The 66,244-nt window shown below is 44.2% G+C and overlaps 1 protein-coding gene across 1 annotated transcript; it reads right to left on the reverse strand.

The window, feature by feature from the left end:
• Positions 1-10,148: 10,148 nt before the first annotated feature.
• Positions 10,149-59,415, reverse strand: LOC311246182 (uncharacterized protein). Its single transcript, XM_084336299.1, has 12 exons — positions 58,789-59,415; positions 41,938-42,077; positions 41,576-41,754; positions 38,276-38,436; positions 37,998-38,138; positions 37,455-37,576; positions 37,153-37,321; positions 34,865-35,010; positions 17,305-17,429; positions 17,101-17,227; positions 12,505-12,638; positions 10,149-10,389 (listed from the first exon to the last, which is right to left on the reverse strand). The coding sequence occupies exons 1-12, from the start codon at positions 59,247-59,249 to the stop codon at positions 10,264-10,266; spliced, it is 2,031 nt and encodes a 676-aa protein (XP_084192425.1). The 5' UTR covers positions 59,250-59,415; the 3' UTR covers positions 10,149-10,263.
• Positions 59,416-66,244: the final 6,829 nt, after the last annotated feature.

Consider the following 66,244-nt stretch of genomic DNA (forward strand, 5'->3'; position numbering starts at 1 on the left):
GACGGTAATGGACTGGAGGCTGGTCTCGACGCTGCAGTGGCCGAGGCGCCCTCTCTCCTCCTGGCCTTCTTCGCTGAAGGACCAGCAGTGGCGGTGGTAGCAGCGGCGGCTTCGGCGGCGGAACCTCGACGACGAGCCTTCCGTCTGACTCCACCGGCGACATCAGGCGGGGGGAAATGAGGCTGGAGCACGGAACGCTCCTCCTGCATTTCCCTGCAGGTTGAGGTCATCAGCTGCAACGCCGACCCGAAGAGCCCAACATCGGAGAGGGGTGCCGTCAGAAGTGGAGTCCTCTTCCTCTCCGGCACACGCGCCTGCTCCAGCCAAAGGTGGCGCTGGGCTAGAGTGGCCAGGGCGCGTACTTTCCCAGCGGCGATGGCCTGCAGCTGGATCAGATGCAGGATGGCTCCTGCCGCCTGGGCGAGCTGATCACGTTGCACTTCGGTCAGCTCCGTACCGCCCGTCATTATCCCGGACATGAATCTCGCCAGCTGCGCGATGTTAGACGTGGCAGCCAGAGATTGAGTCGCGGAGATGAATGACTGGTCACTCCAGTAAGCCAACCGCCTCGCCGATTTCCCGTGGGGAACCGGCTTCCGTAAAGGCTCCCACACCACCTCAGGACAAAGGAGAGCTGCCATCGGCCTATCAAGCCGAGGCACCCCCTCCTTCATACCTTCTACCAAACCCACCACCCTCGTGACTCGCACGTAGGCGGGGGTGAGGCCCGTGATGTGGGAGACCACCTGTCCCTGACGGACGTAGGCCTCCATCGAGGGGAAAAATGGGCAGACAACGCCCGTCTCTCTCATAGGACGACGTTGCCATAGATGACCTATGAGATCATCAGGGACAGAAACAGGCAGTGGCTGCGGCAGCGGCACGCCGTTTGCGACTGCCGCCGCCGCCATGAGCTCGGGGAACAAAGCACGCAGTTCCCCCTGCACACTTTCCCCCACCGAGCTTGCGTCCCTCACATGCGGCAGACTACTGGACATCGCAGAGCCACATTCCGATGTGGCTGATAGCAGGGCATCCCGCCGCTGAGTCGGAGGTTCTAACCCAAAATCAGCGTACGAGGGACCCCAAGGAGACCTATCACCCCCCGCCAGTGTAACCTGGACGGTAGGCGGACATGTCTCCACCGGGGCGTCAAACAAGAACCCGTCTGCCTCTACCATGTAGTCCTCTGTTTCCATCGGCCACGGAGAAGCAGACGCATCCTCATCCGGCTCCAGCAACTCCCCAAAACCAGGCCGTTCGCGTCTACAAGCCGCCATCTTACGACGGGAGCGAGCAGATGCAAAAAGTTTGCGTCTCAAATCCTCCGCCACCAGAGGAGCCGGCCGCCCAACAGCGGACGACTCTCCGGCGGCAAAGGAACCAGAGCAGGAACCAGGCCATCTCACAGGAGACGGCGCTGGTGCACCAGCTCCTTGGAGAGGCAAACTACCCACCGGACGCCTACCGGGCACGGATGCCGCCCACGACAGTGGCGTCAACCCCGCTCCAAGACGCACGGCAGAGGAGGAAATGGAGAACCGCTGAGAGAAAGAAAAAAGCAAGACATTTTTTTAACACGTAACTCAACTTTCTTCAGCTTAATACCCTTGTCAAGTGATTGGTATACAGGCACTTTCTTGTGGTAAAAGTGAAGAAGGAGGCGAGTGTGGGGCCACACACCTGCTTATGAAGGTAGCGGATAGGGGTGTGGCCAGACGAATGTTGGTATGTAAAGGTACATTGTGAGTTTTTATTCAGTGCATATGCATGAAGTGAGATTAGTGCAGATGACGCTGAGCGGAAGCTAGTATGATATAGAACTACTTTTCAAACACCATGATAAATCTAAGTTTCAAACACTATGATAATCTACTTTTCAAACACCATGACAATGAGGTGAAATACACATCCCTGTGTGGTTTTATCATAGAGGTGTGGTTATACTATTAATCTGGATTGTCTATGTTATTCTTTTTTTTTTATCAAATTTTTTTATTATTACTTACATGAAAACAAGACAACACAATAACCACAATAACAATACACAGAACTTCACAGGGAGATAACAGAAACAATAATACAGAAATAACAAATTATAAAAAATTCAAAAACAGAGTACAACATTTTAAATTTAAAGGGGTACTATCTCATAAATGGCCTTTCCCAGTATTCAGCACCGTTTCCCGGCCGTGTGGCCCTATATTAATAAAACGTATGTCTCTAATTCTCATAAAGGCGTATTCTTCCAATTCCCCTCACAACATTCACCCTCACCGAACTGAGTCATCTCAAAATGTGCATATCAGTGATGTCAGAGATTTCCCAGCTGCACAACAATGTGGCAGTTGCCACCGGGCCACACAGTGGTTGGAGCCCAGCCTCAAACCGGCTTAAGGTCTTGAGGTAGAAAAACGCTGCTTTTGAGTACCCGAATAGAAATACAAAACAATGAACCTTCTTGAAAAACAAAAACCTACAGAGGTGTTCCATAGACTCACAGGAACCGTGTAAAAGTGCCCAAATAGTGAAGAAATAGCAAAATAGCCCCCCCCCAATAAAATCCCCCCAGTTAAAGTCAAGAGGACAACACAAAAGACAAGACAGACAAGACATTTCCTCCTCCCCCTCCCACGAGACCGCCGGACTCCCCCGGACAAGCACCCCAACCCCGCTCAGCCGCACACGGCGGTTCTGACCTTTTTAGCTGCTGCGACCCACAGTTCAATCCCAGCCTGCCCCACCCCAATCACCCGCGCTGTGGATATCTCAAGATAAATCACATCCATCAGTGTTAGGGCACTGTGAGCTTCTCAGGCTCCTTCCATCTCAATGCTATCAGCTTCTTCGCTGCTGTGACGCCTGCTAGGATAACCCTTTTTTGTTGTACGGACGCGGTAGTGTTGTTATATCGTTCAGGAGTAGCGTAACAGCTGTGAATGGGATTGTTAAGCCACATAGATCTGAAAGTTTGTCTGTTATTGACCTCCAGAAGCGGGCTACTGGTGGGCAATCCCAATACATATCCATATAAGTGCCAGTGGCCCTTTGAGAGCACAAAGTGCACCGAGAGTCGGTTACCAGTCCCATAGCAAATAGCTTCCTAGGTGTAAGATAGGTCCTATGAATATAATTAAAATTAATTTGCTGGTGATTGGGGTTGCGGGAGGACAATGCCACATTTGTCCAAACCTCATCCCAGTCAAACTCGGGGTCCAACTCCGGGATATCCCCACGCCAAATTGTATCCAATGATACATTTTTATACGTGGATTGAATTAAGAGCGTATAAAAGTTTGAGACAAACCCTCTGGAGGTCGTCCTGTCCACTATGAGCCTGAGGAAGAGGTGTGGGTGCAAAGCTTGAGCCCACGGCACGCCATGCGCCCTCAGCTTAGTTGAAGGTAAAGAAAGAAGGACTTGCCGGGAAGATCATAAAATTCTTTTAAGTCCTGAAACGCTCGAAGGCCGTTCTTATCATAAATATCCCCCAGAGTATGAACTCCCCTCCTTTGCCATTGAGGAATACTAACCGGTTTGTGCCCAACAAGTAGTTGCTGGTTATTAAAAATTGGAGAGTCCAGGTGCCATGGGCATTTAACCGCACACGACTTCTGTACATTACGCCATGTTTGGATCACGTGAGTTATGATCGGTCCATATCTTAGTCGGCATTTCGAAATAGGGATAGTGGAGTATACTACATCCTGTAAACTTAGCGGTGAGACCGCCGCCGCTTCTAAGGAGCGCCAAGATACAGCATCTACAGCAGGGGTCTGCAATTAGGTTTGGCCGCGGGCCAGATTTTCCCCAAGCCGTTGCAATGGCTAATTTAATATACTGATATTGAAAAAAGACAAACGTTTTTCTCTGGTCTGCATCCCCCCAACAACCGTGTGCACTGCGCCGCACTGCACTGCACCCACTCTGCAATCCGCCAAACAAAGTTCTCACTCATCCATTCATTCATGAACAGCTCTCAGCTGTTGCAGATCACCGCGGCACCGGCGGGTGATGAACGGATCAGAATGCATGAAAACACGACTCACCATACCTCCTTGTTTGTTGTTAAGTCCTCCAAAATCCCTGCTAATGTTTGAAACATGTCATATCCACTCGCCGCCCTCCAATTCCATATTGGCGTTGAATGCAGCTACTTCATCTGCCAACTTGCCTCGTTGTTGTTGTTGTTGTCGCCACATATTATGCAGAGAGGACGTCGGCTCGGCACGCAAGAATCACCGACCTGTTGCGATAAACCCGTATTTTAAGTATGGCTCCTGTTTATTAAAAGAAGCGTTATATTTCCCCGTTGCTATCCAAAGATGTTTGTTTTGTTTTCTTCAACTCGCTCGCGAGTCGCATCTCGAACGCGGAAGTGAAAGTGCGTTAGGGAAATAGACACTGGGCCCGGTGGGACTATTCCATTGGTTCTCCCAGTCCACCTGACCATTTCTAGCATTTCAATTGGCTATAGTGACAGACATGCTTTTGATGACTGCCGGTAGATAGATACAGCTTCACAATAAAAGACACCCTGGCGTCCCGAGTGAATATTTCCCGCGCGTCAAATAAATATCATATTCTCAAAATAATCTGACGGGCCAGAATTTATTGCTGGCGGGCCAATGTTGGCCCGCGGGCCGCCTATTGCCGATCCCTGATCTACAGGGTCTAGCCAGCACATCAGAGGTCTCAGTGAAAAGGACCAGAAATAAAGCTTAAAATCAGGGATTGCGAGGCCCCCATCTTGTTTCCTACGTTGAGTGGTAGCTCTTTTGATTCTTGGGCGTTTGTTATTCCAGATAAACTTAGATATCATCGATTGCACCTTGCGCCAGTGGTCTATTGGAGGGAGCAGGGGGAGCATTGAGCTAACAAAATGTATCCTAGGCAGGACGTTCATTTTGATTATGGAAGCCCGGGCTTGTAAGGAGTTAGGAAGGGACGACCATCTATCTAGATCCTGGTGTATTTTATCATAAGTACCTGTGAAGTTGTATTTAGTAGTTTGACTTAGTGTGGGGAATATCTCTATGCCTAAGTATTTAAAATGTTCCACTATGGGGATATCAGCTGGTAGTCGCACCGCCTTGGCCAGCTCATTAAGAGGTAGGCAGGCTGATTTGTTCCAGTTAATCTTAAAGCCTGACAATTTACCAAAGTCGTCGATTATTTCCAGTAATTTTGTGGCCGACTGGGAGGGGTCATTCATAAAAATCAGTAGGTCATCTGCATAGAGAGCAATTTTGTGTGGTGTATTATTGATCATTATGGGGACGATGTCCTCCGATTGCCTAATGAATTGGGCCAATGGTTCGAGGGAAAGCGCGAATAGTCCTGGGCTCAGAGGACAACCCTGTCTAGAAGATCTGGAGACTGGAAAAAGTGTGGAACAGTTTTTGCCTGTCAGTATCATCGCCGACGGCGAGGCATACAGGACTTTAATCATATGAATAAAACTCTTTCCAAGTCCCATAACCTCAAGTACCTTCCACAGGTATGACCATTCTAGTCTGTCAAATGCCTTCATGGCATCCAAGGACAGAACTGTGGCCGGAGCTGTATTGTCTTTACTGTTATCGACTACATGCAACAGCCTCCTAAGATTATCTGCAGCCAGGCGCCCTGGGATAAAACCAGTTTGATCGCAGTGTACCAGTACCGTCATAAACTTCTGCAGGCGGCGGGCCAGTACCATGGCAAACACTTTTAGATCGGCCCAGAGAAGACTCAAGGGCCTATAGCTACCACAGTCATTGGGATCTCTATCCTTCTTGAGAAGTAAAGAAATCAATGCCATGTTGACATCTCTTGAGAACTCCCCTTGTTCGATAGCGCAATTGATCATATCGAGCATCAATGGACCCAATTGGTCCCAGAAAGCTAAATATACCTCGGGTGGAATCCCATCCCAGCCTGGTGCCTTACCTCTTTGCATTTCAGCAATCGTCTCCCTAAGTTCCATAAGAGTGATCGGTTTCCCCAGTTCCTTAGCCTCTTCCTCAGAAATGTGGGGTATCTCAAGCCCGCCAATGAACGATTCAAATTTAGAATAATCGAAATTAACCTCTGAGCTATATAACTGTGAGTAAAACTCTTTAAAAGTGTCGTTGATCTTTTTCGAATCAGTAGTGACTGTTCCCTGTCGCGTCTTGATCAAAGGAATATCCGAGAAATGATCATTCGAGCGTATTTTAATTGCCAGTAGATGGCTAGGCCTGGAACCGTGAAAGTAGTAATTTTGCCTTGTCCTATGTATCAAGAACTCAGACTGTTGTTTAAGTATGGAGTTTATTTCTTTCTTGACTATCTTGCGTTGGGTTTATGATGGACGAGTAAAGTTGAGTCATCTTGTGGCACAAGCTCAGACCTCATGGAGATCAGCTGAAACAGAGACTGTTCTATCCAGTCCTCGACAGAATGCTGCAAGAGCTTGAGAGCAGGTTCTCATGAGTTGGAGAACAACGTATGAGAGGCATACAGGCATGTTATCCAGCCTCAGACCAGTTTCTCTCAGTGGAATTGCTGCAACCCCTCGCCACACATTACAATATCCAACTACTGCCAGAGGAGATCACAGTTGCAAAGTGTTTCCTGGCCAGGACAGGCAGAGATGCAGTCCCTACTATCCAAAGTGTCTTTTCCCTCCTGGATGATAATAATAATAATAATAATAACAATAATAATGCATTTGATTTATAATGCGCCTTTCAAGACACTAAAAAAAAAGTCCACAAATCGGTGAATGAAAAAATTATATAGGATCAAATGAAAACTACTACTTGCTAAAAATCTATGTTTAAAAGTACTAAAAACCAAAGAAAAATACCAAACACTAACAAACATTCAGCACAGACAATGGGGATGCTGCCATTAAAAAAAAAAAAAAAAAAAATGTAAACAATTTAATTTAATTTTTTTAGATCCGGGGCTAGGAGAAAAACATCCGGGGCTAAAGCCCCGGAAGCCCAGGGCTAACAACGCCACTGGTGTAGTGGTCACGTCATTGCCGTTTCTCCGTGGTCCACCTTCTTGAAAACGCAATGTATTTCCCCATTGCCCATTTCTAAATCGTCTTGTTTAAAACAAATAAAGCATGAACATTTGCATGGTGTACCTTTCTGTGCGTATTCATCCACAATCTATAGCTCAACATGAAAATATTCACAATTAATCGGAAAGGTAGAAAAATAACGTTTATGTTTTCGTTCACTGAGAAACTACACTGCCATTTGGCGGTGCTGACTAATGTCACCACAGCGTAGACGGCCCTCATTTATCAACAATTCTTAGAAAGTGTTCTATATTCGTACTTAAGCACAGAATTTAGAATGTGTGTACGCACAGAAATATCGGGATTTAACAACCGTGCATACACGGGTCCTACGCACACTCCGTATTGATAAATACCATTCGTCCTTACCGTCAATGCTCGTGCATGATTATCCATATATGGTCATGCAACACCCCCATGGGATGTGAAATAATGGTCTAACCCGAGCGAACTCTGAGAAACTTCACTGAGAGCAAGATTGATCACAGAGGTCTAACCAACTAATTCAACGTATACAGCATTTCCCGTTGTGAACAATCTTATTTGGAAACATGACACACAGAACAATAGTATTTAGCGTTTTATTTTAAACAATATTTAATCGTATGATTATAGATGTTTTTAGAGAATAAATAATTCCAATGAAGTTGCCAAGTTCACAGACAACTCCGCTGAGGAGGAGGGAGCGTGTAGACTATATCTTCGATGCGCCGGGAGCCAAGGATGTTGACTGACCCAGTCCTGCTACAGAACCAGCACATTGACAGAAATAAATGACAAGCTGACCCGACATTAAGCACTGTAATGACTGAAATGAAATCAATTTCAGCAGGCCAACTCTGCGCTCTACAATGCCTATTGTGCGCTCGTCGTGAGCCCGTGGTTCTGGTCAGAGTCATTATGGCTTCAGTGGATAACCCTGATCTGCATTTAAGTGATGTTTTAGATCCCCCAGTAATAACATTACAATTGAATTAAATACAATTAGGCCTGAATGAGACTCCGACCACCGGCACATTATCAGCCAAAAGCGCATCGCAAATGTTGAAGTCAGAGGTTCGGTGTAGGATTGTTAGTAACTGTCTAACTGCATATATAACTGTTTCCACTAGTAACTGTCTTAACTGCATATATAACTGTTTCCACTAATCGGGGCTGAACACTGGGAAAGACCATTTATTAGATAGTACCCCTTGGAATTAAAATTTAGAAGGTTGAACTCTGTTTTCTTTTCTCTTTGTCTGTATAAATTGTTAGTCTGTATTATTATTGTTTTTGTTATTTTCTTGTGAAGTTCTATGTATTGTGATTGTGGTTAATGTGTTGTCTTGTTTCATGTGAATAATAATAAAAAATTTGATCAAAAAAAAATAACTGTTTCCACTAGAGGGCGCTCTAGGCGGAGCCACTCAGGAACACCACCAGGTGGCGAGTATAAATAGAGATGTCTCCTCCCATTCTTTCTCTTTCCCCCCAGCCTCTCAGTGAGAGGAGTATAGAACTGCTGCTCTGCCATGTGAATAAATAAACCACACCAAAGATAGAAACCATGCCTCTTGACCACATTATTGTCGCCCTATAGCCGGATTCTGTCAACAGCAGATTATCTGTAGTATTCTGTACATTGACAGAGTGGAATCCCGTTCACATTACTGGATTTTGTTTATTGATGGAGCTTTGAAAGCTACATGGGTACAGTCTATATATTGCTCCGATGATGTTGGGTAACCTGGTAATCCTTTCTTAGCCTCCTGTTATTGATATATGGATATTGTATGTAGTTGGTGGGGTTGGGGAAATTAGACATCCAACACTGCGTTTTGCTCCACGCTCCAATGTGGGTCTCAAATTGCGGTACAAATCAAGGAGAATGTGTCTCGGGTAGCTGACTCTACTTAATATTATTATGTTCTCTCTCTGCAAATAGACATGCCCTATATCTCTGAAAACATCTGAGCGCACACCGGAGTAAGTATTCCTATAATAACGCTATGAACCAGGCTGAATTCATTCGGAAATACCTATTCCACATGCTATTTAGGGTTTGACAATAATTACACTAATGTCGCTATTTTACAATGAACTATAGTGAATTACATTGTTGAAACTAATGCACGGAATCTTATTTCCGCGGTGCAATATTCAATATTCTACCACCGGGCGCCATGGTACGCATGCTCCGAGCTGTGCGTAGATATACGCACAAAGTCAAGCACAAGTTCAATTTGATAAGTCCCACACTTTGCTTAGAAATGATCGTACGCATGGGTTACGCACATATCTGTGCGTACGCAACGTTGATAAATGAGGGCGGCTTTAGTCGCAGACCTAGGATCAGATTTCCCTTACATTCCATAAGCTTAACAATTCGTACAATGGGAAAATAACTGAGCCTGAATCTATGGCTAGTATCTGTTTCACCCAACACTAGTGCTCTGGTGATCATAACCATTTATCTCTAAAGGTCTGAGAAGAGGACCTGCACATTTGACTAATTCCCGAAACTCCTCTCTATGCCCCGATTTTAAATGGTTCTCTCCTCTTTGTATACTTTTGTCCTCACCAACAAAGTATTCTGCCAGGGAACTTATGGACACGATAGTAGACATTGCTAACGTAACGTTAACGTTAGCTAGCTTGGTATCAGCTGGCCGTGACGTGTATTAGGCGACAGCACTGAATGACAGGCGTTCTACTGCCTGTACTGGTAAGTTCTTTTTTAATGACAAATTAAAAACCTTATAACTACCTTTATTTCAACCAAAAATGCTTAAACAATAATGTTAGTGGTAGAAGGGAACTCATTTTGTGCAAAAATGGAAAGCTTGCCAATGTTCATGAGGCAGAATTGTTACAATAGCCGATAATCCATTTTCCCAATGATAAATCCCTCAACGGGTGGACCAACCGCGGGGTCCAAAGTGACGTCAGACTACACCTCCCGTTCGAGCCAATCAGCAATACCAACTGAGTCACGTGCTGCACCAAAATTAAGTACAACGGGGCCCTATGGAGAAACCATGGCACTCCCCTGACTAAAAGTTGTTTCAAACGAAAACGGCTGTATAAAAAAATTTACAGGAAGAAAATCAAGTAGGAAAATAAATAATTTAATCAATTTGATTCAAGTATCAAGTCACATTAATTACTTTACATCCAATTCTGTGAATTCATACTGAAAATAGTAGATGATTTTCAGGATGTGATTATTTGTAGAAGATGAGAAAAGAGGACATGATGATGTAACCAGGGTCTTGAGCTGGCTTGGGGTCCTGTCCGCTGAACAAGCCAAAGTAGACCAGCGTGTTGGACTCAGACCCACTCATGTCCAGCTAAGAAGGAGAACAAAGGGAATCAGGAGTTTAATCACTTGGCCTCACGTGAAACACAGAAACTACAAATAATTGTATACCACTTTAAACCCAGTATTAAAAAAGGACAGAAGAACCAGCATTGCAAATTCTTGCCAGAAACCTTTGATTTTGTCATGAAAAGAGCAGGTGTTGCTAAACTTCAACCACAAACAACTTTAAAGTATGTAGCGCATGCTAATGAGCAAGTTAGGAGCAGGGCCCTTTGTGGTCAATAGCTTACTGTAAACTAGACTAGAGGAGAGTAGAGTAGAGTATTCTTCACTCAAGGGTTTAACGGTGAACTTGTAAATGCAAATGGTGTTCTACATGATCAATTGAAGATTAACCTTGCCCACAGAAACACTGTGCAACACAAATCTTTCATCTTTTTACTCCAATTTTCTCACATGTAATTGTTACTAGTAAATATCATATATTAAATCACAATTAAAAAGAAAACGTTTGATAAACAACATGATTTATTTTATTTTAAATGGCCCAGAGGAACTATTATTCCACACTTTTATGCACATGAAGCAAGTGTCACTCAAGGCTTGTGGCTGTTTGCCTCTGAATGATGGCAGCACTGATGACTCTGAATCATCAAAAACCATTCATGTCATGTTTACCAACGACATCAATACCAGAAGAAGAATCTGAGAGAAGGACAATTTTTTCTCTTTAGTATGCATACAAATGTCAAGTCATGTCAAATTAAACAAATGTATCAAGTAATGTTAACTTAAAAAGGTGCTATAGATAACATTCAGCCACTAGACATCGCACTAGAGCACCAACATGTCATTTATCCAATCAGGTGCATTCCATGTGGGAAAATGGGAAGTATGGAGGGGTTACGCAACATGTAAACAACATTAATTTTGGACCCATCAAAATCTTTTAAAATGATAAATTAATTAATCAATACTTTTTCGGGGGGGAAAGCAATACTTTTATTCCGCACCTTTTTAAAAGCTCTGTGGATGTATTATTATTAAAAAGATATTACTGTAGATAAAAATTGTATCTATTGCACCTTTAACACTTTAATCGCCATGGGTTAAATTCTTAATATACCATCCTCCGCCAGCTCTATTTGTCTATGGAGAAGTTCCCCTTCTTTGCAGGGCTATAACTTTTTAAATTCTATTGCTACATTGCCATTATTATGGCCCATTCAATGTCCTATATGTATTGTTCAGGGTGTAGCAACGTTAAACTTTTTCATTCACATATTCATACTAAAATATGGTCTAAAGTATAAGTATGTTTTTATCGTTTTCTGCAGCTTTCTTCAGAACGTGATTTATAGCCCTAAATGCATTATATTGATGATCAAATACAGTTTGGTAGGAATCTGTGCGAGATAAAAAGTTTCAACTGGACGTACTTCTAGAAGTTTCTACGCATCATCTGATGTTGACCGGATGTGCGGGGGATCGTTTATAATTCCGTGGGCAGCGTTAGATGATTCATCCAGAGTGGGTCATATGTTCATCAGATCAGTTAGTATAGAATACGTTAGAAAATAACGCTGAATCTTACCGTGGCTTCCTCGCGCCGCTGGCAGATGAGCGTGGAACAGATTTTTTTCTATTATGGGATGTAGAAATGCCCAATCCATTTCCAGGTTGTATAATAGTATATACGTCCAAATAACGTTGTTTATTGAGTTAGGGCGAGCAATCTATTATCCAGTGTTTCAAGATGGAGTCGCGGGAGCTATAGCGAGTGGCCGGACCACATTTGGATGAGTATTACCGGTTCAAAGGTTAATATCCGGTTGGCGATCTGCCGATCGGCCACCAGATGGCGCTCTTGAACCGCTAGAGAGTTGAGAGGAGATCAGCACTGTATCTCAGGGCTCCGGAAAGGAAATATGATTTCGATGACAGATTTTTGAAATATTGACATCAAAGACGAGTTACGGCGTCTTCGGCAGAATGAGCATGGCTCGGAATGACGTGAAAACTCGTTTTCGGCGACCATAGTGTTAAACAAATTATCTAAAATAATGTCGAATTAAACAAACGTCTCAAGTCGGTTATCATAGTATAGCACGTCAAAATAAAAGTCTGGGATAGAAGGGCGTACCTGTCCAGTGACATCAGTCCTCCAGGGGTTGACCTGCAGTCCGTCACACCAGCCTCCGCGCCCATACAGCCAGGTGCCGTGTTCATTAGGCACCACCCCCTCTTTGACACGCAGGGCGCAGCCCAGAGCTGTACCTACCGTTAATAATCATATCATACAGATTATGCTACCAAGAACACAATGTATAATACAGTATGTTACGGTAAACAGTAATTTTTCACATTTCCTGGGATATACAGTATGAACATTATCCTTCAGGTCTGTACATTTGAGATTTTCTAGGCCAATAATCTGTTAATATGGCTCTAATACAGTGAACACTTGATGGTTTATATCATCTAATTTCAATAACCCTTACCTTAACCCCAGAGGCATCACAGAGGAACATTTGGTGATAGACATCCTTATGCGCTTAAAATAATTATTCATCATTAACTAAATGTGCACTCATCATGTCATGGTCATACACGGGTAAGGGTGTAAACGGTACAGAAACCAAACCGTTTCAGTACGGGACCTTCAGTTCAGTACAGGTCCTCAGAGATGTGAACTCCCAGGAATTTGAAACTACAGACACGCTCAACCTCCTCTCCATTGATGTGGATGGTGCTGTGCGTGCCTGTTTTATTTTTCCTGAAGTCCACCACTATCTCCTTAGTTTTTTTTGGTGTTGAGGGACAGGTTGTTATTAGCACACCACAGAGCTAGGTACTGGACCTCTTCTCTGTACGCCGACTCGTCATTGTTGCCGACTAGTCCCACCATGGTGGTGTCATCTGCAAACTTGACAATGGTGTTTGAGCCATGCACCGGTTTGCAGTCGTGGGTGAAGAGGGAGTAGAGGGCTCAGCACGCAGCCCTGCGGTACACAAGTGCTCAGGATGAGAGTGGAGGACTTGAGGCTGTCCAGTCTGACATGCTGAGGTCTTTTGGTCAGGAAGTCCAGTATCCAGTTGTAGAGGGAGGGGTCGATGCCAAGGTCATGGAGCTTGGTGATCAGCTTGGAGGGGATGATGGTGTTAAACGCAGAGCTGAAATCAATGAACAGAAGTTGCACGTACGTGTCCTTCTGGTCCAGATGGAGGAGGGCAGGGTGTAGTGCTGCGGAGATGGCATCGTCCTTACTCCTGTTCTGGCGGTAGGCAAACTAGGCGGCACGGTGGTGTAGTGGTTAACATTATTATTATTAACTGGTAGGGGTCAAGTGAGGGTGGTAGGCAGGATTTAAGGTGAGCCAGGACTAGCCTCTCGAAGCACTTCATGATGGTGGAGGTGAGTGCTACGGGACGGTAGTCATTGAGGCTCTCTGGGGAGGCGTGTTTATGGACAGGAATGATGGAGGTGACTTTGAAGCATGTGGGAACTTTTGCCTGGGCCAGGGACAGATTGAAAATCTCAGCCAGGACCCCCGTCAGCTGCCCAGCACAGAGTACCCGCCCGGGGATCCCATCGAGTCCGGCAGCTTTTCGTGTGTTGGTTTTGCACAGTTCCGCAAACACGTCAGTGGGGGAGAGTGTGAGGGTCAGGTGGTTGGCAGGGGTGGGGGTCTTGATGGCCCTCTCGTGGTTGTCCCTGTCAAAACGGGCATAAAAGTAGTTTAGGTCGTCTGGGAGGGAGGGGTCAGAGGTCAGGGGGGTGGCGTGTTTGGGTTTGTAGTCTGTAATGGCCTGCAAGCCCTGCCACATGCACCGGGGGTCAGAGCCATTTAGATGCTCCTCGACCTTGAGCTTGTGGTCGTGCTTGGCCCGTTTGACGCCCCTCTTCAGATCGGCCCGGGCTAGACTGTAGGCTTGTAGGTCACCTGATCTGAAGGCGATGTCACGTGCCTTCAGCAGCTGGCGGACCTGCCCGTCCATCCATGGCTTCTGGTTAGGGAAGATTGTGATCAGCTTGGTGGTGGTGACCTCGTTGATGTTGGTGCTGATGCAGTCCAGGGTGGAGGAGGTGAAGGTATCAATGTTTGTGTGAAAGTCCACTGTGGCCTCCGCAGCAAAATTACTCCAGTTGGTTTTTTTTTTTTTTTATCTACTTTTTCTCCTCCCATTTTTTCTGTATTTTTCTCCCATCCCAATTTTAGTCGTTATGCCAATTCCCTTCCTGGTCATTGCACGCATTTCCCCCCCACTTGCCGGTCTAGGGAGGGTTGATAGATACTATCACATGTCTCCTCCGATACATGTGGAGTCAGCCAGCCGCTTCTTTTCACCCGACAGCGAGGACTCTCAGTGGGGGAGCGTAACGTGTGGGAGGATCACACTACTTCCCCCAGTTCCCTTCCTCGCTGAGCAGGCGCCCCGACCGACCTGTAGGAGTCGCAGTTTACAACGACCAGGATACACACCCCACCGGCTTCCCACCCGCTAACACTGCCAATTGTGTTAGTATGGACGACTGACCAAGCCGGAGGTACCGCTGACAGCTGGATTCGATACCAGTGTCTCTGCGGTGGTAGGCAGGCGCTTAGTCCGCTGCGCTACCCAGCCGCCCTCCAGTTGGTGTTTTGAAGCCGATGCTGAAGTGCCAGGTCTGCTCCCTTGGGCCAGATTTTCACAGATTTAACTATGGGCTTGATTCGCTTGATGAGTGGTTGGTATTTGGGTAGGAGGAACAGTGAGATCTGGGTCCGACTGGCCCAGGTGGGCGAGAGGGAGGGCCTTGTAAGCGTCTTTGGTAGGGATGCTCGATATTGGCTTTTTTACCGATACCGATATTCCGATATTGTCCAACTCTTAATTTCGATACCGATACCGATACCGATATCAACCGATACCGATATATGCAGGGTTTCCCCCCAAAAAAACTGAATAATTTCAGGTAATTAATAATTTCACTGGATGCATTCAAAAGGCTTTCTAAATGTAAGCATTATCTGTGCAAAATATGATAATTAAAAAAGTCAAAATTAACATTACATATCTCTTGTTGTTGAATTAAACCAACATGCATACTTTTGACAATAAATAAAATAAGAATTGGTTCTTACTTGCTTGCCTGGGTAAATAAAGGTTAAATAAATGTAAAAAAAAAAAGTCGATTATTAATTTGAATATAGAATATTTGTTGACAGCCCTACTTAACAATAACTGCACACTACGTCACCCCCGAGTGGAACATGGAAAGCCACGTTCTGCAAACCTTCCCCCACTGTACTGAAATGAACCGTGACTTCAAAACCGAGGTATGTACCGAACCGTGGTTTTTGTGTACCGTTACACCCTAGTTTCAAGTTCAAGTTTCTTTAATAGTTGTCATACAGAAGTACAGAATACTTTCATACAAAATGCTTCTTACTGTTACGCCCCAGAGACTGTGCTAGACAAGATAGTATCAAATAACATAGTATAGCATGTAATTTAGAAGTAGAGAATGAGGTCAGTGTTCAGTATAGACATATGTACAATGTTCGATGCAGAATAGACGTAACTGAGTTACCATATAATATACAATACTATGCAGTGTACTAATGTACAGTACTATATAGTGCAAAGCAGAAATGGGATGAGGTACAATTTAGGTACAATTTACAGTAAGGTGTACGAGTTGTAGTGCAATCCTTCATCAATAAATATAAAGTGTGGGGAGTGGGTGCTACAGTGTGTTTGTTTAAAGTGGGTGTGTGCTATAAAGTGTGTGGAGTGGGTGCTACAGTGTGTTTGTTTAAAGTGAGTGTGTGCGTGTGGATGTGTGTGCTATGTGCGTTTGGTGGTTGTTGTTGTGTAGTGTTCATTGTTCGTTTAGCAGCCTGATGGCCTGGGGATAGAAGCTTCTTCTGAGTCTTTCTGTGCTCGCCTTGAGACTCCGGTATCGCTTGCCTGACCGCAGCAGTTCAAAGAGGCAGTTGTTCGGGTGACTGGAGTCTTTAATGATTCTCTTAGCCTTGCCCTTGCAACGCTTGTTGTAAATGTTCTGGAGGGTGGGGAGCCCCCCTCCAATTGTGCGTTCGGCTGAACGTCTTTGTAGTCTGCTTCGGTCTTGTGCAGTGCTATTCCCAAACCAGGAGGTGATGTTGCCAGTCAAGATGCTCTCTATTGTACATGAGTAGAAGTTCTTAAGGATCTTCTGACTGACTTGGAACTTCTTTAGGCGCCTGAGGAAGTAGAGGCGTTGTCGTGCCTTCTTCACAACACTGTCAATGTGTGTGGTCCATGTCAAGTCCGCGGATATGTAGGCTCCGAGGTACTTAAAGCTGTTGACTCTCTCAACCGGTGCCCCGTCGATGCTGAGGGGGCTGTAGTCCTTGACCCCCGACCTCCTGAAGTCCACAATCATCTCCTTTGTTTTGCTGACGTTCGGGAGGTCATTAAAAGGATCCTTGCACAGCTGTGACACGTTTTCCTTTCACATTTACCGACCTGACAGGGAATGTATATACTGTATATCGCCGGAAATGTGCAAAATCAACATTTCCCCACATTTACTGTAACATATACATCAATGAATGTAATACTGTGTGATTCAGTATAATCTATTTAAAAATATATTTTAATTCAAACTTTATTTAGACAGTGAAACACACCATCTAGCAAGCGAATATAAACAATACAAAATAAGCTATGTATTGCCGTTTTCTGTTGTATTTAAAAGCCATTTTGTCACCTGCAGAGTCAAAGATGCGAGAGTTGTTGAATACACTGTTGATCAAGAAGTGGTGGGACGTCACACAGAACTCGCCACAGCCGTTCTCATCACTTCCGTGGCCCGTGATGACGGCATACAACTCCACCTGAAAACAGCAGCACAACTGCTGAGCTGTTCGTAAACACCTCCAGTACAGTATCTCGCCAATGCATGGTCCAATACCTTTTTGGTTGAGGCTGGGACAGGGAATTTGATTGGCTGGTATCTCTTGTTGTAGTCCTTGTCAAAGGTCCCACCGCTGTACAGTGACATCACTTTGAAAGGGGAGAGCTTTTCCACACGATTGGCTGTGGACAAGAAGGTCCTTTATTATGTAATCTAACCAAGTAACCAACTGTTTATTATCTAATGATTTTCATAGTATGGACTATTAGTTGTAGAGTTACAGTTGTGGGGGTTGAAAGTAAATGCACTTTATTTGTCAAGAATAACATTAACCCAGTGATGACAATAGTACTGGCAACACTAAGAGTTAAATGGCCTAGGAAAAATTAAAGGAAAGAATGGGAGACTGTTAACAGGGATTTGATAATGGTGTTTGATGGGCTTAAAGGAACAGTGGTAAATAAATTAAGAGAAGATGGGAGACATTATCTATGAATATGGTGCTGAAAGATTTGGAATCATTGATAGAAAGAGGATGGAGAGAATGCATCCAGTTAGGTCCAGACGGCAGAAAGAAATAGATAAATTAGTGAAAGAGAGGAGACCGCTAAGAAAGCAGTGGGGGACGGAGGCAGTGGATTAGAGAGGTAGAGGAACATTTAAAAAAAGACGTACTCACATACAGGAATGAATAGAGAAATAGGCCTTCCTCCCAAGCCAAATTTCCCTGGGGATGAATAAAGTATTTCTATTCTATTCTATATACCACCGTTTAGGAAAGATAAGAGTATACAATAGATATTAGGCCACCAAGGAGGAAGGAAGTGGAAGCTGTAGGCGTGCAAAGGCTTCTTCAGCCCCAGGGCCAAATGGAGTCCCCTACCAGATGTATTAAGATTCTTGAGGTTATTGAGAGTAGTATGAGATAAACAGGTTATACCAAGCTTGGTGTAGACCAGGGGGAATCCCAATTCCTAAGCAGGAAGAGTCCTCAGTTTTATGCCTATTTCGGATTATATCTCTCCTGAATGTAGAAAGTAAGCTTTCCTTTAGTATAGTGGCACAGAGGCTAGTTAAGGGTGCATAGAACACACTAGCATGATATGGCACCAGATTCAGGCAGCCAAGATAGAGAAAAGAGATTTATATTTAAGGTATTTTTAGACCTGGCAAATGCATTTGGTTTTGAGTGCTTGTAAACTTGGTGAATGCATACTTCCAAGATATTAGAATGTGTTTTAGTATTATACATTTTAGGAGAGAATAGAGATAGGCATTATGGCAGGGTGTACTATTTTCCAACTAGCATTCATAATGGCGATGGAAGTAATTTGAGTAATTAGAGCATCAAAGTGGGTGGTAGGTGGGGAGAGACGGCAGGGAGGGCTGCACCTCCCACCAATTAGGGCTTACATGGATGAAATGACTCTGGTGACCATGAATCTCAAGTGGGCTAGGATGAGGATTATGATGGGCTGACAGCAATGCGGAGCATGTTTAGCCACAGACGTATCCTCCCCTGATATACCACAAAGCGCTTCGGGCAGTCCTTTGTGCCAGTAGCAATCAAGCTCCACAACCATGCAGGGCCAAGACGCCTGAATACTTTTACCAACGGATTTCCAGTTCCGCGTTCGCGTTCTGCGCTCTGATTGGCCACTGGCGTTTCTGGTCGCGGCAATCGTGTGACGGCAAGTTCTGCCACCGGTTAAGCTTAGGCACTCTTTCGAAGTTGGTTAAGGTTAGAGTTTGTCTTAGAGCAGGGCGATAGAACACCAGCCCTGATTCCAAACTCTAACCTTAACCAACTTCGAAAGAGTCGCCTAAGCTTAACCAGTGATAAACTAGGCGTTAGGTAGTTTGCTGCTGTTCGAGGCGGAAATGGGCGCGTCACGCGATTGGGCGCACATGTCACATGACCAGAAACGTCAGTGGCCAATCAGATCGCACCAGAAACGTCAGAACGCGGAACTGGAAATGCGTTGGTAAAAGAATAGACGCGGCCAGGACGGGCTAACTGCCGTGGACTAGGTGATCTGATAATTATGTGGACTATCAAGAACATAACAACCTGAAATACTCTTTTTTTTCTTTTTCTCTTCTTCACCTTTTTTTTGCTCTATTTTAGCTCTATTTATTATGTCCGTCTTTGTTTTTAACATGTATTAATTTCTGTTGATGCTGTGATGGGCACCTGAATCTCCCTACGGGGATAAATAAAGGTTTTCAATAAATCAATCAATCAATTAAGCCTACTAAGTCGAGAAGCATTTCATTGACCAGAGGGAAGGTAATAGAGAGAACGTTGTACGTAGAAGAGGAAGAAATTGTATCTAAGGGACAAGATAGTGAAAATCATGGGTAGGTGGTATATTGGGGAGTTGAATGATGAGTTGAGTGAACAGATAAGAGCAACTTAGGAAAGATGTTGTAGAGGTGATAGGAATGATCGAGAGGGTAGGGCTTCCAGATTCAAGAGTTTTTATTTTATACATACATACCAGGGCATACAGTGAAATGCGGTTGGCCATGCCCGCTTCGATTGTGCAATAAAACAATAGTAATAATAATAAAAAGAAACAATAGTAATAATAATAAAAAGATAACTAGAATAGACATGGTAAATAGACATGTTAATAAATCGCTTAAAGTATGTACAATGTGCAGTTTTTCTTCTATGTCCCTTAGCCCCTTTCGTGACTTTCGGTTTGCAAGCCTGGGGCTTTTGTGACCGGAGTCACTTGCCCACACGCCCCGATTACCCAGTAGAGAAACGACCAAGCGTCATCAAGGGGCTCGCGGTGTGTCAAGAATACATCAGATCTGAATTTCAAAGATACCCAGCGTACAATATGGGTCTAACACAGCTTCACGATGGGGTCTGGAAGCTCGGAGTTGCTGATAAACATTTTAAATAATTTTCATAAAACGAGTGTACTCACAGAGCGAACCTTGGCAAAATGGCTGGTGCGTCCAGCGATCACTGCACTCCCTATCGGTCCCTGTTGGTCATTACAACAATACACAGGAGACGCGCTCAGCAGATTCTACCCTGTAATGGCCTATAGGTAATGACCAACAGGTACCGATAGGGAGCACAGTGATTGCTAAACGCACCAGGCATGCGACAAGGAAAGTTGCAGAAGGAGAAGACGCCATCTTGCTGCCAGAGTTCGCTGTGAGTAGCACTTGTGTTTCCCAACAATGTTTTAAACTGTTTATCGGCAACTCCGAGCTTCCAGACCCCATCGTGAAGCTGTGTTAGACCCATATTGTACGCTGGGTATCTTTGAAATTCAGATCTGATGTATTCTTGACACACCGCGAGCCCCTTGATGACGCTTGGTCGTTTCTCTACTGGGTAATCGGGGCGTGTGGGCAAGTGACTCCGGTCACAAAAGCCCCAGGCTTGCAAACCGAAAGTCACGAAAGGGGCTATATGTCCCTATGCTATACTAACTATACTAGAGAGAGTAAGTATACTACACCAATCATATGCCCCTTTTTTGACAGGTGGACACGCCCCCTATTTGTTGTTCCCATTTTCCCATGTTTGTACTATGTATTTACTTCCTAGTGTGTGTGTGTGTGTGTGTGTGTTATGGGTGTGTGTGTGTGTGGGGGGACATGTCCTATGCATGAACTTAGCTGCTGCAGAAGTCACTGACCAGCATGACGCTGTAAGTAGGCGTGGTGTGTGTTCCCATGTCTTCTATGCAATTATAGGGCATAAATTCATGGGAGAATGTTTCCTAATGTGTAATTTGTGTGTGTATCAGTGGAGGTTATTGCATGACAACTAGTGAGGCAGTACTTCACTAGAAATATATATATATATATATTATTATTAATATACATATAATAAAAAATAATAATAAAAAGATATATATATATATTTTTTTTTATTATTATTATTATAATTTTTTATTAGAAATGTTTTCCTCTGTTTTTTTTCTTCAAAAATGGCCAAGTGACAGCTCTGAGCTCTCTGGTCAGGCCTGATCCCATAACTGCAGTAATGGCAAGCTGTCAATCACTCAGTGCATTGTTATTGTTCATGAACTTATTGTGCATCGTTTGATATATATATTTTTTATTATATCAACAGAACAATGTTTAGTGGATTTCGACAGCATCCTCACGCAAATGAAGGATAGATTAGATCACAAAAGACTGCTGTTTGTTGCATTGCCTGTTTGCAAGCAGACAAGGTCATTGAACGTTTCATCAGAAAATATCGAAGGATGGATTTAATTTACAAGTGATCAGATGGGAGGGACACTATTTCCTCGTAAGGGTGAGTGGATTTAAAATATATATATATATTGGGCCGCTGCATCCAGTGTGTCAGTGACGTGTGTGTGGCTGAAATGCGTGCGTTTACTTTCGAATTACCCACGTAATTGTCCTTGTGTTACATAAAACCCATCTGTGGCCTTGTGCAGAGGAAGGTGGTAAATACATGTTAGATATTATAATGTACAGTTTTGCTTGTACAGTTGTACAACCATGTACCATTGACTCAGAATGGTCTGTTTTATTGAAATCGTCACAGCAGTATAGTTTGTTTATACTTCAGAAGTATGATATTTAAACATGGTCCCCAAAAAACAGCGTAATTAACTTCCATTCTCGTCAAAGTCTTTCGAAGATGTCGCCTCATGTTCTTGGATGACAATGTTGCTGACTCTAATCGATGACAACAGGCTAGCTTTAGCCATTCACTCGCCACTAACGTTAAGACAATCTCTCGAAAATATCCTACGTTTGTTAACATTCCTCTTCATGATCGTTGTTAACTCCATCGACATGAAAATAGTGACTTTTTGAACTAACCGGTGGCATCGCCTTGTTTCTGTCAGTCTTTTTTTTGGCTGATATTCTTTCGTTCTCTAAACTCGCGTCCAACAGGTTGGGTACGCTGACTTTTTTGTTTGCCGGAAAGTGTGGCGCCTCCGTCTACTTTCTACTGCCGTAAAGCGGTAGCATAGTGTTGTAAAGTGTTGCAAGGTATAGTCTCGTTATCTTTACACTAAGAAGAATAATTTATTTCAGTTTTTCTTTTAGGTTGTCATCTTGTACTATGTAATGCTCTTTTCTTTTCAGGTTGGACTGAGGGTATTATTATTATAAAAATAATATATATATATATGTATATATTGAATTATTAGTTGTATTTATATATATATATTTTTCCCTTTAATGAATCTTGTCACTGAAATGTACATTGTACCCTTTCCAACCTCACATGTGGTACTAACTTAACTTACCATTTGTAAAGTTACTACTGAGCTACATATACATAACATAAACAGACAAAGCTCAAGTCAAGTCAAGTCAAGTCAAGAGTTTTAATTGTCACGGCATACAGGTATACAATGAAATGCAGCTGGTCTTGCCCGCGACGATGTGCAATACAGTGGTACAACATATAATAGAATCCAATAAAATACAGTGGTACAACATATTAATAGAATCCAATAAAACAGTGCAATAACAGGTACATGGTGTGCCATCTCGGTATCTGTACATTAGTATTTACAGAGCATATAGGACATGCTAGGTAGCTTTAGTAGTGCAATACACTGTTCCTGATGCTATACTACTTTAAGTGGCCTTTCCTCTGGCCATAAGTGTGTGTGTGTGCGGCATGAGTGTTAAAGTGGCTGCTAGTGTGTGAGCGTGCTCAGCGTGCGTGTCGTGTATGTGCTTGTGTGTGGATAGTTCAGTTTCTGTGTCTCTCAATGTTCATTGTTCAAGGCTCTGATGGCCTGGGGGAAGAAGCTTAGCCTAAGCCTCTCCGTCCTAGTAGCTGGAGTTCGCAGGCGTCTGCCTGACCTCAGCAGCTGGAACAGGCTGTTATTGGGGTGGTGGGGGTCTTTCATTATCCTGCAGGCTCTGGATTTGCACCTCTTGTTGTATAGAGCCTGCAGGGGAGGTAGCGCAATACCCGTGGTACGCTCGGCTGAGCGCACCACTCTCTGTAGGGCCTTCTTGTCCTGTGCCGTGCTGTTCCCATACCAGGCAGTGATGTTTCCGGTCAAGATGCTCTCTACAGCTCCTGAGTAGAAGGACTGGAGTATCTTCCCCGATACTCTGAACTTCCTTAACTGTCTCAGGTGGTAGAGGCGCTGCTTCGCTTTCTTTACTACTGTGTCTATGTGTGTTGACCATGTCAGGTCCTCTGAGATGTGGACCCCCAGGTACTTGAAGCTGCTCACCCTGTCCACGGTAGCCCCGTTAATCGTCAGTGGTGTGTGTGTCTCCTGCTGTCCTCTCCTATAATCCACGATCAGCTCCTTGGTTTTACCAATGTTCAGGAGCAGGCTGTTGTCCTGGCACCAACGTTCCAGTACCTCAACCTCCTCTCGGTAGGCCTTCTCGTCGTTGTCCGAGATCAGCCCCACCACCACTGTGTCGTCGGCGAACTTCACAATGGAGTTGGAGCTGAACTTGGCCGCACAGTCGTGTGTGTAGAGTGAGTACAGCAGGGGGCTTAGAACACAGCCCTGGGGGGACCCGATGCTCAGGGTGATGGTGTTGGAGGTCTGACCCCCCACCCTGACCGCCTGGGGTCTTTCACTCAGAAAGTCCAGTACCCAGGCGCTCAGGGCGGAGCTCAGGCCTAGCTCGATCAGCTTGTCCACCAGTCTGGTGGGGACTATGGTGTTGAACGCTGAGCTGTAGTCAATGAACAACAGTCTCACATAGCCCCCCTTCTGACGGTCAAGGTGGGAGAGAGTGCTGTGCAGTACCTGGGAGACCGCGTCATCAGTGGACCTGTTTGTCCTGTATGCAAATTGCATAGGGTCCATATCACTGGGGAGAGAGGCACAAATGTGGTCCTTGACCAGCCTCTCGAAACATTTCATGACCACAGAGGTGAGTGCCACCGGTCTGTAATCATTTGGACATGTTGGGGAGGGTTTCTTCGGTACAGGGATGATGGTAGACATCTTGAAGCAGGCAGGGACTACTCAGTGAGGTTCTGGCCTACTCACCTAAATCCTTGGGCCTAAGGGGTCAAGGATCAATGTGCCAGTCTTGTTTTCTGTTTTTTGTTTTTCTGTTTTCTGTGTGTGCCAGTTATGTGTTCTGTCTGTTTGTCCTGTCTCTGTGTGCTCTTGTGTTTTATAATCTTTTATGGATCTGCTTTTCTCTATGTTTGGTCAATGATAGTATCCTTATTAAACGTATGAACAACTGGATAGTGTTAAAGGTTTGAAAATTATTCATTTGAATATCAGAAGCCTTCGTACCAAAATCACTCTACTTCGTGCATGGGTTGAACTATATAAACCAAATATTATAACCCTGTCTGAAACATTGCTCTCCACTAGAATATCTAATAATGAAATTAAACTCACAAATTATGTCTTATATAGAGCTGACAGGGGAACAAAGGGAGGTGGTTTAGCCACATATGTGTCATCCACTCTGGCTTCCGAACTAATTACACCTGTTGTTGAGCCGTCTCACTTTGAGAGTATTTTTGTAAAGGTAACTCTGCATGAAAACAAGTATATTACTATAGGAAATATTTACAGACCTTCTTCACCTGCTGAATCCTTTAATTCTATAGCCTCTACCATAAACTCTATACGTAATAGAAATTAACTTATTATTCTGGGAGACTTTAATAAAAATTGGATTGATAAATCATCTAACAAACAAAAAAGCATATTTGGTCATTTGAATTTAAGCCAGCTAATTAATGAGCCCACTCGTGTCACACCCACATCTCAATCTCTAATTGACTGGATACTGGTCTCTCATCCAGATAGAATTTTAAAATCAGGAGTAATGTCTGATTGTTTCAGTGACCACTCACTTGTGTACTGTATTTGGAAAATTAAACTTCCTAAATCACCACCCAAACTGATTAAAATCAGGCAATATAAAAAAATTAACATTGGCCAATTTATCAATGACGTGATTTCCATCAACTGGGATAGGTACCAACTAATACCAAATGTTCACTGTGCTTGGGACTTCTTTCTCTCTGAGTTTACTAAAACTATTGACAAGCATGCTCCTTATAAAAATATAAAAGTCAAAGGAAGGCATCTCCCCTGGATTACTTCTGAACTTATAGGTATTTTCAGGCAGAGAGACAAAGCTTGGGCAGCATCTCGTAAATCTAAGGATCCTGCTGACTGGGAAAAGTACAGGCAGTTGAGAAATGTGTCCAAAACCATGACCAGAAATGCAGAAGCCAATTATTATAGAGAGTCTCTTACTCGTGATTTTAAAAATCCACAAAACTTTTGGAAGAAAATAAAAGATTTAACTGGTTCGGATAAAAATATATCCTCCAACCAAATAAGAGTCAACAATATTATTTTACACAATCCTAATTTAGTCGTGGATGCATTCAATCAACACTTTTCTTCTGTCTCTTCTCCCACAATGCATGATCCTTATATTGCTCTTAACAATATTCAGCCCTGTAACAGCTCCTTCTCTTTTAAGAAAATAAAACCCGTTAAGGTCCATGCTGCAATTAATGATCTGAAGGTAGGTAGTGGTCCCGGGTTAGATGACATTGAGAACAAATTTCTAATTATAGCATCACACATTATCATGTATCCACTCTGTGATCTCTTCAACATGTCATTATCCACTTATGAAATACCAGCTATCTGGAAGTGGTCTTGTATCACTCCTTTGCATAAAGGGGGTGATTTTCTAGAACCTAATAATTACCGTCCAATCTCAATTATCTGCTCCACTATAAAAATATTTGAAAAGTTAACCAATTATCATATTATATAGATGAACACAATATATTATCACCCAATCAATCTGGCTTTAGATCAAATCATTCCACAACTACAGCACTATTGAAACTTACTAGTGATATTTTCTCTGCCTCTAATAATGGTAACTTGACTGGTGCTATTTTTATTGATTTAAGCAAGGCCTTTGATCTCGTTGACCACTACCTCCTTTTAGATAAATTATATTCTGTTGGTTTGTCAAGGAATTCTTTATTATGGTTTAATTCCTATCTGCATAATAGAAAGCAATGTGTAGCAATTCAAGGTAGAAAATCTGATTTATTAGTTCAACAAAGAGGTGTGCCGCAGGGCTCAACTCTTGGTCCACTTCTTTTTTCTATTTTTATAAACGACCTCCCTTCAATTATTTCTGAATGTTGTATTCAGCTCTATGCTGATGACACAGTAATTTACACCTCCAAATCCACTCTATCACACATTGAATTAGCTCTGCAATCTGATTTTAATTCCTTGCAACATTGGTTAGCTGCTAACAAATTACTACTCAACAAAAGCAAATCATATACAATGATCTTTGGTACTCCCCAGTGCATCAAATCTAAAGCCAAATCTCGTGTATGTGCTATTCATAGTTTAGATGGTACACCTTTACAAAGAGTCGAACACACAAAATACTTGGGTGTTTGGCTTGACTCTGAATTATCATTTAAGTGTCACATTGATCATATTGTAAGAAAAATTTATCTTAGTGTGGGTATTCTCTACCGCTCCAGAAACTGTTTAACTCTTTCTGTTAGAAAAAAGCTTGTAATTCAACTTATTTTGCCACTTATGGATTATGCAGATATTGTCTACCAGGTTGCATCCAAAACAAATCTCATTCCTCTCAATACATCTTACAATAAATTATGCAGATTTGCTTTTGGATGCCCTTTTACAACTCATCACTGTCTAATGTATGAAACACTGAATTTGCCCTCTCCCACTGTAAGAAGACAGCGCCACTGGTTACAATTTATTTTCAAATGTATTCATCTTAATTATCCACAATATCTAAAACAATACTTGACTCCATATTATTCCAATTATTATTTAAGGCATTCTAGCCAACTCTATTTTTGCATACCTACACTTTCAACACTCTCAAAAGCAACAGCCAAGAAAGCCTTTTTGTTCAAAGCCCCTTCTGATTGGAATAACTTACCTGCAAATACTCGTTCCATCTCATCTTTTTATTTATTTAAAAATGCGTTGTCTTCTTACTTCCATAGTACATGTACATGTTTTTAGTTTATCATTTTTATCATTTTTAGTTTTATCATTTAGATATTGCATACTATCATGACTTTCATTACTTATCTCGTACGAAGTAACGATCCATTCCTATCCTTGATGGATTTTTGTTTTGTTTTGTTTGTCCTGTTTATTTTGTGATCTTGTATGTTGGTTTACTTATTTTGTAATTTCATTTCTCAGTTGATTTTGTTGTTGTAGACTGTTTTGATGTCCAATGTTTTTTGTGTGTGTTTTTTTCTTTTTCTGAAAATGTATACGCTGTATTGCGTTAGGATCCCCTCGAAAACGAGATGCTACATCTCAAGGGGTTATTCCGAATAAAGAATTTCAATATAAAATGAATGGAAGCGAATGAGGAGCCTGACACCAGGGAGGAATGGGGGTGTTGCAGCCTTGGGGATGTTTTAAAAATATAATTTAATATATAATATAATAATTTGTGCTTCACCAAGAAATTTGGTCAGCAGCCGCCACTGGTGTGTATCATGTATGTGTATGTGTGTGTGGGGGGGGGTGTATGTGTGTGTGTCTGTGTATGGGTGTGTACAGTATGTGTGTATGACAATTAATTCTTAATGTATCAAAAGATAGACTCAGAGGAATAGTGTAACATTGCCCAAATAGTGAAAGGAATAGCAAAACACGTTGCCGTTTCTTGCCTGGACATGCTACTATTCCCAAACCAAATGTATATAATAGGTAAAGGGGGGGGGGGGGATCGGTATAATAACATTGCACGATCAAGCTGTGATCGGGAGTATTCCAAAAATAATATTCCAATTGTTTGATCGCCATCTGGTCCATCAATGTCCATTTGGTCCACGACATAACCCACCACAACATAGGGATCGGGGGCATTTGATGCGCTTCAATGCAACCGGGAGAACCGCTCGACTCGCCCGACCCAGAAAACTGCACCCGGAGACATTTGAGTGTAACACAGGGCAAGATATAAGGTTTCAAAGGGTGCTCGATACCGCCGTCTAGCTGGATGCGCCGGTATTGCACTTTGGCGATCTCAGACTCATTCCCTATGGTAACACCAAGGTCCCTGGATGAATAATGAATAAAAATATCGAAAGATATCTCGGGTCTGGCGTCCAAAGCATGGCGAGTTAACCCGACTTATCTTGGGTCTGGCGTCCAATGAGTTAAGGATAAAAAAATTAAAACGTACAACCCTATATTGAAGGGATTTCTTAGACAATTTTCAGCTCCCTACATGTGAGTAACTGCATCCCTCATAAGTTTGGACCAGCATAAGCAAAACCTATGGTATGTTCTGGTTTAAATGCTGCATTTATATAGCGCGTTTCTAATACTCAGCCGTGTGTATTTTTCATGGGGTGGGGATGTATTGTTTATTTTATTTTGATATATTAAGAATTACACTGTGGCCCAATTTTGTCTGTGATGTCATACACATACACACACACACACACACATGGGAACGGTTGTGTACCTGCTGTCAGGTACATCTAATACCTAAGAATTACATATTAGGAAACATTCTCCCATGAACTTATGCCCTATAATTGCATAGAACACATGGGAACACACACCACGCCTACTTACAGCGTCATGCTGGTCAGTGACTTCTGCAGCAGCTAAGTTCATGCATAGGACAATACATGTCCCCCCCCACACACACACACACACACACACAGTTGTGTACCTGCTGTCAGGTAAATCTAATACCTAAAAATCACACATTAGAAAACATTCTCCCATGAACTTATGCCCTATAATTGCATAGAAGACATGGGAACATACACACACACACATCACGCCTACTTACAGTGTCATGCTGGTCAGTGACTTCTGCAGCAGCTAAGTTCATGCATAGGACATGTCCCCCCACACACACACATCTAGGAAGTAAATACATATTACAAACATGGGAAAATGGGAACAACAAAGAGGGGGCATGTCCACCTGTCAAAAAAGGAGTGTATGATTGGAGTAGTATCCTAGAAAGGGGGTGTGTCTACCTGTCAAAAAAGGGGCGTATGATTGGTGTAGTATACTTACTCTCTCTTATACTATATAACAATCACAACAAGTTTTTTTTTTTTTTTTTTAACTACATTTTTTAGCGTTTATCGCTTTTTCTGGTCAAGCATGACCGACAGAAACAGGTTGAATGGGATATAGATCAGGGGAAGACACTCTGAGAAAATACGGCGAGTCCGGGAGTCTAACTCGTGTACCCCAGATCCGTGACGAGCACGGTTGTCCCCGACGCCGAAATAGCGCCGAGATACACGGTGAGCTACGGGAGCTCCCCCAAACAAGTTATTTTCTTAAAGTGTCATTTTCTTGTGTGTTTAAAGTGACCGGTTTTGATTGATTGATTGATTGAATTGATTGATTGATTGAAAACTTTATTAACAGATTGCAGAATGGGTACAGTACAGTACAGCTCAATACATACAATTGTTAAGGGGATGCAGACCAGAGAAAGACTTTCGTCTTGTTTACATCAGGGTCCCCCATTTTCAATTAATCGTAACATATATGACATACATGACATACAGATAGACAGTATGGTGTGTTTGTGTGTGTGTGAGTGCAGAATGTTGTGTTGTGTGTGTGCTTGTGTGTGGAGAGTCAAGTCAAGTCAAGAGTTTTATTTGTCACGGCATACAAGCATACAGTGAAATGCGGGTGGTCATGCCCGCAGGGATTGTGCAAGTAATAATAAAGTAATACAACAAGTAATAAAAATAAGAATAAGACATAGAATGAGACATAATGGGTATAATGTACATAAAGTTTACAAAAAGCATGGTAAAGACATGCTAAGGTCCTGCGATAGTGCAATACAGTGATAGCTACGGATGAGGCACTGGGTCTTATGTACACTACTATACAATACTATACAATATACAGTTATACTATATATCCTTACAGTATGCTATCTTGCTATATCCATCTATTTATTATACAAGAACCACTCCCGTTCTTTTTTTAAAGTGACCTTTTCATTGTGTAAAGTGACCGTTGAGTGTGTGCGTGTGCAGCGTGTGTGTTCGTGCTAAAGTGTCTGTTAGTATGTGAGCGTTTACACTTACAGTATGTGTGTTGTGTGTGTGCTCATGTGTGCTTGTGTGTGGAGAGTTCAGTGTTCAAGACTCTGATAGGCCATATGATTGGGGGAAGAAGCTGAGCCGAAGTCTCTCCGTCCTAGTTTCTGGTGTGCGCAGGCGTTTGCCTGACCGCAGCAGCTTGAACAGGCTGTTGTTGGGGTGGTGAGGGTCTTTCATTATTCTGCAGGCTCTGGATTTGCACCTCTTGTTATATAAGACCTGCAGGGGTGGTAATGCAATACCCGTAGTACGCTCAGCTGAGCGTACCACTCTCTGTAGGGCCTTCTTGTCCTGTGCCTTGCTGTTTCCATACCAGGCAGTGATGTTTCCAGTCAAGATGCTCTCTACAGCTCCGGAGTAGAAGGACTGGAGTATCTTCCCCGATACTCTGAACATCCTTAATTGTCTCAGGTGGTAGAGGCTCTGTTTCGCCTTTTTTACCACAGTGCAGGTCCTCTGTGATGTGGACTCCCAGGTACTTAAAACTGCTCACCCAGTCTACGATAGCCCCATTTATCCACAGTGGCTTGTGTGTCCCCTGCTGTATTCTCCTAAAATCCACGATCAGCTCCTTGGTTTTACCAATGTTCAGGAGTAGGCTGTTATCTCGGCACCAATGTGCCAGTACATCAACCTCCTCCCGGTAGGCCTTCTCGTCATTGTTAGAGATCAGCCCCACCACCACTGTGTCGTCTGAAAACTTCACTATGGAGTTGGAACTGAACCTGGCCACACAGTCATGTGTGTACAGTGAGTACAGCAGCGGACTGAGAACACAGCCCTGGGGGGACCCGATGCTCAGGGTGATTGAGTTGGAGGTGTGTCCACCCACCCTGACCGCCTGGGGCCTGTCGGTCAGAAAGTCCAGGATCCAGGCGCTCAGGGCGGTGTTCAGACCCAGATCAATCAGCTTGTCAACCAGTCTGGTGGGGACTATGGTGTTGAAAGCTGAACTATAGTCAATGAACAGCAATCTCACATATCCCCCCTTCTGACTGTCAAGGTGAGAAAGGGTGTTGTGTGCAGTACCTGGGAGTCTGCGTCGTCAGTGGAACTGTTTGTCCTATATGCAAACTGCAATGGGTCCATGTTACTGGGGAGGGAGGCACAGATGTAATCCTTGACCAGCCTCTCAAAACATTTCATGACCACAGAGGTGAGTGCCACCGGTCTGTAGTCATTTAGGCCTGTTGAAGTTGTGGTTTTTGCAGTATGGCGTATTCCCTAAGTTGATGTGGCCATTGTCAGTATATCAGGTGCCAATATCAAAAGGTGGAAAAGCTTGAGAGGTTGGTTAATTTGAATATTAAGAAATGGCTAGGAGTTCCTCTGTGTATTAGTAGTGTGACATTGTATGGGAAAGGCATTCTCTAGCTACCAGTAACAAGTCTTAACAGAGAAGGCGAGTTGTTGCTATCAGGAAGTAAAGATACAGTAGTTAGTAACTTGGTCCCAAATCCAACTAGAGGGAGGAAATTTAACCCAAGACAGGCAGTACAGGAAGCAGAGGCAGCTCTTAGGCATACAGACATTGTAGGTAAAGTGCAACAAGGCCGGGGTGGGGGGGAGGGGCTGGGGCTCAGCTCAGGGAAGCCAGTATGGAGTAAAGCAGGTCCCACAGAAAGGTGGAAGCTGGTAGTAGAGAAAGTACAGCGACAAGAGGAAGTAGTCAGGTGTACAAAGGCTGTTGCACAGGCTAAGCAGGACAGTAGATGAAATGGGAAAGTGTAGAGAACAGGAAGCTTAGCTGGAGGAACATGTGGAGAGCAGCCCCTTATGATGTGATGCCATTACTACAGAACATAAAACAATGGGTAGATGGGGACCTTTAGCCTTTATCTTATTTTCATACCAGCGCTTGTTTCCCTATGCTTTTTATTTTGTTGTTGTTGTTCTTAGCTCTATTCTATTAAAATGTTTCAAAGATTTAGCGGCTGGGTGGCACAGCGGACATTTCGCTCGTCACCAACGCAAGAGACACCGATATCGAATCCGGCTGTCAGCGTTGCCTCCGGCTTGGGCCGGCCTTCATACTGACTCAATTGGCAGAGTTAGCGGGAGGGGAGTCGATGGGTGGTAATCTGGACGTTGTAAACAGCGACTCCTACAGGTCGGTCAGGGCGCCTGCACAGCAAAGACAGGAAAATGGCGGGGGCAGTGTGAGCCTCCTACACGTTACTCCTCGCCAATGAGAGTCCGTGCTGGCAGGTGAAAAGATGTGACTCATGTATCGGAGGGGACATGTGATGGGCTTCTATCCTCCCTACGACCGGCCAGTGGGGAGCACGCGAGCAACGATCAAGACAGGGATTTTTGGGAGAAAATAGAAAAATGGAGAAAAAGTGAAAAAAATAAAAAGGTTTCAAAGATTTTTTTATGTACCTCAGTTGCTATTGCATGTACATATATGTGTTTTATTACACGTATATGTATATACATACCAACTATTCGCCTGTTTTATTCTCCACCCATCGATCATCCATAGCAACACTATATCATCACCGACATCCAAGTTGGGTGATCCCCCTTCGAACGGCCCATCTAATGTTTCTCTCCTCCACATCGCCTGTGGTACTTTTTTTCTATTACTAGTTTTTTTTTTATCCACTTTTTCTCCTGTTTTTTCTATTTTTCTCCCATCCCAATTTCGTGATTCCAATTCTTCCCTCCCCTGTCTTGAACGTTGCTAGACTATGCCTCCCACTGGTCTGTAGTGAGGATAGAAGCCTTGCATCACGTGTCCCCTCCGGTACACGAGGAGGCAGCCTGTCGCATCTTTTCACCAGACAGCTCGAACTGGCGAGGAGTAACGCATGGGAGGCTCACGCTGCCCCCGATACTTCCCGTTTCTGCTGTACAGGCGTCACCCAACTGACCTGCAGGAGTCGTTGTCCACAACGTCCAATCCCCACCCACCGGCTTTCCCACCCTCTAACACTGCCAATTGTGTTAGTATGACGGCCGGCCAAGCCGGTAGCAACGCAGAGAGCTGGGCTCGATACCAGTATCTCCTGCGTTAGTGGCGAGCGCCTTGCCCATTGCGCCACTCAGCCGCCCTATTACTAGGTTTTTTGTGAGTTTTTCCTTATCTTCATTGGGGAACGTCTGGGAGTGTCGCATATTTGGATTTGATGGTGGATTTTTGTTCTTGATTTATTGTGATGTTTCTTCTTGACTTGTTTAAAGAAGACTTGTATAGCCCATGGGGGCATTAACTTGTGATTTTGGGCTTTACAAATAAATTTGATTTGATTTGATTTGATTTGACACCCGTGTTCAGAGGCGGCAATTTCTTTGGTATTTTCTGTCATGCTGTAAGACATAGTGACATAACCAGGTTTTGAAAAGTTTAGCAGGAGGAATTGAAAGCAGAAGATAACAGGTGAATTCGGGTAGAGAGTGCAGCCATTCAATATGTCCCAGAGGGAGAGAAATGTAGAGGAGGTTTTTAGGCATGCATCAGTCAGGCCACCTAAAGGGAGCTAATGATTGGGAGATGCAGATATATTTTGGGAGGATTTGTTTTTCCATGAAAGATAGTTAGCACCGACTGTGCCCTGTAAGGATTCAGAGGAGGATTACTTATGAAAGGAAAAAGCTTAGATATGCAGATTTGGCAGCAACAACTGAAGAGCGAGGAAGGAAAGCTTGTCCGGTAGATGTAGGATGCAGAGGGTTTATAGCACGACCGACATTATCATTATTGGGAGAGTTATGGAGTAGTGGGCGGAGTTTGTAAAAGGTGGTAAATGAGTTATTGGAAGCATTGAAAGGAAGTCAGTGGATTTGGTTGAGGAGAAATAATGTCAGCTGGGGGCCAAAGTAAACAAAGGGTAAGAGTATTCCTTTTCTTCTCTGGCCTCTGTTTCATGACGTGATATTTTTGTAAGGAAAAGTTCTGAATGTGGGGTATCATGGACAATGAGAGTGAGCATAGAGGGGAGCGGTTCTGCTGAGAGTGAGCATGGATGGGGGCAGTTCTGATGAGAGTGAGCATGGAGGGAGGTTCTGGGACGCTGGAACTAACCGTCACGCCTTCCCAAGGTGTTGTGGGCCTAACTTGACGAAACACAGGTGAAGGATAGTGCCCACTTGATAACCCTGGTGATATGCTGGCTCACACTGCCCATCTATCTACATGTTGGGCTGTGGTGGCCATTAGAGGCCACGTGGTAGGGTATGTAGCATCAGAATTGTCAATACCTGGAGCTCACATCCGAGAAAATTATCTGAAATTGTTCTGGGGGGGGGGAAACACCATTTCAGGGCTTTCTCTCTGTTCTCACAGCAGGGAATGTACATTTGAAGGTCCAATTCCTTCTACATTTTGAATTGACTGTTCTACCAAAAGCCATAGCAGGCAGTGGCACTAGTTCTGTCATTCCATACCTACCCTAATTAGTCACATAAACAACACACTCAATGATTTATTCCCTCCCAAACGTCAGTCTTATGACAATCTTGATCTTAAAGTTAATGTATAAAAGTTACCTGTTTGATTGCTGTAGCTGAACCTGAGGTTGAGTGAGACCACCCATGGCATGGCCCAGGGCACCGTCTTCATGGTGAAGGTACACTTGCCATTGTTCAGCAGGGGGACGAGAGGGGAGACATCAGTCAGCCAGCGCCCTGTACCCCTGACACAAATACACAGGAACACTATCTCAGTCAGACAGCACCCTGTACCCCTGACACAAATACACAGGAACACTATCTCAGTCAGACAGCACCCTGTACCCCTGACACAAATACACAGGAACACTATCTCAGTCAGACAGCACCCTGTACCCCTGACACAAATACACAGGAACACTATCTCAGTCAGACAGCACCCTGTACCCCTGACACAAATACACAGGAACACTATCTCAGTCAGACAGCACCCTGTACCCCTGACACAAATACACAGGAACACTATCTCAGTCAGACAGCACCCTGTACCCCTGACACAAATACACAGGAACACTATCTCAGTCAGACAGCACCCTGTACCCCTGACACAAATACACAGGAACACTATCTCAGTCAGACAGCACCCTGTACCCCTGACACAAATACACAGGAACACTATCTCAGTCAGACAGCACCCTGTACCCCTGACACAAATACACAGGAACACTATCTCAGTCAGACAGCACCATGTACCCCTGACACAAATACACAGGAACACTATCTCAGTCAGACAGCACCCTGTACCCCTGACACAAATACACAGGAACACTATCTCAGTCAGACAGCACCCTGTACCCCTGACACAAATACACAGGAACACTATCTCAGTCAGACAGCACCCTGTACCATTGACACAAATACACAGGAACACTATCTCAGCAGTATTGAGGGATACCTTGACTGTTGACTTATGGTGGCCCTAGCTCATCTCAAGTTTGGCCCATCACCCTTACTGGAAAAACACAAATTCGCCTACTGTGAGAACAGGAGCACGGCAGATGTCATCTCCTTAGTAAAACATTCCACCCTTTCCCAGCTGGATGACAGCAACACCCATGTGAGAATGCCGTTCATTAACTTCAGCTCAGCATTCAACACCATCCTCCCCTTCAAACTCATCTCCAAACATGGTGACCTTGTGGAAACCAAGGACCTCAACATTAACTTCTCTGTCTGCAACTGGATACTTGACTTTCGAACCAACAGACCCCAGTATGTTTGGTTAGACAATCTCCCCTCCTCCACGCCAGGCTGTTTAAACATGCGGATGACGAAGGAGAAAGAGCTGGCCAGGCTGCTTAAACGACAGGATGACATGGAGAAAGAGCTGACCAGGCTACGGGACCAAGGCTGCCGCTGTGACTGCCGTTGTCCAACACCGAGGCTGGCCGAACACTCCTCTCCACAGCCTGCCAGACCTGTCACCGCTCAGACTTCAAATAGCCAGATTTTCACACAGTCAAAAAATGAGGATGCAGTCTCACTGGACACATTTCTAAGTCGTCTCTTTTAAAACAAATAAAGCATGAACATTGGCAAGGTGTACCTTTCTGTGTGTATTCATCCACAATCTATAGCTCAACATGAAACAATTTAATAGCAATTAATCGTAAAATAATTACATATAATCTGTATGTCATCTATGTCATAAATGTCTTGATGAATTGAAAATGGGTATTTTTCTGGTCTGCATCCCCTTAACCCTTTGGTTGCCGTTCACGATAATTCTCGTTTCTGTGGCCTAACGGTGGAGTGCCGAAAAACGAAGATTCTCGTTTCTGGGTCGTTATTTCTTTTATTCGCTATTGCCATTCATAATCCATCGAGGCACCTTGTGCAGGCTGTCCTGAATGGGTCTGAGATCGCAAATGTCCAATACCGCCACCTAACGCCTTGCGGCCGCTATTGCACTCCATTTGAAACGATTGTTGTCTGGGCCAAGCTGCGGCGTGGGGGCGGGGTCTAAACACTGGGGACAAGCGGTTACCAGTTGCATCGACGAGGCCCCACCCCACGTCTTGCAGTTTTGCACAATAAATGTTCTTAAAATACCTCTGTACTATGTGAAATATGTCCTAGTAATACAAGAGTACAGTAATAGCTGCCATACCAGTGTTTTACCCCTTCAGAAGCATTTATATAGACATTTTAAGATAAATGAATATACAGAGATATATACCGTTACCGTCTATGCTTCAAATTATACCGTGATATCAATTTTAGACCATACCGTCCAGCCCTAGGCTACATTCTAATCTATTTTTTTTTCTTTTTTTTTTGTTGTACAGACAACCCTCCTGGTCTTATTACAAAAACATGTTCCATACCTGCGGAAGGCAGTGATCCAGCGGCCCAGCTCCATGTTGCAGTATGGACTGAAGTTGTCACAGCACACAAACAGCTGCACCATGTGGTCCCAGGGGGCGCAGGTGGCGTCTCTCCGACCGGGACAGGACAGGGACGCGTCCAGCTCCAGTTTGCCAATGTCCAACATACCTGAAACCACAGTCATATTATAAAAGTATTAATATCAATAAAACACATATCCTAGATATGTGGGCACATCCAATATCCCTAGTAATGTGGGTTTGTTGACATGTCTACGTAGAGTGTCTTCCAATGAAGTTACCATAGGGCAGGTCCACTGTAGCCACAGCTCCTCTGTCTCCCTGCATCTGGACCTGGTCAAAGACAGACACTACCTGAGCAGGAGATCCAAGCCTTGTCTGGAGACCCTCCCAAAAGTCCAACCTAGAGAGGAAACAAGAGACGCGATCATGACAAATACATGTCATATGGTTTCATCTAATATAATTCCACATTCGAAGTGTCTGCTATAATCTTCTGTATCTAGTTGTAATTATATTAAACGCTGTTAGTCGCCATCTCCAATAGCAGGGAATTACTTTTGCATTGGGATCATGACCAATGAATGGGCCTTCTTACCTCTGGATTCTAATAAGGAGGAATACTGCACACTTACTCTAGTTTCAACAGTGAACTGTCTCATCGGGGTATCTGAGAGTTCACTGTGGAAACGGTGATTATAGAACCTACAGTATATGGAGCTACACAGAGTGTGTGGTATTCCTCCTCATTTGAATATTGCTGCCAGTACCAGCACTTCCTAAATATTGCTGTGTGCACCGACCTACTCCTTCATCCCGCTTACCACTGGGCCTGCCAGTTGATGAACTTGAACGTGGGGTAGAGGAACCAGCCCATCTCCGCCAATGCCCCCTGTTGGTTTATACCGATGAAGAAGTTTGGGGACGGGGTGTTCTGGAAAGTCACGTTCACCACCTGTCCAAAACTGAAAAGCAAATGCAAAAAACACAAAGCAACTCTGACCTTTAGAGAAAACACATAACCCAATAGCAAGAACGTCCTCATCGAGGTGACCAGGTAAGGACTTAACTGCCTGACTAAATCCTTGAGGGCCAGTCTCACCGCAGTGCCTGGGCGACAGAGGGCTCATGGTGCACCATGGCAGCAGGGATGCTCAGTGGTGTGGAGCATTCATCCCCCACACAGTTCATATCCTGGATGGCATTGCCATCAAGGGTGTAGACGAGGACACCAGAGGCATTGGATTTGACCATGCTCTGCACCTAGATGAGGGTTAAAAACAGATATACTGATTAAACGGTAGGAGTGGGACAAAAAAATGTATTCACTTAAAAGGAACACGCCAACATTTGGGGCTAGGCTAACATGTAGCCAGATAGCTTTCTACTGAACGCACAGAGAGGAAACTGGTATCTATCTTCTTGTCTCTCTCTAGAGAAGACGATAAGCTAATTTCCCCAAATGTTGGTGTGTTCCTTTAAGTATCACGATTCTTTGTCGTGATGATGTGTATATCACCATGCTGCTTCCCGAATCAATATTTAACCTGGATTGCCATGGCAAAGTAGCCAGGTGGAACAAAATATTTGTTCTGGTGTTTCAGGTGGAAAACATTAAACAGTGCACATAGCCCATGTTTACAAACACAAGGACATATTTATTTCAGTTGTCTGCATTACATTTTATATACATAAGGCATGGTTAAATCAAGCAAGGGGGGATTTGGTGTGTGCCGCTAGGGAGAAAAAGAAAAACCCACGATTGTGTAGCCAATCAGCTAACGTGGTGATTAGTTTGCCGATGACACAACATTGATAGGCCTAATCACCAAGAATGACGACAGTGGTGCTGGGTGAACACCCTCTCTCCCAACGTTGACAAGACCAAGGAGCTGGTCATGGACTACAGGCTGTCAATGGGTCTGCTGTGGAGCGGGTGAGCAGCTTGAAGTTCCTCAGTGTCCACATCAGTGGATATGAGCTTCTCTCCATCCAGGATATATACAACGGATGATGCGTCAGTAAGGCTTCCCCAGAGCTTCTCTCCATCCAGAGCCCTGTTCCTCGTACCTGGCTAACTGAGTTAGCCGGATAATTTTCAGCATAGCTTGACTTAAGCCAGAACTTTCCATTCCCCGACGTCGGATTGTCTAAATCACCATGGTAACAGATCAGAAAGTTTGAACCTGCTCCAGAGCAGGGTTTAGTTCAGTTAGCTGGATAAACCATGGCCACACCCTCGCAAATCCCAGCTCGCTTCCTGAAATAATTCTCACAGTCTAGATCCCATTTATACCATTCTGAATTATGTTTTTGTGCTTCGTTCTTCTAGAGGGGGCTTTTGAAATGTAAAATAATATACCTAAAATGCTGATAATAAATCATATTCAGCCTATAGATTTACTTTGTCCTAAATAATGCACGTCATATTTATACGGATACGGCGCTCGGAGTCGCGATACACACTGCATGTGGTTATTTTAACCCTTTAATCGCCAAGGACGCCGTAACACGTCATTCTCCGCCATGCGTAATCTGCCAATGACGCCGTAACACATCATTGAGATCAATATTTAAAAAATCTGTGATGGCAATCATATAATGCATTTAGGGCTATAAATCACGTTCTGCAGAATGCTGCAGAAAACGATAAAAACATATTTATACTTTAGACCGTATAACGTTGCTACATCCTAAACGATAGATAATTGACGTTGAATGGGCCATAGTAATGTCAATTTAGCAATACAATTAAAAAAGTTATAGCCCTGCAAAGAAGGGGAACTTCTCCATAGACAAATAGAGCTGGCAGAGGATGGTATAAGGATGTACATAAGCGTGGCAGAGAAAGGGTTAAAAGAACACACCCAACTTTTATTTGCCGTCTTCCCCAGAGTCAGACAAGAATGCAGTACAGAGAGAGACCCACAGTGCACTAGCTAGCTTACACAATGACTGGAAGTTGATACGGACCATTAGCCTACCATCAAAAGTAACAAATTACACTTTCCAACAACTCCAAAACTGTTGTATTTACATGTTGTTGTGACTTGTGTATTTACCACATGTAGGCCTAGAAATAACAATGTAAAATGTCATTTTCTAAGCAGATACATAGTCTGAACTATTCTCTTGAACTGTCGGCTGGATGCAGTGATATGTCGTAGCACCTCTAAAGCCCTGTTGTAACTTCCATCAACAAAACCAATGTGACTAGCTAACCTACAGAAGATAGACTGCTAATCAGGGACGACTTTGTATGAGAAAAAGGTGATGATGAATTCTGGACAAACCAAGATCCAGAACTAGGATGCACGATCCGACTTTTTTCAGTCCAGATACCGATACCGATACCTGAGCTTTGGGTATTGGCCGATACAGAGTACCGATCCAATACCCATTGTTCAATTAATAAACTGTATGCCTCACTGTGTGGAAGAGACTGGGATCATTATTTTGTGCAAGGCAACATCAGGCTTGACTTAAAACATTACTTTCCTAAGTTAGTGAAACAAAATGTAACAAATGAAGATATAAATGTACTGAATTGTTATTTATTATTAAAATATATATTTTTTAATTGTCTCCGATACCCGATCTAGCTATTTGTCATATCGGGGCCGATATCCGATATCAATATCGGATCGGTGCATCCCTATCCAGAACCTTATCTATTTGAACCAGAATTTGGAGAGGAGGAACTACATTCTTTGGAAGCAGAGTGGGCAAGAAGGGAGGCTGAGGCAGTTGAACAGGCTGAGGCAATTATTTCTACATGTGGTAAATACACAGTAAATACACAAGTCACAACATGTAAATATCAATATCAACTGAAAGATACAGAAGCATCAAGGAAAGTAATTCTAACTCATATGCTTCATCTCTGGAAGAAAATAATTAACCACAATAGCAAGAAATTGTAATATTGAATTGCAATACTTAAAGAATCGCAACACCTGAAGAATTTCAATACATATTGAATGGGCAACCAAGTATCATGATAATATAGAATCGGGAGATACGTGCATCATCCCAGCCCTATTAAACAGTGATTGATCTTTGATATTTGTATGTCAGCAAAGGCCACGATTGTCTGAAGTCAGATATGGGTGGTGTGAACCAGGGTTAACACTGTTTCATGCAGAGGACCTCTCATAGATGGGATGTTTAGCTGAAGGCCCACTCATAAATAAGCTGTTTCCAGTGACTCCCCCAAATAATGTGATTTAGGAGTAGATTATCTGTCAACTATTAGTACTATCTCTGCAGACCCTGTAGCAGACCCTTGGGGTCCTCCAGGTTCAACCTACTGCTGTGAGTTACAACCAAAAACAAAACAAGGATCTGAGTGCTCCCTTGCATCTCTGCTTTGGTAACTGCAGTGACTGTGACATAAACTCACCTTGGTGAAAAAAGAGCAGCCTCCCTCGGACACCCAGGCCACAGCACCCGCCATGGAGACAGAGGGCGTACACCCATCTCCTGCGTCAATCACCTGATATGACCTGCTATGACCCCAACGCTTCACCAGCCAATCATACCTGGCATCTAGTCTCTTAACGATCGCAGGCATGTTCCACCCTGTGTGCGAAAAGAAAATCACTGCTGTAATTCTAAGACTCATTTTAAACTCATACACACGCAGTTACCATCTCATAGGTCAGCTATTCCAATTCCTCTTTGGAGGAGCATTATTTCATATTATGGTTGGAGCTAGTAAATAAATATTGTCCCAGGTCAGTTAGAACACAGGCTGTATCTTACCCTCACAGGTGAACACAGCCTGGGAAAGGCCACAGTTGTGTCCTGTACAGCCCCAAGAATACAGGACGCTGGGGATCCAGTTACCCAGGGCAAAGACTGGCACAGGAGAGAAGTGCAACCTGGACAACACCTCTTTCTTCCTGTTTATATATGGGGGGTTCACACAAGTGATTATTAGTAGAGGGCTGTAAGGTCGCTTTCACATATAGTTTGTGGACTCGGTGCGGTTCTGGTGGTGAAGTTGCAACATTGTTGCATTCTTCATTTGGTTCGTCTGCGTTCTCATAGCAATTTGTCAGGCGCACCGAACTTTCTGAACAATGTCACGCGGTCGAAAAGGGCGCTCGTCTATTGGACGGAAATGTGTGTGTGTGGCTGCGAGCCTGTGTGTGCGCGCGTGTGTGTGTGTGTCTGTGTGTGGACTGCGAGCCCTCCAGATCAGCGGAGGCGGAGTTGTTTATTTTGACGCCCATTACCACCATCCTCTCGCTAAACAACTTGTACACCGCGTTGTTTTTATGAGTGCCCACAAGTAGCTTTTATTTGGTCTTCTGCCCATATGTGTACAGTGTGCTTGTTTTGCAGTGAATGCAGAGCGCCTCGGTAATAATATAATAAGCCGCGTTTTTTCTTCCTTCTATCCAAGATGCACAGTTAGATAGATAGATAGATAGATAGATAGATAGATAGATAGATAGATAGATAGATAGATAGATAGATAGATAGATAGATAGATAGATAGATAGATAGATAGATAGATAGATAGATAGATAGATAGATAGATAGATAGATAGATAGATAGATAGATAGATAGATAGATAGATAGATAGATAGATAGATGCAGTGTGCTTGTTTTGCAGTGAATGCCGTGCGCAGTGGTAATAATAAGCACTTCCTATATTTGGTCCGCGTTTGGTCCCTTGAAGCGAACAGAGACCTAAGTTTTCAGGCGGACCAGAGTTTGTGTGTTTGGTCCGCGGACCGAGTTCGACACGCATTCACACAAACCCGAAAAACCGGACTATCGAATTCTGGTCCGATAGTCCGGACCAAACAGCCCCTGTGTGAAAGCGACCTAAGACTGCATTAATGCGTGGGCTTACACTGGCTACAGATCCATACCACCAAGGCCCATGGTAGTCTTAAAGAAACACAAAAGCTCATTCATTATGCCCATTACACATTATACCAAAAATGGTTTAATTAAGAGTTATTGAGTTAAAGAGTTGGAACGTGTGATGTCATTTTGATCATGTAACATATTCCAGGAAGTATCAAATACAGCAAACAAAGCTAAGTGTAACTGAGGGGTTACAAAACCCTGACTGTATTAAAGATTGTGATAGATTAAACCACTGCTAGTTATGTACTTTAATTACTGGCCAGACAGTACATCAAATATAGATGGTGAACACCCACAAGAACACGGCATTGACAAAGAAATAGTATTTGAGGGTAATTTATTATTATTAGGCAACGTCAGGTTACAGAATGAGAATTAGGGTCGCGCTTGTATGGCGAAGAATATACGTAAAGTCAGTCAATAGCATGAGTCACTAAGAATAGCAGGAATCCTACGATGGGTCTAAGTTGACACAACCTGTCGTATAGTAGCAACTATATAGGGCAACACTGGTACCGCCGGGAGATAATGGGTTCCCTCCGGGGGTGTAAGGCCTGGAGGGTAGAGGAATGTTCGGGTACTCCGTCTGATTCAATGAGGAATAAAGAGACTCCAGGTACAGGAGTCGGTCCTTGTAAATCCCTTGATCAGCAGCAAAGTAATAATTGTAATCCAAATGCTAGATAGCATTGATGACAGCTAGCCAGCCTCCGTCCACGAGGCCGGCCCGAGTTGTAATCCTCACGAGGTTGAATCCCAAACGATAGTGGAAATCAATGATGCTCTTCTCCGGGTACCACGTTCCAAATCAATATAATCCAACCAGTAATGGTTCTGCAATCACCGACGCCGATTCTCCTGTGTACATGTCCAACGGTTCTCCGCCTAGGACTCCTCGGGTGTGGGCGACGTATTTAGGCCACACACCCTGGTTAAGTACACTAGCTAAAGACACGACGAACCGCTGGGTAATGCTACATCTGTGCTTGGCTGTGCCTCCTCCGTCTGTTTCTCTTGTTTGCTCTGTACCCCGTCTGAGGAGGGGCCGGTCCCGGCCGCCCCGTCAAGGAGTCGCTTGGGGTGCTGGGTTCGAGGTCAGCTACGTCTGAAGCGCAGCTGAGGGGGGTGGAGTTCCGAACTCCCTCTGGTGCCCACGGTTCTCTCACGGGCCTCTCGCTTAATGTCAATAGCCTCTGCTGTACGAGGGAGTGGCCGGTGTCGCTCGCCTTTGTGTGTAGGCAGCGTGTAGACGTGGGTTGACTGTCAAGTCCGTAGAGGGGGCCCTGGAGCGTCCATCCCAGTCGGGTCTGAACCGCGACTGGGCATCCTTTGGGTCCGATGTGGGCCGCCTCAATTGGGAGAATGAGGTCCGCGTGGTCGGAGCCGATGAGCAGGGTCGGTGTGGCGCCGTCGATAAGCGGTATAGGTAGTTGACGTAGGTGCACATACTTAGCCATCAGCTGTGGGATGGGGTAGGTGTACTGAGACAGGCCTATGTCGTGGCTGGTGAAGACGTTGGTTATACTATACTGCTTCTCGGGCTGGTCCACCGCTGCCATCTTGAAGGAGACCCTTTCACCTTTTATGGTCTTCTGGTCCCTTCTGATGGTGCGTATGGTCATGGTATCTTTGACACCCCGCAGGCCCAACTGGGCTGCTGCGGAAGCGAGGAGGAGAGTCTTTTCAGACCCATCGTCCAGGACGGCGTAAGTGTCCAGGACCATGTCCTCGTAGTTCAGGAGCACTCTGACCACTTTGAGGAGCACTCGGGGGGTCCCGCTATGCTGGTCAATGTGGAGCACTCCTGTTGGTCGGTTGCCTTGGATCTTCTGGTGGGCTCCGCACCGTGCTGCGCGGTAAGCGGCGCCCGCCTGGGCCGCCCCTGCGCGGTAAGCGGCGCCCGCCTGGGCCGCCTCACGCCACTGGTCAACTTGGACGGGGTTCAGTGTCTTATATTCGGCGCACTGTGCCAGCCAGTGTCCGCCGTCGCAGTAGGTACAGTAGGGAGCGGTCTGGTGGCTCTTCGGTACTGGTGCCACCGCCTCGGCATGGTACATTACCGCGACGGGCCCACTCTGTTGTCCTGGCTGACGCCTGTTGATGTCATGCAGGACCTCCAAGTGGGTGCCACCGCACCTGCTGCACTTCTTCTTCAAGCGGCACTCAGCTGCTAGGTGGCTGCGCGCGCAGCGGAAGCAGCGGCGGTGGTCCTTGATCCACTGACTCACCTCGTCCGTGGTCAGCTTCCCGAAAGTGTCGCATTGGTACAGCCGATGTTCTCCCTCACAGTACTGGCACTCAATCTTCCACTGGTCCTCTTTCGTCGAGGGGGTGTTGTGGTTCCAGTGCTGCGGTACTGATTCGGCTTGGTGCATAACGGTCACCAACCGACGGTTATCTGTTGATCCCCGAGGTCCGAGTCATGGGCTTGATCCACTCCATACGAACGTGTCGAGTCGTAGGCTACTGACCTCCCTGGCGAGGAACTCAGATAGGTCTAGGAGGGATACCTCTGGACCGTTGGGGTCGCGGTGGTCTCTCTGCCGCCGAAAGCGCTCTTGTCGGGCGGGAGGGAGCTTCTCTAATATCCTCTCTACATTAGAGTTAGCGTACAGTTCATAGATCCCTTTTTCCCTTTGGGACCCCAGCATCCCTACCAGGGACTGTACCTTGATAGACAGGTCATCTAATGCTCTGTTGTCTCTGGCTGGGGGGAGACGGTCAATGTCTCTTATCTCCTGTATCACATAGTCCCATATGCGTCCATAACGTTGGTCGAGGGCTACTAGAGCCGCGGTGTATGGGGTAGTAGAGCTGGAATATGCCAGCGCTATATTGTGCGCTCTGGGCACCTTCAGGTGCTTGAGTAGGATAGCATACTTGTACGGTTCATCTGGTACGTCGGACAGCATAGTCTCTAAGCACATTCGTAGCTCTGTGTACTGTGCTCTGTTCTCGTGTGTGAAGTCCGGGAACGTCGGTGTGCCAAGGTACGATGCCATGGATGACTGGCACATCGGTGAGCGTTGGGGGAGAGGCCTCCTAGGCGAGTCTCCTCTTACGTGTCGTCTTGGGCTGGTACTTGGTGGGTACCAAGGGCCGGGTACCCAGGTGCTGTTCCTCGGGGCTGGCGGTGCGTCAAACTCACCCGTGAGTTGAGTCGGGGGTTTGTAGCGCAGTGCCTCGGGGCTGACTTCTGGGCTGTACTGGGCCTCCTGGTCCAGAGTACGTTGCTGCTGGTCGGGGCTGTACTGGGCCTCCTGGTCCAGAGTACGTTGCTGCTGGTCGGCTTGACATTCCTCCTCTTCCTCCTCCTCTTCCTCTGCTAGGTCCTGGAGTCTTCTGTTCAGTCTCTCGGCGTGGTCCGGTTCTTCCCGGTTGCTGGGTCTCGTATGGACCGGCCGGGGAGGGGGTTCGGAGACGTGGACAGGATCCTCCTGTTGGCGGGGTCCCGGGTCGCTTGGTCGGGTAGGGGAATGCGTCCTAGACCCTTGTCGTGACGATCTCCGGGAGCTCCGTGCGGAGAGAGGGGGTGTCGCCATGGCAACCAATTTGTCCATCAGCTGCGCCTGCAGCCGGTCGCGCTCTGCTTCGCGCTGGGCATTGGCGGCGTCGCGCTGCGCATTGGCGCTGGCCTGGGCGGCGTCGCGCTGGGCATTGGCGCTGGCATGGGCGGCGTGGAGCTGTGCATTTGCGACGTCGCGCTGTGCATTGGCGGCGGCGTGCTGTGCATCGGCGCGGCTTCTTTCAATGTTCTCTTCCGTCTGAAGGCGTCTGGTCTCCAGTCTTATGCGGTCGTCTTCACTCCTTTGTTGCGCCTGGAAGCGCTCTCGCTCGGCTGCAGAATGTTCGCGCTCGCGCGTCTGTTGCGCTTGAAGTCGATCGCGTTCGGTGGAGGCTGCCAGGGTGGCGATGAGTGCCTGCGCCAGCATCTTGTCCGCCTCGCTGGGGGAAGACGCTGGTCGAGGTGATCGGCTCCCGGCAGTACTCGTTGGAGATCCGTTCTCCTGTCGCGTACCGAGGAGATCCATCTCCTGGGTGCGCGTCTCTTCTTGTGGTGGGTCGGGTTCCGTCCCGGGAGGGCTTTCTTTATCCTGGAGCTCTCCGGGGACTGTCCCGTTGGCGTTGTCGGGGGGTAAAGTCATGTCATGTCCCTCCTGGTCCCCCCCGTGAGCTTGGTCAGTTACGTTAGAACCCACTAGGGTCTCTACTGGCGGGGTAGCCTGGTCGGTAGGGTTGGACATAATTTTACTGTCCGCTTTAGTTACTTTTTTCGTATTTAACTTCCTTTTAAAGCTAGGTATTGGACTGACAACGTATGCCTCTAGGTGAAGAGGTGGCTGCCGTCTGCGCTCTGGGCGATCTAGCTTAGGAGAACCGTTTGTGGAGTGTTCATCATCGGCCATGTCAATATTAATATTATAGTAATATTACGCTAATTCTCTCCGGCTCGAAGGACCAATTGTAACTGAGGGGTACAATTCCCTGACTGTATTAATCAAGTATGGTATCATTAAACCACTACCGTCTTATGTACATTATACTGGCCATACCGTACACGAGTATATGATGAGAACACTTCCCCACAATGAATCGGTTCTACACAAAGTTGTCTTTAAGTATTTATTAGCAGCAAGAATACATAATATACTTTAATTGAATGCACTTGTAAGGCAAAGGAATGTGCGTAGGCAAATCAATAATGAATGTCCATTCTCATATTACGCATGAAATAAGAATACAACCTGAATATTAGGAATTATATCTATTGTACTCTGGTAAGGTAGCAGGGGATACTGGTAGAGGGTTCCCACCGGTTGTAAGCCAGCAGGGGGAGGCAATGCTCTAATGCAAAGTCTGGTTCCACGGGGACTCAATAAGCTCTTGCTCGGGGAGGCGGCATTACTCCCTGTATCAGCGGACGAAAGGCAGCCGCTGTAATCCCAGTATGCGCGCAGCACAGGTGGAAGCCGGTCAGCCTCTCCAATAGAGACGGGCTCGAATGATGGTCCTCACGGTAGATCCCACAGCAGTGGGTGTAGACGATTCTTATCCTCTCCACCAGCCTGGTCCAAAGCAATAATAATAATACTCCAGCCGGAAAGGGGCTCCGCATTCACCGGTGCAGATCCTCCGGTGCGCGGTACTCCACACCAACCAAGTTGAACTTGACGTTACTCAACCAAGCTCTGATACTCCACTATCCTATTCGCACGCGGCTATAAGTGCTCTATTTAGACACACAATTGCTCACTTCACTTGGTCTTTGACTCGTGATGAAGGCTTTTACTAGTAAGGAGCGAACGATACGTTGAACAAACGTATTAGGATAAACAAGACTCTATCTTGGGGCAATACGAGCCCTACTTCACCGCACGTTGCATAGTGGGTGAGGCTTCACTTGTTACTAAGACTGAACTGAACGGACTGCGGACTGAACTACTTCTGTATTCACCTGCGCCATATTTATATGTTGGGCGAACAAACTAGTACCAGCCCCACCTCTGTCTCGTAGTCCTGGGCAGAACCGGGCATGTACAGACAAGCCTTGACGGTAGCTTTGAACTCGACTCTGGGGGTAAGACACTGGCGCTGGTGGAACGCTATCCAATAAGAGAACGAAATATTATGGTCTGTAGGCTACTAGGTTAAAGGGATATTCCGTGTATATGTACAAAGAATACACAAGGGATATCAAACGATATACAAATATTATGCAATATATATCAATCAATAAATACATATATTCGGTTTAATCTGACCCTTTGTAACACATAGTCTGTCCACTATAGTGTCATTGCAATGCGTTTTCTATTCTTTCTTATACAGTAAAAAGGGGGAAGAACACTATATTCATATGACTTGTATTCTGCTTACAGCTTCGAAATTCCACTTGTTTCGTTTAACGTAAAGCCTTTTAAATATAATCAAAACGTTCCCGTGTTTCTGCGGTCTGCGCAGAATAATAACGAGTTGAGCTTTATGATTTATGATGAATTGAAAATGGGGGACCCTGATGTAAACAAGACGAAAGTTGGTCTGCATCCCCAATTAACAATTGTATGTACTGAGCTGTACTGTACTGTACCCATTCTGCAATCTGTTAATAAACTTTTCAATCAATCAATCAATCAAGCTACGCGGAGCGCAGTCAGTCAGTAGCCTACACCCCGTATATTCCGATAACGCTATATAAACCATGCTGCATTCATTCTGGGAGAAAGATCTATTATTCCAAATGCTATTTATAGGGTTTTGACCATAATTACACTACTGTTGCTATTTTACAATGAACTATAATGAACTACGGTTCGTACAGAACATGCCAGTGTTATTATGCACAGAAGCTCATTTCCTTGTTGTAATAATATATTCTACCACTGGGCGCCAGGTACGCCTGGTCTGACCTGTGCGTAGATGTAAGCACGGAGTCAAGTTCAAATCGAAATTGATGAATCCCACTCTTTGCTTAGAAATGATCGTACGCACAGGGTAAGCACAGATCTGTGCGTAGAACACGTTGATGAATGAGGGCCCTGGTGTCTAGCCCAGACGTGGGCAGCACTTAGTCTGTTTACAGCGAGAGCACTTGGTGCCTAGGGCGTAATCACATAAATATCAGACTGTAATTATTGTGTAACAATAACAATTGTGTAATAATAACAAACTGAATGGGAGCACGGTGTGTGTGTCTTTTACTGAGCCTAACCCTAACCCTTTTTGATGCGGGTAATATTATTATTATTTAAAGGGTGTTGTGACTTTTTGATAGTAATATATAATTTGAACAGCTTGAAATATATCATTTATTATTGTAGCAAAAGGTGAAATGACATTGGCATAAATATGTTTTATAATAGCCTAAATGGAGATTCAAGTTAAATTGTTTATCATATTGTTTAGAATTAGATTGCATTATAGGACTGTATTCTGTGGTGCACCATCTTTGCCCCCAGTGGGAAGTCAGCTGCGCGCAGGCTTATAGCCACACGCTTCAACGCTAATTAGCAACGCGTGCCACCTGTAAAAGGGTGTGTTTGATCCTTCGGGAGAAGTTAGTTGACAGAATGTTTGTTAGAATAAGCTATGCCTCGCTGCTGCTCTGCTCTAGAAAAACCTGTAAAGGGAGAAACGAATTAAATGGATGGAATTGAGAACTACATTTCTGCCTCTTGGTCGTCAATGAAACATGAAGAACAAAAACTGTGAAATATGAATAATCATACGTGTTTAAATAAGAAGAGGATTTGGAACAGTTTATTGTGCAAACAAAGTGGTGCCGAAACCAGGGAGAATTTAAGTATATTCTACACGGACGGACTAATTGGATAAAGAAGAAAAATGACTGAACTAACAAGATTGAAGGCTATCCGAGGAGCAATAAGGACGTCTGTAACCAAGTTGCTGAACAAGATAGACGAGCAGATAGGAGCAGAGGCCCCATGTCTGCCCGACTTGGAGGAAAGTAAAGAAATATTAGTAGTCAAGGAGACTACTCTAAATGAACATGATCGGGACATTGCAGCAGCGACGGAGGAGAGGGACCTGGTCGAAGAAGTGACCACGGCTCTGGACTATATGGACCGAATAATCAAAAGGAAAACTCGGATCAACAGGTTGGTGCGCGACTCTCTCATAAAGACAGAAGAGGAGCGACAGAGAAGAGTGAGCGATGGGAGCTCACACTCATCAAGTAGATCTGATCATATAAGACTTCCGAAATTGATAATTGGAAAATTCAGTGGTGATATAAGCCGATGGCAAGACTTTTGGAATCAATTTAAAGTGTCGATTCACAATAACACCACCCTGAGTTCAGCTGACAAGTTCAGCTATTTGAAGTCATTATTGACAGACACGGCCGCAAACGTAGTCGCAGGATTATCCTTATCCGACGAGAACTATGACAATGCAATTGCAATGTTGATGGAAAGATTTGGCCGTAAAGATTTGATAATAAACGCACACATGAACAAGCTCCTTAATCTAACCCCTGTAAAGAGTGCCACGAACATTAACGCACTAAGGAGATTGTATGATGACTGTGAAATACAAGTGAGGAGTTTAGACGCACAGGGCGTTGTATCGGACTCATATGGAAGTCTACTGTGCCCGATTCTCATGAAAATGATTCCCGAAGAAATAACCCTGGAGTTTACGCGTGTTCAGGCTACAGGGTCTGTATTGAAAGTCAAAGACCTAATGACATTCCTGCAAAGGGAACTCGAGAGTCGGGAAAGGACAATGAACTTGACACAGAGAAAGGAGACTCCACCTCCACCCGCAGACAGTGTCTGGGAAAGGAGGAGTCGGCGGCCCCAGCGCGCGGGCGCCGCATCGACATCTACATTTTACGCAGCTGATAATGAAGATGGAAAAGCATGTGTATTCTGTAACAAAAGCAATCACAGATCAAAGGACTGTTCAGAATTCACTGCTGAGATCAGAAAAGAAAAATTAAAGGTACAGGGCAGATGCTACAGATGTCTAGGTGCCAGGCACACTTCTAGTAAATGCAAAGTGCAGGGAATGTACTGTGAGGAGTGTAATAGTGTATGGCATCATAGAACAGTGTGTACCAGACAGAAGGGCACACAGAGTAATGTTAGGGAAAACCCCACAGATACTGTAGTGTCAATTGTCCCAACATCAGAAAGGGGCACAGTTCTGCTGCAGACAGCGACTGTATGGATAGAAACACCCACACGCAGCCAGATAGTGCGATGTGTTATGGATGGGGGTAGCCAACGCAGTTTTATAAGAGAAGATATCTCAAAGGCTCTAAATCTACCAGTAGTAGGAGAGGAGGTATTGAACCTGCACACATTTGGCTCGCTAGTACCCAAACGAATAACCTGTAGGAAGGTTATAGTGTATCTGAGAAATATTCAAACCAACCAAGCAGTGGAACTAGAACTGCTGGAGACGCCACTGGTGAGCACGTCATCAAACCTGACAACAGCCAGTGAGAAACTGAGAGGAACGCTGCACAAAAGAGGAATGCAACTTGCTGATACCCCAGTGAGGGGAATGGAATCAGAAAAGCTTGGAATATTGATCGGAGGTGATCACTATTGGAAAATCGTCACTGGACGAATGGAGAGACTGGATGACGCACTAGTTGCGCTCGAAAGCAAGTTTGGATGGTTAGTGCAAGGAACTGTCACAACGGCGATGATGTGTGTCACAGAGACTCCAGACGTGGACGTGATGCTCGTGAGCATGGGAGAGGAGCAAGCGCTTTCAAACCAGTTGCGCAGCTTCTGGGAAACTGAATCCCTCGGAATTGACATGTCAAAAGAAGGCCGCGCTGAGAGCGCAGACGCGCTACTGAAATTCGAGGAGTCAATCAAATACACGAACGGGAGATATGAGGTTCGGTTGCCATGGAGAGAGGAACAGGTGATCATCGCTGATAACTACGCCACAGCTGAGAGTAGATTTGCTCACCTGGTAAGAAGATTCCATAGCAACCCCGTACTGTACCATAAATATAATGACGTCATCCAAGAGTATCTAGCCGATGGAATAGTAGAAATAGTAGAACAGGTGCAGCCCAAACAATTGGAGAACCCTATCTACTATTTACCCCATCATGCTGTAATTAGAGATCAAAGAGAAACTACTAAATTAAGAGTAGTATTTGATGCGTCTTCACATGGAAGAGATTGTCGGTCTCTTAACGAGTGTCTCCAAACCGGCCCCAATTTAAATCCAGACCTGTTAGGCATTCTAGTCAGATTTAGACAGTATAAAGTGGCCCTCATGTCAGACATTACGAAGGCCTTCCTTCAGATCTCTCTAAACGAACAGGACAGAGATGCACTGAGATTTCTCTGGACCACCGGAGACACATTGTCAATGGACCAGATCAGCATTCTGAGAATGACACGAGTTCCATTCGGAGTGTCCTCCAGTCCATTTCTATTAGCAGCCACAATTCGTCATCATCTAAAGAAATACGAGAATAAATATCCAGAGGTCGCAAAAACCCTAGATGAGTGTCTCTACGTAGATGACTACATCTGCGGTGCTCACACAGTAGAGGAGGCTTTAAAAATCACTCAAACAGCCAAGGAGATCATGTCTGAAGCTGGGATGGATTTGTGCAAGTGGAAAACGAATTCAAATGAGCTGCAAAGAGAATGGACACAACAAGTGAAAAATGAACAGGTGGAAGTCAAAAGCCAAACGCCAATGAAAGTGTTAGGGCTGACATGGAGAACAGAAACAGACGACTTTGTGTTTGAAATGAAGGATTTTATTGAACATTTAAAAGACAAAAAAAACACGAAGAGAGGAGTTCTCCAATCCACAGCACGAATCTTTGACCCAATAGGTTTTTTATCCCCATTTAGCATTAGGGTAAAATGCCTGTTCCAAAAAATTTGGGAACGGGGTCTCGACTGGGACGCACAGCTCCCAGATGACCTCTCCGAAAAATGGAACCAGTGGTGCGCTGAAATTCCTGATTTAGGCTCTATAGCCATAAGCAGAAGTTACACTTCAGAACTACAGAATAGTGACGACACGCTTTTAGATAAAGAGATCCACATATTCTGTGATGCGAGTGAAAAAGCTTATTGTGCAGTAGCCTATTTGCGCACGACAGATATAGATGGAAAATGCACCACTAGTCTAATAACGGCCAAAACTAAAGTTGCTCCATTAAAGAAAATCACCCTACCTCGACTGGAACTGATGGGAGCTTTGATAGGGTCTAGACTAGGAAAGTTTGTATGTGAACAATTAAAAATGCCTGAAATCAAGACACACTATTGGACAGACTCAATGATCGCTCTCCATTGGATCAAAGGCACGGCTAAACAATGGAAGCCGTTCGTTCAGAACCGAGTGATCGAAATTCAGAACCTGACCCTCCCAGAGAACTGGGGGCACTGCCATGGAGCAGAGAACCCGGCCGATCGCGGCACACGGGGCTCCAGCGTAAAGACACTAAAGGATGACTCTCTGTGGTGGCACGGGCCACAGTGGTTAAGAGAGCCAACCGGAAAAAGTACGTCAAAAGATGATATTGATGAAGGAGTGAATTTGGAGGAGTGTGTGGTGCAAAGCCAGATAGTGAAAGAGGAGAAAACAAGTATGTGTTTGGGCCCGCTATTTGACCTGGGAAAACACAGCAAACTCAACCGAGTCCTGCGCGTCACGGCGTGGATGCTGCGTTTTACAAACAATACACAGAAGAAAGAAAAAAAGAAATCTGGTCCGCTGTGCGCAGAGGAAATCAGAGAGGCGGAGAAATACTGGACAAAACTCTCCCAAACAGAAAGCTTCCCAAAAGAACAATCAGATTTGTTAAATGGAAGAGAAGTGCATAGAGGCTCAAAATTAATGAGCCTAAAACCGTTCACGGATAATGAAGGGCTTCTGCGCGTCGGAGGACGGCTTCAGGAAACCAACTGGGATTACGCACAGAAACACCCTCTCATACTGTCCGGGACTAACCCCTTCTCCTTGCTGGCCATAAAGAGAGCACACAACGATGTATTCCACTCTGGTTTACAAGACACCTTGACACAGGTGAGAGAACAGTTTTGGATATTAAGAGGACGCCAGTTGGTGAAGAAAATGGTAAAACAGTGTCTCGTCTGTCGAAAAAGTAAATTAAAAGCAGGCCAACAATGTACTGCGCCCTTGCCCAAAGATAGGGTGACAGAGGCCCAGCCGTTCGAAGTAACGGGTGTAGATTTCGCAGGGCCATTATATGTAAAGCCCCAGAATAAAAAGGCATATGTAGCTTTATTTACTTGTGCAGTGACAAGAGCTGTGCATTTAGAAATAGTATCAGACCTCAGCACAGATTCATTTCTTTTGGCCTTTAGACGATTTGTGGCCCGACGAGGAATCTGTACCACGATATATTCAGACAACGCAAAAACATTCAAGCGTGCAGACAAAGATCTGAGACAGGGCTGTACACTGCGATGAGATTATCGCGAATTGCCCCTTTAATTGGCCGTTGCGATTGGTAAATAATATTTGGGGGCGGGCTTGCGAGTAGTGATTTCAAGCCTTGCATTCGCATTTCACTCCTAAATTATCCAAGGCTGAGCACTCACTCTGATAGACTGGCTGACTGTCTGATTTAGCTATGAAGAAAAGTAAAGTTTCTTCATAGCTCATTTCTTCATAGAAAGTCACAGGCACCTGGAATCGCGTGCCTGTGACTTTCAATTCCCTTATCGCTGCCACTGTTGCCAGGTTTTCCCGACCGTTATAACGTTAGCATGTTAGCATGTAGCTAATGGCAGACTATTTGATTCCTTAAGGCAAGCCAAGGGCTCGAAATTGCCTGGGTTTTGGTTATATACTCCCGAAATGCTCCCGCTGTTTGGCTACTTCTATGTGCAGTGAAAACTACTCGAAATGCTTTAGAACCGTCATTGATTTAGTTCAGGGTTAGCCGCGGAGCTAACGTGAGCTAACGCTAGCTAATCAAGCTCACAGAGAGAGATAAACAGCTGACAGCAGGTAGTACAGGTACAAATACAATAAAACAAGGGGTGGGGGCTGTTGTGTAAACCTTGTACTCTTTAGTTCACATAATAGACGGAATGTTTGTTTACTAGTCTGTATCTATGGTCTGTACTCTGTAAGCCAGGAAGTACCATGGTGCAACATACAAATGTGTCCGTGTAGCAACACAAGCCAATACCTTACAGAGGCCCGGGGAGGGAGCTCTCTGTGTGTGTGTGTGTGTGTGTGTGTGTGTGTGTGGAAGAGAGAGGGAGAAAGATAAACAAAGAGCATGATTTAGTGTATGTCTTAGAGCTGTGTTGCAGTGTGCAGCAGATACTGACTATGAACACTGTTAATACACCGTTATCAATGAAAGAAGAAATGTTTGCAGCTGTGGTAATACGAAGTTCAGTTGGTTCATTATAAAAGATACAAACCTGACAACAAAAGCACTTAAATGTTAAATAAAAGGACCACAGTAATGAGGCAGGAGGAACATATTTTTTTTCACTATAATGGTAAAATTGTTATTAAAAAATTTGCCCCTAAAAAATATTTTTTGCCCCTAAATTTCTCATTTAGGGGCAAGTGTGCCCCTAGTGAAAAAGCTTAGCGTACAGCCCTGTGAGAGCTATGTATAATTTGATAAAAGATACGAAGATACAGGAGTTCTTTGCAGGGAAAATGATCACCTGGAAATACATAGTAGAACGGGCAGCTTGGTGGGGCGGGATGTGGGAACGCATGGTGAGGTCAGTAAAGGTGTGCTTAAGAAAGGTGTTAGGAAAAGCGTTTTTGACATTTGAAGAGCTTCAAACGTTGCTTACTGAAGTGGAGGCTGTTGTCAATTCAAGACCCCTCACCTTCACACACGCAGAGTGCGGAGAGCCTGCTCCGCTAACCCCAGCCCACTTCTTGGTGGGACAGAGACTCACGACCCTACCTCCACTGCCCACTCCCCCCAATTACCACGCTAATGCTGACGCAGCTAAGCTCAACAAACGGTTACAATACCGTCAGAGACTGATCAACGGATACTGGATTCGATGGAAGAAGGATTATTTAATGGAGCTGAGATCAGCACACACAGCATCGAACAAGCCCAGCACATTCAAGGTGGGCGACCTGGCTTTACTGCACGAAGACAAACAGCCAAAGCATATGTGGAAAATGGGTCGCATTGAACAGGTGTTCGTAGGACGGGACGGAAAGGTTCGTTCATGTTCGTTAAGACTCCCCAAGAATCTGGTCCTGAAGAGACCGGTACAGCTGCTGTACCCCTTGGAACTAGAAGAATGATGACACCATGGGAGCTCATCGGGGGGGAGTTTGTTGTGACTTTTTGATAGTAATATATAATTTGAACAGCTTGAAATATATCATTTATTATTGTAGCAAAAGGTGAAATGAAATTGGCATAAATATGTTTTATAATAGCCTAAATGGAGATTCAAGTTAAATTGTTTATCATATTGTTTAGAATTAGATTGCATTATAGGACTGTATTCTGTGGTGCACCATCTTTGCCCCCAGTGGGAAGTCAGCTGCGCGCAGGCCTATAGCCACACGCTTCAACGCTAATTAGCAACGCGTGCCACCTGTAAAAGGGTGTGTTTGATCCTTCGGGAGAAGTTAGTTGACAGAATGTTTGTTAGAATAAGCTATGCCTCGCTGCTGCTCTGCTCTAGAAAAACCTGTAAAGGGAGAAACGAATTAAATGGATGGAATTGAGAACTACATTTCTGCCTCTTGGTCGTCAATGAAACATGAAGAACAAAAACTGTGAAATATGAATAATCATACGTGTTTAAATAAGAAGAGGATTTGGAACAGTTTATTGTGCAAACAAAGGGGAACTATCTTATAAATGGCCTTTTTGAGTGTTTAGCATTGTTTCCTAGCTATGTGAACTTATATTAATATGATCTATGTCTCAAAATTCTCATATTGGCGCATTCTTCCAATTCTCCTCTCACAATATTCACCCTCACTGAACTGAGTCATTTGAAATGTGCGTGATATGTGATGTCAGAGAGACACCGCTGCATGTTAATGTTCAGGCCGACGACGCCGCTGCGCAGTGGTTTAGGAGCCCAGGCTCAAAACGGCTCGAGATCTTGATGTAGAAAAATGCTGTTTTTGAGGACTTGATTAGAAATACAAAACAATGAATAAAAAAAATATATATATTACAGAGGTGTTCCATAGACTCACAGGAATTGTGTAAAAGTGCCCAAATAGTGAAAGAAATAGTAAAATAGTTCCCCTTTAACCCTTTCCCCTTCCAGTCATTAAGGTCTCTAGTGGTCATCGAGGGAGGGTACTGCTTGCGGGGGGAACGAATCTATTTATTCATCTATCAGTCACTAGGTGTGGGAGGGCTAACGGAGGTATTGGGGGAAGTGAGAGCAGGTTGGGGAGTACTGCTGACCACCCCGGAAGGGCGAGGAAGACCAGAGTACCAGACCAGGTTGGTAAATCCCGGGCCCCATCCACTCCCACTGCCGGCCTCCAGTTTGACGCTCCAGGCCCAAAGACGAGGGTGCAGTCAGACGGAGCTCTACTGTGTCCCGCTACCCAGTGACTGTGCACACCCGTTCCCACGAAGCAGGGATAATCCACCCTGCTACACTATATGATGAAAACGATATATGATTATATATGCGATTGTATTGTAATATGTTTTATGTATTTTTTTTTTTTTTTTTTTTTTTTTTTTTACATATAAAACAGAACAATGCTTGATTTCAATGCCTTTGCATATGTCTGTCCAGGAACTGTAATTCACTCACTAAGGTCTTGATATTCTTCATTTTCATCATTTCACTGTTCAAACTGTATTTAATAATAATTCCTGGAATTGGAATATCACTACATTCGAACTCTCTAACTCAATAACTCTCAAACCAAATAAATGTATACGTTGATTGATTGATTGATTGATTGAAAACTTTATTGACAGATTGTAGAATGGGTACAATACAGTACAGCTCAATACACACAATTGTTAAGGGGATGCAGACCAGAGAAAGACTTTCGTCTTGTTTACATCAGGGTCCCCCATTTTCAATTCATCATAACATATGTATATATGACACACACGACATACAGATAGACAGTTTGTTGTTTTGGGATCAGCCTATGCGTGACATCATTGCATAAAACCGCTTTATTTTGTATTTCATTTGCATTACAATCTTATAATATTATAAATACTGTGGTGCTGCCGTGCTGGTGCTTCAACTCACCTGAGCATTGCCGCGCGCTCCACTTGCTCTCTCATCCAAAGCGCGTCGCTGACCGCGGAGTCGTCATACGACAAGAAGAGGACCCGCGCGCTCTCAGGCAGTTCCACAACCAAGTCGACTAAAGACGACTCCGAGTTCCATAGGCATTCTAGAAACCCGGACTTGTTAGTAAAGGCGTGAATTATTAAACACCCCTGCGATCCTGTTGGCTGGTAAATGAAATCCCCATCCAAAGTTGCGACTTTAAAAGCTGCCGCTGCGTCGCCTGGCTCACGGCCCGCGGGCTGGGGGGCTCGTTTGTGTCTCAAGTTGACAGTGTTGTTGTCGACAAACTGACGGGGAGAGAAGAACTCGTCCGAGTTGAAGTTCTCGTCTTGGCGTTTCAATTTCGCCGCAATAAGAATCACATGAGCTGTCACATGCAACCAAAACAACACAGTCTTTGAAGACGAGAATACCATATTTCTGTTTCTGTTGCAAATTAATTATGTTTCCCACAAATGGTCAGCAAACACATGCGCAATTTACGAACTTGTCATTATGTGTGATAACTATTTTATATGATTTGAAACCGTGCAAAATATCCCGATAAAAATGACAAGCAAAAGCAACCTACTTCCCCTTCCTTTTTCTTCTTCTTCTTTCTTTCTAGTTTAACGGCGGTTGGCATCCCTAATGGTTCATTACCGCCAGCTACTGGATTGCAACAACTTATTATAGATATTAACTATTTTCTTATATTTAAAACTGAAGAACATAAATCTGAAATTAAAACATTCATCCCATATAGGAGCTTGACAATGTATTGTTAATTTTCTTATATTTAAAACTGAAGAACATAAATCTGAAATTAAAACATTCATCCCAGCAAATCTCTTAGTTACATCAATATTGTGGTGTCAAACTGGTCTCATACTTGTAGGTTAACTAATTTTATCTGCAAAAGGCAAACAAATAAATAAAAAGCCACGATGAATAGGTTCCTGCTGGGATTTGAACTGACCAATTTTGGATTGTGAGACTGCTTTGAGTGAGCTGCTTGACTATAGGAGGATGACAAATGGATAATCCATCCATTATCCCTCGCTCCTAACCAGACACTACCATTATATGCTAGCTTTTATTCTCTCCACCACTTCTAACCACATTGTCATTTTGGATTCATTGAGACCCAAAATTCTTGCTGTAGATATTTCTTGATAAATCACATTGAGATATGTAATAATCCAGACCTTTCGGCAAATTTTTACATTACAAAAACTGTACATTGGAGGTGGGTGGGTGGGGTGGGGTGGGGTGGGGTGGGTGGGTGGGGATGGGTAGGCGGGGTGGGGGTAACTGTACATTGGATTATCGACGAAAAACCTTACTTGGTCCAAGAAGAGGGTCTTGTTAGGACATTTACTGTACATGACAAAAGAAGCCACCCAACTCCTCGCAGTGGCGAATCCTTATGGAAGCCAACGGAAGCCAGGCCTCCCTATCAAAATATGAATTAATATCAAATATCAAATATGAAAAAAAAAAAACATTTTGGTCATTTCATTATGCCTGTTTTTAATATAGTTTACATTCTTTTTCATCTGTGCATCTGTGTTATAATTTTTTTTTTTATTTTTTTTTTAATGTCTCCCTCTTCTCCTTCTCACTCTCTCTAACATACTGTCAGACTCACTATGCTCACTGCAGCTAGAGGAGAGGCAGGGGGTAGGTGTCTTTCTCCAGCCTCAACCATGTGATTCATGTATGTAGAGTCCAAAACCGATACTAGCCAATCAGATTCGAGCTGACTGCCACACCTTAAAAATTTAAAACGGGGCTGTGAGCAGAATAATTAATCTGGCATCCCCTCTGCACACCTCCCCTCTGCACTCTAAAAATTGTATTGATTGATTGATTGATTGAAAAGTTTATTAACAGATTGCAGAATGGGTACAGTACAGTACAGCTCAATACATACAATTGTTAAGGGGATGCAGACCAGAGAAAGACTTTCGACTTGTTTACATCAGGGTCCCCCATTTTCAATTCATCATAACATATATGACATACATGACATACAGATAGACAGTACTGCTACATCTATACATTTATGACATATCAGATTTGCAAATACAGTACTGTTTGTGATACAAAAGTGTCCAGAAAAGGAGTGTATATACATTTGGCATAGAAACTGTACATTGGAGGAGGTTGGTTGGGTGGGTTGGGTGAGGGCTGTACATTGGAGGTGGGGGGGGGGGGGGTTGGGAAGGGGGGACACACACATTTTACACTGTACATTGGAATATTGACAAAGCCTTACTTGGTCATTTACTGTACAACTAGGTTAGGACATTTGTAGGGGCCAGTTTCGAATTGCAGTCTCACGTAGGTGTTTTTTGATAGTGTTTTTGAAGGTGGGTAGTGATTCACATTCCTTTACAGCTTTAGGCAGGGCGTTCCACATTGATGTGGCATAATTGCGAAACGTGTTTAGTCCCTTGTTTGATCCGAATCTGGGTTTTACATGATTTGTGGAGCTCCCTCTGGTGTTGTGATCGTGGTATTCACTGACCTTTGGGAAGTATTTTGACATGTACATGGGTACCTTGGTCGCGTAGTGTATCTTGTAGACCAGGCCCATTGCAAGTTGCTGTACTCTGTCGTCTACTCTAAGCCATCCTAGGTTGTCAAAGTGGGCAGGGGTGAGGTGGGTTCTAGGAGTCAGGTCAAGTAGTAGTCTGACTAGCTTGTTTTGAGATGTTTGTAATTTGTTTTTTAGTGCCTTTGAGGTGCTTTGGTACCATGAGGTGCAAGCATAGTCGTAGTACCCTTGAATGAGTGCTCCTGCTAGAGTCTTCAGGGTATTCTTGTTTACCAGAGAGGAGATCCGGTACAAGAATCGCGTTCGTTGGTTGACTTTTTTTATTACATTGGATGCCATTTTGTCACAGGAAAGATTAGCCTCTAGGATGGAACCCAGGTAGGTAATTTTATCTTTCCTTGTGATAATATTGTCACCCACTGTAACCGAGAAGCCGTCGGTCTTGCTGAGTTTGTTATTTGAACCGAAGAGAATGGACTCTGTTTTGCCCATGTGTAATGATAGTTTGTTGTCGGCGAGCCATATGCAGATTTTGCCTAGTTCTGAGCTGAGGGCTTTTTCAACCTGTAACTTGTTCTTGTCAGAGACCAGCAGGGCTGAGTCGTCCGCAAACAGGAACAAGTTGCAGTCACAAGCTGACGACATGTCATTTGCATAAATTAGGAATAGTAGCGGTCCTAGTATGCTTCCTTGTGGAACACCACAGCTCACTGTGAGGGGGGGGGATAGTGTACCGTTTACTTCCACCATCTGTTCCCTCCCCTCCAGGTAGGATTGTATCCAGCTCACTGATAAACTATCAAAACCAATTGCTTTTAGCTTGTTAATCAGAATGGTGTGATTGACAGTGTCGAAGGCCTTTTGTAGGTCCAGCATGACCATGCCGCAGTATTTGCCCGCGTCCACCTCTTGTTTGATGTGGTCGTTCAAGTAGAGAAGGCATGTGTCAGTGGAGTGGGATGTTCTGAAGCCAGATTGGAATTCGTAGATTAGATTTTTTTCCGCGAGGTACTTTTCGATCTGTTCGTATACTATTTTTTCCATGACTTTCGAGATGGATGTAAGGATAGAAACAGGGCGGTAGTTACCCGGGTCTAATTTGCTGCCCTTTTTGTGCAGGGGTGTTACTCTCGCAATTTTGAAGTCCTTGGGGACGTGTCCCTGTTTTATGGAGAGGTTTATTATGTGTGTGATGACTGGGGTGATGGCTGCTGCTGAGTCTCTGAGGAATTTGGAGGGGATGTTGTCATGGCCAGTGGCCTTGTTTGGTTGGAGGGCGCTCAGTTTTTTGAGTACCTCATCTGTAGTTACTATTTCCAGTTTGAAGTCGTCTTTGTGGACGCCTAGGTTCTTGTAGTATGCTACTATGTGTTCTACCCCATACTGCCCTGAGTGGGAGGGTAGTTTGTTTACCAGTGTTGTGGCTATGTTTGTGAAGAAAGTGTTTAAGTAATTGGCTACATCCAGCTTGTCTGTGATGAGCGTGTTGTCCGTCTTTATGTTTATGTTTGAGAACCTGGTTTTGAGTTTTTTACTGCAGCCTAGTTGATTGTTGAGTAATTTCCAAAGTTCACGTGGTTTATTTTTGTTTTCCTCGGTTTTGTCATTGATGAAATTTTTTTTAGCAGTTTTGATCATGGAGTTTACGTCATTTCTAACTAACCCTAACTAACCTTACTGTCATGCACTTGTCCTAATAGACTAACCTACACTGTAACACGCAACACTTTGATGAACATTGTTACTCAGCTGATAGAGTTGTACCCTTCCTGATGACTTGTCGTACAGAACTTGTAAGTTGCTTTGGATAAAAGCGTCAGCTAAATGACTAAATGTAAATGCTAAATGTAAATGAGGGGGTTGGGTTAGGACATTTACAGGGGCCAGTTTCGAATTGCCGTTTCCCGTAGGTGCTCCTTGAGGCTCAGAAGAGCAGTGAGGATGAGAGGTTGATCAGAGCAGTGAGGATGAGAGGTTCAGAAGAGCAGTGAGAATGAGAGGTTCAAAAGAGCAGTGAGGATGAGAGGCTCAGAAGAGCAGTGAGGATGAGGATGAACACACACACACACACACACACTGACCCCATAGACCATACTCTAACATGCTGCATGATTACAGGTGAACAGAGGTGCTATCTGCAGAGGACAGGAGGAATCACCGAATCAGTCAAATCAAATGAGGAGGCTGGTCTCTCATTTTGGTCATTTCATTATGCCTGTTGGGGATTACTTTAAGGGATTAAGGTTCACTCAAATTCCAACAGCCTCTCTTTTATTGTACAGTGGATTAAGCTCCATCACGGCAGCAGCAGCACACGTGGGGATGGATACAGTGAGAATAAACCTGATTTATCCATTTATCACAGTTTTTAACAATTATGGCCTTTGAGAGTTTTTGATGCCAGCATTTTGGCCCTCCTGACTGTCCCTCGCACTAATAAGTCTAAAACTCGAGGTGACCGCTCGTTTGCAGCAGTGGACCCCAGGCTATGGAATGGTCTTCCCCCAGACATAAGATCTGCTCCCTCTGTGGATGCTTTTAAATCCTGCCTAAAAACCAACCTCTACTCCATAGCATTTGGCTACGATTAATCCCCGCTCCCTTACCATTCTCTCTACAATTTTCTCTGTCAGCCTAGTGCTTACTCTGTCCCCCTTGTGTTGCTGTTCTGTGTTCTGTACAGTGTCCAGTTACTTTATTGTCATTCCCCGTGTCTTATGTCTTACCGTACGGTCTGTTGCATAGTCCTACTCCCATAACATCAGTCTCCTATGTCTATTGTCGGCTGTATAGTCTTTGTGTCATAACATGTCTACTGTCCTCTAATAATCAATTGTCTGAAATTGGTGTAAGATCAATTTAAACGTTTTATAACTCATGGCATCAGGTGTAAATACTTGAAAGCAATCAGTAAAAGCACAGAGACTTTCACAAGTCAAAATGGTTTGGGATAAGAGTCAACTTTATTAAAACCTCAGAAGGAAATATTTGAGTAATAAAGTCTTTGCCAAAACATCAAGAACATAGAAACTTGCAAGATAACAAACACAATTTCAAGTAAACAATAACAAACATGGACCCGAATGTTGGATAGAACTGGCAGGATGCAGGAGAAGCGTTGACACCTGACAATGGGTGCTTTATTAAAGGCTGACAGCCAAGTTGACGGACAGAAATAATTAACTGTACTGAAATAATTAAACTAGAACAAGCTCTAACAGACTGATACATGGAATGGATTTGGATCAGGAATGACTTGTAGGAGCATACCATTTACAGAAAACAATGATCCAAGAAATGGAACAGGGGAGAGCAAACATAAATACACATGGGAAAAATAACAAACTGAGAACACCTGGGGGTACAAACGAGGGGCAGCTGGTGAGACACACAAGACAGAGAGAGACACTAGGGAGTGGGGGGAAAGCCCAGGGACAGGGAGAAATGGGAACACTTAGGGAGTGGGAGGAAAGTTCATGTCCAGGGAAAGGTGGGCAGGCGGGGCAGTATTGTGGCTTCAGGAAACCCCTCCATTCTTATTGTTTCTTGTTGCCTTGATATGTGACTCAACCTGAGCACTGTAGCCATGATCTCTATGCAGTTATCCAGTGTGCACATTGTAGACCAAGGCTAGCTGGATATCTATGTTATGATACAACGCATTTAAAAAAAATGTATTGGGTGTGGAGGGAGGTCATATGATTTGGCAACTTTATGAATTACACAATGGAACATTTTCCCCTAGATATGACAGTTTTGTTTTGTGAATCGTGTGGGAAATGTTATAAAACAAATATTTTATAAATCAAATGGCAGAAAGTCTAATAAGGTGGACACAGGTTGTGCTATTAGCTAAGTTGAATGAAGATTAACCTTATTGCTGATGTTGAAAAAGCCTAGAAATTATTTTATGATGGTATGTATATAAATCAGCAAGTAAGCAATTGAAATGTTTTGAGGCTTCTAAAACTCTCCATATTACTGTTGTCAGTTGCTACAGGACACTTCCGGCTGTCAGCGGGGCTCTGCCCTCTTTAATGCAGCTTCTAGCATGATTCTATTTGAATGAAATTATTGGAAATCTTAAATGGAACTGTCTACAAACAGTAGCTGATGATTTTAAAGTTTATCTTTCAGATTGTTGACAGTCCCACTAGAGTACTAGACCTAATCTGAAATGTCCCAAAAAATCTTCTCTAATTGATCTAATCTTAACCAATGTTCCTCACAAATACACTTCTGTATTCATAAATTCCTAAAATGCATCATTATAAAGTGTCATATGAAACATTTTGTGGAACAAGGGTTTTGATGATGATCTGTTTTACTTTAATTGGGAGAAAATTAACCTTAGTTATTATTAACCTTACATTGAAAAAGCTTAGAAAGTCTATTATGATGGTTTTACTGAAACTGTTGACACGCATGTTCCCCTAAGAAGGTACAGAGTAAAAGGCTGAGACAATGCATGGTTCACTCCTGATCTATCCAACTCACTTCACAAGCACAGTGTGGCATGGGCTAAAGCCGGGAGATCACGTCTTGATTCAGACTGGATGCTTTTCAGGCAAATTCACAATGCATGCACAGTTGCAATTAAAAAAGCCAAAGCTGATAATTTTCCCACCTAAATTTCAAGCAATTAAAACAATCCCTTGACATTTTGGAAGACTGTTAAATCATTAGCTGCAAATAAAAATGATATAGACGCTTCCTCCATCCATTGTTAAGGACTCCCATAACATCTCTGGCAAATCTGAAATGCTTGCTTGTTTTAATGAGCATTTAATTGCCTCTGATTCCTTGTTCGACTCTCAACAATATTCATGAGTATTCTCCTCCTGTTTGTTCTGATGGTCATGTTACGGT

Source organism: Notolepis coatsorum (genome assembly GCF_963971535.1).
Source record: "Notolepis coatsorum genome assembly, chromosome: 19".
Classification (NCBI taxonomy): Eukaryota; Metazoa; Chordata; class Actinopteri; order Aulopiformes; family Paralepididae; genus Notolepis; species Notolepis coatsorum.

Bases quoted from the DNA above. Each gene is read 5' to 3' on its own strand.
- LOC311246182 (XM_084336299.1), bottom strand. From the start codon at position 59,249: ATGGTATTCTCGTCTTCAAAGACTGTGTTGTTTTGGTTGCATGTGACA. The intron at 41,755-41,937 runs GTAAGATACAGC...TTTCGCACACAG, and splicing joins GGCTGTGTTCACCTGTGAGG to GGTGGAACATGCCTGCGATC. The intron at 10,390-12,504 runs GTACGCCCTTCT...TCTCCTTCTTAG, and splicing joins GGACTGATGTCACTGGACAG to CTGGACATGAGTGGGTCTGA.